The 72,089-nt window shown below is 38.7% G+C and overlaps 1 protein-coding gene and 1 non-coding gene across 2 annotated transcripts; both read right to left on the bottom strand.

The window, feature by feature from the left end:
- Nucleotides 1-44,553: 44,553 nt before the first annotated feature.
- Nucleotides 44,554-44,660, bottom strand: LOC145060834 (small nucleolar RNA R71). The gene has a single exon (XR_013687016.1). It is a non-coding gene; the product is annotated as a small nucleolar RNA R71 (small nucleolar RNA).
- Nucleotides 44,661-67,345: 22,685 nt separating this feature from the next.
- Nucleotides 67,346-69,819, bottom strand: LOC145058307 (Hyp O-arabinosyltransferase-like protein). The gene is made up of 8 exons (XM_079006230.1): nucleotides 69,262-69,819; nucleotides 68,735-68,802; nucleotides 68,445-68,646; nucleotides 68,269-68,366; nucleotides 68,106-68,175; nucleotides 67,941-68,012; nucleotides 67,731-67,844; nucleotides 67,346-67,638 (listed from the first exon to the last, which is right to left on the bottom strand). The coding sequence occupies exons 1-8, from the start codon at nucleotides 69,664-69,666 to the stop codon at nucleotides 67,579-67,581; spliced, it is 1,089 nt and encodes a 362-aa protein (XP_078862356.1). The 5' UTR covers nucleotides 69,667-69,819; the 3' UTR covers nucleotides 67,346-67,578.
- Between the last annotated feature and the right edge of the window lie 2,270 nt (nucleotides 69,820-72,089).

The raw sequence follows: 72,089 nt of genomic DNA, 5'->3' as shown, positions 1-72,089 counted from the left end.
TCCATCGCCTGGCCGCAATGGGGTCCTTCGCCCTGTGAAAATCCGGCGCACCACTGCCCCTGAAGTCCTTAAAGGAAAGTGTGCGAGGTCGCATCTGGCCAGATGCCATGTCGCCCCTGAACGCCCTGAGGCGATCCTCCATCAACTCGACTATCCCTTTCTTGATCGACCCGAAGATAATAGGGGTCGACTCAAGGATGCCCCTGGTGATCTCTGACGCGATGAACTCGCGTAGCCTCTCATCTACTGGCTCGGAACCTGATCCCAAACCCGATCCCTCTCCTGAATTGCCAACTCCTGGCCTCGAGCATAAAACCACCATTCTGGAATACATAAACAACAATCGTTAGCGATACTGATACTTCTTGAGGGATCACATCTAATACAAGTGCCCTGGTCTTATCTTCCTTGGTTCGGGTACGGATCCTCTGCTTCCAGTAGTACGGGCCCATACTACCTTCCACATCTATCCGTACCTTCTCTAAGGACTGCCTTGACTCCACCAGATCCCTTTTACTACAGCTGATCACTGCTATACTCATCCTAGGCTTGCCCTAGGGGAATCTCTAACTCCACCCTACCCGGTCCTCAGCTGCTGAAGGCCTCCTTGTAATGCCCTAGGGGGAAATGGTAGGGGCTCCTGTGCGCTGATGGCGAAGAGTAGGTCGGAGAGTGCCCTAGGGAAGCCTATGATGAGGTTAGTGGAAAGGGGTATCTATAAAGGGACCTGGTAAAGTTGAAGCAATCCTTGAGGAAAGCACGGGTAGATGTGGAAGGTAGTATGGGCCCGTACTACTGAAAGCAGAGGACCCGTACTCGAATCAAGGAGGGCCTAGACGAAATCGGGAACCTTGGGAAGTGTGTTAAATCTCTCGAGTATATGTATGATCCTGACCTTTATGCGTGTATTTTTAGTATGGTGACCACACGATTGGGAGTAGGAGGTTCCGGATCAGGATCAGGATCGGGCTCGGGTTCGGAATCCGAGTAGGTTGATGACGGGCTACGCGAGTTCATCGCGTCTGAGATCACGAGAGGAATCCTTGAGTCGACCCCTATCATCTTTGGGTCGATTAAGGAGGGGATTGTTGAGCTGATGGAGGATCGTCTCCGATCATTTAGGAGTGATGTGGCGTCTAGCCAGATGGGTACGCGCACACTGTCCTTTAAGGACTTTCGTGGGAGTGGTGCACCGGATTTCCATGGGGTGAAAGACCCCATTGCTGCTAGGAGATGGATCGCAGACATAGAGTTTGCGTAGCTGACGAGCTTCTACCCAGAGGGGTCAAAGGTGAGATATGCAGCAGGATGCTTGCGAGACAGGGCTAGAGATTGGTGGGAGTCTGTTGGTGACTCATTGGGAGCCTTGGTTGTCGAGGCTATGACTTGGTCGGATTTTATGACCAGATTCAGTGTGGAGTTTGCGCCAGCTGTGGAGCTTTAGTGGCTGGCCAAGGAGTTTTTGGATATGAGGCAGACTACGGAGACTATGGCAGAGATTACCGCCAAGTTCCGGGAGAGGGCATTGTTGGTGCCCCAGTATGCGGGCGATGAGGATATGAGGAGCACCCGCTACCATGACATGCTACAAGCTGACATTCGGGAGCATGTTAGTTTCTCGGCTTGCCCTACCTTGGATTCCATGATTGCTACGGCTAAGGAGAGGGAGATTGATCTGGAGCACGTCCAGAAGAGGAAGGCAGTGGAGGGGCTGACGTCTGGGGCTTCGAGGAAGAAGCCCAAGGGATCTGATGGTAGGCCGAAAGACCAGGTAGGACGGGACCGCTGTGGGAAATGCGATCGGTCACACGAGGGAGCTTGTCGCACTGGGCCGGGTTCGGGATGCTATAAGTGTGGCAATGTGGGGAATTTTGGCAGGGATTGTACTGCCCCCGCCCCTGCGGTACAGATGACAAACCTGATTTGCTTCCATTGCAATCAGAGGGGCCACAAAAGGGCCAATTGCCCGAGATTGACAGCAACGTCAGCAGCAGTGCCAACGGCAGCGCCGGTCTCAGCGACGGTGCGGGTTACAGATGGCCGGAAGGTCAAGGCAGAGGCTCCAGTGGTGCGGAGCCGAGCATTTCAGCTGACAGCCGAGGAGGCACGCGCTGCACCTGATGTGGTGACGGGTATGATTCTTTCCCTCTGATCTTCTTTTGTTGTGTTGTGATATTGATATGTGCTATGTTTAGGATCATTCCATGTGAACGGCATCCCAGTTCAGGTATTGTTTGACTCGGGCGCTACCCGATCATTTGCGTCCCTTGCGCTTAGCAAGAGATTTTTTGAGTCTTCGGGCATGTTGGATTGCCCTCTAGAGGTAGAGATTGCAGACGACCGTTCGGTACGGGCATCGACGATATTTTGAGATTGTGTGTTGAGGTTATTTGAGGAGCGCTACTTGGTAGACTTGGTTCCCATTCCATTGCGTGGGAACAAGGTGATTATAGGCATGGATTGGCTCAGCACTAATAGGGCAGTGATCGACTGCGCGCAACAGTTGGTACGGGTCAGGACCCCAAGTGGGGGAGAGCTGGTGATTCAGGGCGAGAGGTTTGATGGAAGGATAGGGACTCGGCGAGTTGGCAAGCCAACTCGGCGAGTCAGGTCAACTGGAAGTTGACTTTGACTTTGACTTGGTCAATGGGTAAAATGGTCATTTTACCGTAAAGTTAGATGCCAGTTTCTGACTAAGTGTTTTGTGGGGATTATAGCCGGAGGATTTCCGGAGCAGCAGCGGCATCAGTCAGAGGATTCCCACGCATTTCAGCAGCTACGAGGTGAGTTACCTTCCAGTAAGGGTGGGTCTAAGGCCACAATGCCGGCCCACCATTGAGGAGTATTTAGAAGATAATTGTCTTTGTGATCATTTATCTTGGTCTGGTATGCGTTTGGTTATGAGTTATATCTGTATAATATGTTATATGATAGGGATGGTTTCCCTGATAGTGGTCCTTAGGACCAAGGGGCAGGTCAGTACCCGGATATGTCTGAATGTGTGCTTATATCTTGCTATTGTATGCTAGTGGTAGGGGGTGGAATAGTCCCCAGTTACCGGTTGAAAGATATCGATGACGGTTACCGGTTGAAAGATACCGATGACGGTTACCGGTTGAAAGAGACCGATGACGGTTATCGGTTGAAAGATACCAGTGATGATTACCGGTTGAAAGATACCGGTGATGATTACCGGTTGAAAGATACCGATGGTATTGTATGGTATGTGGTATGATGGGGGAACTCACTAAGCTTTGTGCTTACGGTTTCAGTTTTTGGTTTCAGGTACCTCTTCATCCAAGGGGAAGGAGCCGGCAACGTAGCATGGCATCGCACACACACATATGATTTTCCGCATGGTGTTTTCTGGGATTGTACTATGATATGACATTTGTTCACGGTTGTGGGTTTTAAATATGTTACTTGGTTTTGAGATGACGTGTTGATACAATGTTTTCTAATGAATGTTTTATGAATTAACTAATCAAAAATGAAATTTTTGGGCTTGAATTTTGGGATGTTACAAAACTGAAAACCGTAAGCACAAAGCTTAGTGAGTTCTCCCATCATACCACATACCATACAATCATATAATGAACAGCTAGGAGATACGGGCCTCACCCACACTCATGGAGATACGGGCCTCGCCCACACTCCGCTAGTTGGGAGATACGGGCCTCACCCACACTCCACTATCTCTGAGATACGGGCCTCGCCCACACTCAGCTACTAAACCATAACATACAAGTATATACAATCATATAATGAACATCTAGGAGATACGGGCGTCGCCCACACTCATGGAGATACGGGCCTCGCCCACACTCCGCTAGTTCGGAGATACGGGCCTCACCCACACTCCACTATCTCTGAGATACGGGCCTCGCCCACACTCAACTACTAAACCATAACATACAAGTATATACAATCATATAATGAACATCTAGGAGATACGGGCGTCGCCTACACTCATGGAGATACGGGCCTCACCCACACTCATGGAGATACGGGCCTCGCCCACACTCCGCTAGCTGGGAGATACGGGCCTCGCCCACACTCCACTGTCTCTGAGATATGGGCCTCGCCCACACTCAGCTACTAAGCCATATATCGTAACACAAACATACTATTAGACATACCTAGGGTGTCCGAACTACCCTTCGGTCCTAACAACCGAACTTGGGGACTATTCACCTCCTACTACCACTATCACATATAACATATCATGCCAGCATATAGACATTTCATCACATACTATCAGACATATCCGGGGTGTCTGACCTACCCTTCGGTCCTAACAACCGAACTCTACTACTATCATATATAACATATCATGGCAACATATAACATATCAGGTAGTAGCAAACCTAGATGATATCACAAAGACAATAATCTAACATACAACTCCTACAGGTGGGTCGGCATTGTGGCCGTAGACCCACCGCTACTGGAAGGTAACTCACCTCACTCTGCTGAAGTCCCGAAGACACAATCCTACACTTGCTGAAGTCCCGCAGACTCGACCCCAGCTGCTGGCTAACAGATTCCCGAACTGTCAACACCAAAATAACACCCAGTTAATAATTGGCTCCCAATACATAACCATAAGTACATTCTTTGGGTAATTACTACATTACCCCTAGCTTGGCTTATTCAAGCCCAATGCCCAATCCATAGGCCCAAAGTCAATTAGGAATCAAAGCCCAACACATGGCCCAATTTTCCAAATTGGGCCTAGGCCTATACATGGTCTCATTCTAAGGCCCAACATCATATAATCATTAAGGCCCAAACTATGGCCCGTCTATGGCCCAATTTTCCAAATTGGGCCCAAGCCCCTTACATGGGCCTTACCCTAGGCTCATTGAATTACTCTAGACCATTTGCTTGATCTTGGATGACCCAACACAAAGCCCAAGTGAAATTAGGGTTTCACATAAAATGATGACTAGGGTTAAGTGTTTCTCACTTAACCCATTAAGGGCTTAACCCACTAAGGACTTAATCCATTAAGTTCATTATTGCTTAGATTAATTTCTGCCAATTAGGGTTTCATGGCATTAGGGTTTCATGGCATTAGGGTTTTCACTTATTAAATAATTCTCGTGTGTCTCGATTAATTCCCCAAAATTAGGGTTTCATGGCATTAGGGTTTTTCAAACCCTAATTAGGGTTTCCAACCCATCTTAGCCCAATAGGCCCATTAACAAAGTCCTTGGATCCATTAGGGTCCATTAAGCCCATTAGACACATGTTTGAGCTTTTATGTACATTAAGCCTCATTGGGCCCATTAGGGTTTCAAGGCCCATTAGGGTTTTAGTCCCTTGACCAAACATCCCCAAACTAGCAATCCCAACACAACTAAGCACACTGCCACCCGACACGGCAGCCGGTGGCGGCAGCCACCACCCTAAGGTGGTGGTTTTCAACTTCTTTTATTATTTCAAGCTGTAATTTACATTTTACAATGCTGAATATCTAAATAACACACACTAAACAAATAAACACACACACACACACAACCACCTTATGGTGGCCGGCGGCGGCAGATGGTGGCAACAGCCACCACCCTACGGTGGTGGTAGCTGTTCTTGAATTTCCGACCGAGATTCACTCCTACAACGAGCAACAACTTGGAACTCAACATACTTGCGACACATCAACTGAGATGCGTACAACAACCTCCTTTAGGGTGGTGGACGCTGACCGGAGTAATCGTAACGAGCCTTACGGAAGGCATAAATCTTGATTGTTGACTAAAACTGGAGAGATAGAGAGGAATTGGGGTGACGCTAATGGCAACAGCAACACCGACAGAAGAGAGCCCTAGCTCGGCCTTTATTGACGGCAATGCAACAACAAACGTCACCGAGAAAAGGCGGAGATGATGACGTTAGACGGCAACACCACGACTCCTCCGTGCTACAGCGACAGACATAGGCTGAGGCAGCCAACCAAACGCGAACAACAACACACCCACGAGCTGCTTCCCAATCCTCGAGTCTCGTTGTCTTGCCGGCGGCGGAACAAGGTGGGTGCTCCGGTGGTTCTTTGGTGTTGGCGAAGAGATGGCGGCTGGGAGGAGAGGATGGAGAGGGTGACGGCTAGATAATGGCTCTTAGGGTTAGGGGTACAGATGAGTTGATGGTTATATACCCGATTCACACAACTTCAACCCATAATGACGGAATTAGCCCCTCCTTCTCCAATTTCTTTCAATTTCATACCATATTTTACCCTTTGAACCCTCACCATTAAAATCCTTTACAAATTAGGTACACAATTAACCGAACAGTCCCCCAATGTCTTAATTATAACATATTCAGCCCCTCCACCTCATTTTTTTTTAAAAATCCCGATAATTACCACAGAGCCCCTGACTTGATAAATATTTATAAATTGAGTCTCGAAGTCACACTTTTAACCCCCGACTTCTAAAAAATGTGGCAATTAACTCCTCGAACCCAACACCCTGCATATATAATTATTTATTTTAGGCTACCATTCGTTTTTTAATCTGTTTATTTAGCTAATAAATAAACGGGTGTTACATTATATATAATGAAATTATGATGTTATATGTGTGTGTATACATTTGTAAAAAATCAATAGACAAGACAACAAAGGACATGACATGATATAACAAACGGGTTGTAAAAAAGACATGAACTCCCTCATTAGAAAGTTTTCTTATGTCTCCGGTAGTAACATAATAAGAATAAGAAATATACATTCTCAACAACTGATGTAAGATTTAAAGTTAAATATAAGCATGTTGTGAAAGATGAAAATAGGCTCCCGTATTCTTTGTTCAAAAAGAATCGGTACCATACATGGGCAGGTAAGAATGCACGGTATAATAGAAGTGTGTACTTAACTAGAGTCAGCATTCGACCCTGAAATACCAAAAACGCCCCTCAGAACCTTCTGAAACAAATCAGGTATACTCAAGGACCAAAAATGTAATCTACTCTAAACTTATGTAAAAAAGGAAAAAAAGAAAAATATAATTTTTATTGTTATGCTATATGTTTTTTAGTTTTGGTTCAATGGGAAAATGGTCATTTAAAAAAAACTAACAGCTAGGCCATTAGCTTAGGCAATCATAAAAGTGTTATGAAACAGTGAAACAAGGTCCAAAAACTACAACCTGATTCTTTTAGGGACCAAAACCGAAAAATCAACTAAACTCGGGGACCAAATATGTAAATTACTAAAAATAAATGAAAAAGCTTTTGTTTATACTGATTCCCCCCTAGTTTTGAGGTCATGGTGGTGGATTGAGCTTCATCACTTCTGCCTCTAATTTGCTCTTTGCTTTATAGTAAGGAATGTTCTTTACTACCACTGGATCATTTCTTGCACGTTCAGGATCCATTGATATAATCCTTGTTGTATTTTAAATTCAATAACAAAATTATAATTAATTAATTTCTCATTGAAGTTAATAAATTATAAATTTATCTCACTTCCTGCTCATCGAAGTTTTCTCATTACTATAGCATCACGAAGTTAATCATATCATATATTTTTCTAAATAAGAAACACTAATATCAACAAAAGAAACTATTTAATTTCATAATAAAGTTGAATTAAAAAATAAGTAAATAAATAAATAAGAAAAAGAAGAACCTTGTATTACCACCATATTTTATGTTTGACCTCATTATCATATTTAATTCCTCTCAGAATTTGAGGCATTGTGATTAACCAAAATGCAACAATGCTTGGATCTTTCATGCTATCAATAATATGCTGAAACACAATAACAAATGTTTTGAAGTTTTGAAGTGAGATAATTGTTACAAGAGGAAAAGGTGTAGAATCGTAATTGACATTTACCTCACAAGGTTTTTTTTTGTTTTTTTCATTATGTTGTAAGCTTTGTATGGAGGCTCGATAATCTGCAAAGTAAATAAAACTAAGGGGGTGTTTCTTTTTTCCTTCAATAAACTCTGTAGTGAATGACTATATGGATAAAGTGTTCTATACATAAAGATGGAAAATAAAATGCAATGGATTATGAGAAATCACAAAAAAATAAGAACCAAACCTAGGAACCAACATTGAACAAAAACTCTACTTTCTTTACTTCAAAAAAATCAACATACCTACACGTACTCAAAACCGTAGAACGAATTTCACAAAAAAAAATGTTACTTCATAAAAAAAAGAGCCTGAAAAAAAAAAGATGGTGGTAAACCGAACAAGACATATCAAAATCAACAAAAAAATGATGATATAAACATAAATGATGGACCCGATAAATGATTTCTATCATATTATCCCTAAAATAAAAAAGAAGTCATCAATGAATCTTAACATTGTCAATGATAGTGACAATAACTCAGATTAAGGAAAAAAAGACCTGATATTAGAGATGAAGTGGAGGGAGATGATTAACTTCGTTGCAGATTTATTGCTTATAGTTTCTTTATATTTAATATTGTGGGAGGTTTTATGTGGTTCATTTTGAAGGAACATAAATAAGTTTATATTTTTTTGAAATAAAGAGTTATATTCACAATATAGCCATAAAATAACAATGCATTTTGAATTTACATTGTCAAATGTTGGATTATACTTGTGTAGATCCATTTTCACGCATGATTGGCTATATATAGTTGTTTTCCGTCTTACAAGTAAAAAATGTTTGAAGGTACTTATATGTGATAAGCAAGGTCATTGAACTAATAAAACAAAAAATATTGTCTATAAATAGGTCTTTCACCGCTATATATATTTACCGATTTTAGTGTAATTTTACACATTTCAATAATACTAATAAGCCTGCTTTTTTATAATTTTTCTGTAATATCTATATAAAATTTTATTTTATTTATGTGTTCCCCACGTTTAACACGTGTCATAATCTTTTATATATATATATATATATATATATATATATATATATATATATATATATATATATATATATAAAAGATGTTGAAGTTAGCAATAGTAAATTAGTAATGTTTGTATTGTTTAGAGTTTTGCCACATGATTTTGTTCACCTTTCAAAAATTTGTCCCTAACCACATTTTCCTCACAATTTCTTTTATGTTTCTTTAATTTAATGTTTATTTAACTTAATGTAGATCACTAGGAATATGGAGAGACACAATAGGAATGGAGCAGATATATGCAGGAGATTAACACTGATCAACTACATGTTATCACTTCATAAGTGTTTTGTTAGGTATGTTTTAAAAGAATAATAGATAACTGATAAATATATACCAGTTAACATACAATATTTTTAATATCTTTTTACCGGAGTCAAAATCATCAAATTGATCGGGTTTTCTCCCACCCTTCATTCATTTAATTTAAATATTCTAACCATTACGTTTTTTATTTTTTGTATTTTGTTTCTTTTCATATGAACACATATGATAAGTGGGCTAAATATGGGGAGAGGCGGTAAAATTGTATTGTATTATGGCACAGACATACAACCTACTAAAATTGAAATGATCACAGTTCGTACTTGGTATTTTGAACGAACGTTGAATGTTGATTCCATTGAATTTGAAAAAAAAAAAAAAAAAAAAAAAAACGTCACCACGTAATGCTGAGATCACACCCGCGCCAATGGGCAGGGGGCTTCCGCTAGTTACTAATAATTATTACTTCCTCAAATACATTCCAACTTGGTTAAAGAAAAATAATTTTGAAATGTTAAAAGGACATTTTTAGGAAAGAATGAAAGTTTAGTAGTCAAAATGATAAATGATAAAAAAATAATAATAATAAAGACAGAAAAGTGAGATTCCAATGTAGGAGAGAGAAGAAAGGTGATTGGTGGCATGGCTGACACTTGAGCCAAGTGATGTGAGTTTATTAACTCAATTGGGTTAAAATCTAACCGCAATTCACCCTTAGTTTCTAACTCGTGTTCAAATAATAATAATAATAATAAAATAACCATATATTTTTTATATAGAAATATATGAGGAAATAACCAGCTAAGGAACAAACAGCACAAATGGTTATCAATTTTAAGTTAGATATGGATTATTAGAACTTATATATTTATTAACAAAAATTAGGTTCGATTATTTTTTTTAAATAGCTCAAAATTTTGAACTAGTATTTTATAGAGATGTGGGTTATAAAACATTTTCAAACATCTATATTGAAATTTCAACTATTATTTTATAAAAAAATAATTTACAAATTCGTTTGTGTAAAAAAATTAACTAAATAACTTTTAAAAATGCTAATTTTTGAACTTGATCATTTGTTTTACTTTTTTAAAAAACTGATAACTTCTTAATATTTATTAAAATAAATATGGTAATTGAGGTGAATTTTTTTTTATATTTATGGATTGTAATGTTCTTTTATCTTTTTTTATAACAACTTTGTATTTTTATTTTTAATAAGATATCATATTATAAAAAAATATTATAATCTATATTAATATATTTTTATTCTTTGATTTAAATTGCTTTATATTTCTAATATCATAATAATTTATAATTCTCAAAATGTTTTAATAAATCTTTTTAGTAAAAAAAACAATAAAATTACATTACTACATCTTATATGTAGCCTTAAAAATACGTTGTCTTTATTTTAAACAAATATAATATTTTACGTTGAATTAATAAATTCAATTGCTTTTCGTAACAAAATATATGTTTTTTTGTAATTTAATGCAGCCGTCTACATGTTGTCAAAGTTAAAATTGTGTATAAATAATAAAATATGACAAGTTTTTTTGTATATATTACATGATAGAAGTATATACTTTACATGAATTTATAAAATAGTCAAAATATTTTGTATTTTTTTATACTTAGAAAAAAGATACATATACTATAATACTAACAAAAAAAACTTTGAGTTATAACTTATAAGTTATAACCATTAATTCTAGCACTCCATTAAATTTAAAGCACCAAATTATAAAGTAATTACAATCGGAAAAATAGAATTGTCCAAGATTTAGCCCCAATAAAATTTTCTTCCCTAAAATCTGTGGTTTTTCTTCTTGTTTTACTTAAAGAGTTAAATCACACAATCGCTTCTCGAGTTGAGATACACAATCGCTTACACGTGTTCATGGCCCTATCCCATGCCTCATTTCCAACCTTAACTTTAAACTTTGTTTTTTGATTTCTAAATTCTAACCCTTCAATTTATTTTCATTTTAAGTTCTCAAAGCGGTCATAAACCTAATTCATTGGTCCAAACTTTAAGATATAATTTAAAGAAACTATAGACAATAAGGTTTAATAAGCGGTTAAGATTTTTTCATAACATTTAAAATTTAACACTTTAAATAAACAATAAACAGGGAGGACTTGTCTTTCAATAAAAAACTTTAAGATATAATTTAAAGAAACTATCGCTGATGAATTTAATTTTCTATTAAAAAGTTATTTCCAGCTATGCTGTCACATTTACACAATTTCAACCAAATGGCCTTTGACCTAGTGGTAAGGAGTGTCTCTCTCAATTGAGAGGTCATGAGTTCAAGTCTCACTAGGAGACATATTGTAACGACCCAAAAATCAAAGGTAAAAATTTTATTTTTATTATAGTCAACACAGTTATTTTCTAAATCCAAACATTCCAAAAACATGATTAATTAACAACATTTATCAGAGTTTGTCCCAAAATCACATAATGCAGAAAAAACACGGGGGTGTACACTGCGATTAAGCTGAGCTCTTTCTTTTCAATACAATGATACCTAAAACCATAAACAAAACTCTAAACATGAAGCTTAGGGAGTTCTCCAGAGCATACACACAATCCACATAACCATATAATCCTTATTAGCTATAACAACTACATAAACCATATCAATCACATGAACCATATCAATCACATAAACCATATCAAACACATAGCTATGTGTATAAACATATAAGGATGTCGTGGGCTCCTCCCAGGGTCTTACTCCATGATGTCATGGGCTCCCTCACATGGTCTCACACCTAAGTTCCATGGGCTCCCCCATGGTCTTTAGCTGAAAAGCCATGGGCTCAAAGGATCTAGGAGTTTTCAATACATTTAAAACTTAATCTCTTTTTGTTTTTCATGGTGGAAAATTAGTGAATCGTCATTCACTTACCTTCAAATGTTCTACAATTTGGGTTACGACATCCCTCTCCCAAGGTGTAGAGTATTGTGTTGGGTCCTAGCCTTAATATCTTATTTGGGTGTTTTATTAAGGACTCAATCAACCATCTAACTTGAATTTTTCTCCCGTTTTGTAGATGTCAAAGTATGACAACTATGGTCTTCCCAAACCCCTTGGAACAAGCTTTCAACATGAAGATGATATTCCACGATTCGATCGAGGAACACGAGATCATGCTTCACTTCCTCCACCTCCTCCTATTCTTCTCCCTAACCCACAAGCTCAAAGGCTTGAAAAGTTCAAGCACACTCAAGCCCTGTTGGCGATGAAACATGAAGATGGAAAGTTGGTGTGTGCACACGTCTTAGAGATGAAGTTACACTTTGATAGATTAAGAATGTTGGAAATTGTTGTCTGTGAGGAGCTAGTTGTTGACTGGGTTCTTCAGTCGCTTCATGACTCATATAGTGAGTTCGTAAGAGAGTACTACATGATAGACCACGACGTAACCCTCATCTATCTCACCTATTTGCTTCTTGCTGCTGAATCAACGATGATTTGGCGTACTGGAAAGCAAACTTGATTGGTGGATTTGCCTTCCGGACCTCTATGGATACAGGCAATGGCAACGAAAGGCATGCCATGGTCGAAAAGTTTGATAAGAAAAAGGCAAAGTCTGAAGTAGTTCCATGTGTTGTTCCAAAAGAGTCAATTTGCTTTTATTTCCAAGAGAAGGGGCATTGGAGGCGAAGCTTCCCAGTCTACCTGAGAGATTTAAGAGATGGGAGAGTCAAGATGTATGGCTCTACTTCAGGTAAAATCTACTATCTAACTCCAGTAAGTTCCTATTCATTGATTCTTAATACATAATGTGATAAGATTACATTTGAATGTTTTGCAGGATCAAAGAAAAGAGAGGAAGCTTGATGGAAGAGCAAGATGAATCTGATCACGTAGAAATGGATCACGATCGCATGGATTCGAAGATCAGATTTTGAGCTTAGAAAGTTATGATAGATTTGTTAGGAATATTTGATTACATAGTTTTTCAGTTGATTTTGCATTGTAAGGACATGTTTTCCGCTGTTTTTATGAATAAAATAAATTTTTATGAATAATATATATATATATATATATCCTTGCAATGAAATCGTTGTGAAAAATTGATGTTTGTGTATTTCTATAAATGGATGTGATTCTTAGTTATGTTATTTATGGTAGTGTCAAAATTTTCTAAGTAAGGAAAGATTCCCATCACCCAAGTTTCAATTGGACAGAAACTTGGAATCATGTGATGTATGGAAATCTTGGTACTTAGTAAATTAAGACTAATTCCTTGATCACATAAGTATGTGAGTCAAGTGAAGGACTAAAGGATTAGAACACAATGTTGTGCACTTGTCAAGTCCACCACAAATAACAATGAGACTATTCGTCATGATTTATCAAAAGGTCTAGTAAATGTGGTTATACTTACAAGATTAAGTGTAATTCTGAATCATTGAAAGGTTTCAATGAATGACAGAACGAATAAGAAGAATCAATGAATGTAGAAAGATAAAAAGTTTCTCAAATCTAAGAAGAAGGGAGAGTACTTTTATATCAGTTTTATGATCGTCTTAATGAGTAAGAACCATATCACAATTGATCCTCTAAGGACATCTTAGTGCACTAGTATGGCTAAGAGGAGGAATCAGAAATTGTTGAAATGGTTAAATCAAAAGGATGAGTCATACTTCGTTCCAAAATCAAGTCTTAGAATCGTACTCCAAGCTTGTGAATTGAGTGACATACACTCATCAAATGTGAAGTAGAAAATTGTTTTCTTATTCTTGCACGTTTGAAATTGGTAAGTTGTGATGTCTTGGAGAAGACAAAGACCAAGTAAGACCAAATGTGTGTAATGTTTTGTCTTGATATAGACACACACTAACTCTTGGAGATTTGTTTTTGTCAAGAAATGTTTCTTGATAAGAGAATCTTATATGTCAAGAGGTCAGTGGGAGTCTAAAGATCTTGAAAAGTTTCAAGAAAAAATCAAGAAGTAAACATATTATTAAACACTAGCACACGACTTGAGGTTTGTAACCTATCGTGTTGACGTATTCTTGTTTCTGTGCCAATCAAGTTAAGTTGATTATGCATATGAGTTCTACAAGTTCTCGATAGGCTGCATAAGGGCAAACACCTTATTCAATGAAAGTACATTGACTGGCATAGGTGAGCTGCTAAATAACTTGGAAGCAATGGTGGGACCCTTGATGGCAAGAAATTAAGAATGAACAAGTTATGTCCATAAGAGTTTGAATTCGTCACAAACATTATCTTATGATCATTATGCTTATGACAAATTCACATGGATAGGAACACATGCACCATAAAATCTAAGTGGCATAAGGTTTCTCTCCTTCATGAAAATGATTGTGAGGAAACGCTTTCACTAGAGATTTTAAGGAGATAGCGATTATGCAAATTACATTCTCAAATTCGATTATGATAACGACATCCCTCTTTATAATTCGAATTGTGAGATTTGACAATTAGTCTAAACATTTGGGACTTAGTAATATAAGTTCTGAATTAGTTTAGACACACATGTGAGCTGTCTAAGGAAAGGTGTGTGAGTTTGAGAAGCTTAGATAAAGGCTTATCGAAGCACATCGTGTTGAAAATATGAACTTTGGAAGTCAATAAGTATTATCTTTTAGAAGTCCAACTGTTTTCTGAATACGTGTCAAAGCTAGTGGGAGTATAAATGTTATGCTGGAATGGATATAATCATCATGTTAGTGGGAGCATGATTATTAATTAAGTATTGCAAGGTGGCAATATTAATTATAGAAAAACAAAAGGTTTCACTTTGCAAAGTTGCAGGGGTTGAAAAGTTGTTTTTGCTATAATTAAGGGAGAGAATGTTATACTTCGTTTCCAATCTAAAAGCTTAGATCGAGAAATCTTAATTGAATTTAGTCAAGGATATATTTATTATTTGCATTCTCAAAGTTCGATTATGATTACGGCATCCCTCTTCATAGTTCGAATTTTGAGAACACGGCAAATAGAAATATTATGACGATATTATAGTAAGAAACTGGTAAAGTATCATGTTTTTTTATGAATTGTATCCCATACGCTTCAGGTATAGGATCGATTGCATATGCTGTAATATTCGACCGTTCTAAAATTTCCAAATGCCTAGGGCATTTAGAGGGAAAAAGGAAATAGAACCAGTTTTGACTAAAATAATTAAACAACTGTCAAAGACAATCTAAGATTCGACAAGGATTGGCCGCTTGTGGAGAGCTGAAAGTATAGTCATGGATGGACCATATTGACATTATTATGAATACATAAGATTCTATTTAGAATGATTTGTCATATGGAAAATATGGAAATGTTTCCATATTGGGAGTTGGATATCGAGAATCAATGTTTAGATTAGAAACTTTTATGCAAGAAGGATATTCAAAGGAATGTACTTTGAATATGAGACTTCATGACTATGGAACTGTCTTGTAACAATCTCCAATAGAACACTTTGTGATTTCATTCGCAAAGTCTTGGTGAATTTGGCGCTATGATATTACGGAAGGACCATTGCATAAAATGTTAGAATCTATCATATTCTATAAGTGGCAAGAATTTGGTATTCTCACACTTGTGGTAAGGATTGGGAATCGTGAAATGAGTGTGATTGAAAATGTTATTCAATTATACTATTTCACAAAGAAAAGACCATAGGAAAACATAGTGTGCATGCTAAGAGCATGGGACAATTGTTGTTATAATTCAAGTAAGAAGTTGATTACCCGAAACAACAAATAATGAGTAATCAATATGGTGATTAAATAAAAGTGTTTTATTTATACTCAAAGGTTTGAGGCCATATAGTATTAGTATCATTCTTGTGTTTCACTTTGCATGTTTTGACTTCCCGGATAATAAGATTATTCAAACCCTCCAAAGTCGCTCATTCTTTGGAAGTAGGAATGAAAGAAGACTGTCATGAATCTGTCTGTAGATTGACTAAAGCGTTTAGTCATAGCACAAGTTTGCTACAGATTTCATGAGTGCTGCTATAAGATTAGAGTATTGGATTAAACCCACGCTCACTTGGATCACTTCATGGATTTTATCACGAGTGATTGGTGAAACGATAATATCTTATATTCTTGAAACCGAGATGTGTAAGTTGTATCTTGAGAGTTGGTTACACATTGATAATATGTAAACGCACCAGTAACTTGGTGTTATAAAACGTATTGTTGTGTGTAATTCACTGAGTGAGTACAAGCGAGCATTGATTCAAAGTTTATCCGTTCCTTTTACCCAAAGTGGGATAAAAGCGATATCTGTGGGCCTCTCAATGATTTAGTGATGACACCCTAAGCGCTTGGCTAAGCCGGGACTAAGTTGATGTGTTCAATTGTAGTCTGTTGTCAGTCGTCATAAATCGGAAGTCGGGAAACAATATATAGACAGAGATAATGATTTAAATACATGTCTCAGTCTATACGATATCAAGAATGGAAGAATATATGATCCCATATCTAAAGGATACGCTTCTGATAAGATCAGAGTTGACAACGACTTTTGAAAGCTACGATTGCGGATCAGGATCTTAAGTCATACGCAGAATAGCTATTAGACTTATCCAAGTGGGAGACTGTTGGATTAGTGTCTAAGTTCATAACTATTTTGGTATGTACTTGACCCGATGGTGCATGGTCCTTTTGGGTTGCCTTCACCAAAGCAACTTGATAGGATGAATTATGGAGAGAGATAATTAATTATGATTTATTAATATATTATGAGAATAATATATTAAAGGAGAAATCGTATTGTTTAATTGATATTAGTCAATAATTAATTAAGAATTAATTTTGTGGCTAAAAGACATTAATTAAACTTAGGGGACTGGAATTGTAATTATAAGATAGTTGCAATTGGGCTATGGATCACCTTGGAATATAGGTTGGACGGATTCTATGGGAATCCCATAAGGAATTCGTCCAAGGGATGTTCTAAAAGAAGTCCCTAGGCTGCTTAGGGCTTAAGCAATCATATTAGGGTTTCCTAGTTGCAAACCCTAATAGCCTAACTATAAATAAGGACCCTTAAGCCCCAAAAATGTGGCCAACTGATTCCTTAGGGTTTCTAGACGTTTTTGAGTGCCTCTCCTCTTCTCCTCTTCATCCTCTTGCTCTTGGTGTTTGTGAGCCATTAGAGGTGTGACATTTGTGACACTAAGCTTTCAAAAGCCAATTACAAGAAGGAATAGATTGTTATTACTACATAACAATCAAAGGTAATTTCTAAACCCTTAATTCAGTTCATAGTATGATAGATCTAGGGTTTATGGCTTTGGATGATTATTGCATGTTCATTAGACAAACTAGATCCAAAGCTTTAGGGATTGCATGTACACCATGGGAATGATGTAGTGCTCAAAACCCATCAGATGTTATGTTTCATTTATATTCACTGTAATGATATTTTAAGATGAAGTCACGCATAAGCCCCCAGAGGTTTCCGCCGTCTGGTTCGGGGGTGTGACATTTCAGTCATAGGTTGTGTGCATAGAGATTGTTATGGTTACTTCTCCTGTTGGAGCGCGTTCAGAATGGATGTATTGTTGAGGTTAGGTTGAGCTGTAATCGATTGTGACGAATCAGGGGATTTGGATGAGATGCAAGGATAGGTCCTTGGATATCAAGTTATGGGTTTAGACCTGAGTTATGTATATAGTGGTATTCCAATCTAGGGCATTCCATCATGAGGATGAACGGACGCTATGATTGATTAGACCTGATGTGTTTGGTATTCCAACCTGCGGGTTGATTGGGCCAAACATGTGCGTGATATGAGGGTATTCCATCCTAGGGATGACTGGACCCGTCGTAGGCATGCCTGGTATTCCAACCTGAGGCTGATTGGGCCAGGTATGAGTGTTCATGCTTGTTAGCTGGTTGTTTATGTGTGTTGTTTTGGGAGCTGAAGGACGCATTATCCTCTCAGCACAAAAGGATTCGCTTCAGGAAGAGGGAAAGTTGGGTCCCCGATACTTTGGATCATCAGGGTTATTGCTAGGGTTGGCAAAGTGGCATATAGATTAGACCTTCCGGAGGATCTCAGTCAAATTCACAACACTTTTCACATCTTGCTGCTGCAAAAGGTGCACATTGGATGAGGAGATGGTTGTATCGCTGGGTGATATTAAGGTCGGAGAGCGCCTGAAACTACGAAGAGAGACGAGCGATCGTTTTGGAAAGGAAGGTGTGACATCCCCAAAATCTCAGCCAGAAAAGACCGGTTTCATTTATGCTTTTTAAACATTTTCAGAGTAAATCCTTTTGATTTTAAAAGAGATCCGGAATTTGTTCCGAAAAACAAAACATAATAAAATAGTTTTTTATCAAAACATTTCATAAAGAAATATGATTTCATTTCATAATCAAAAGTCGGGATGTCATAATCCGATATAGACCATAAAGCATAAACGATAACATTACAAGTCTTTCAAAAAATATATACATATACAGACTTGTAAACAAAATAACTTGATGATTCATCCATCTTATGCCCTTGCGCCACTTCCTGTAATACAAATAAACTGAGTGGGTCACGCTTGGGAGCCTGGTGAGCATGTAGGGTTTTCAACCCACAATAAATAATTATATTTAATTTCAACAATCAATAATAACCCGATTACCCATTCCAGTTATCTTCACTTTACGTCCCTAAAACAACATCTATTATAAGGGACCTAATCTAGGATTTTCATCGGGACGGACATTACTGCAAAGGGGCTTCCTTAGCAATAAATATCCTAAAGGCAACCATGAGGGGATAGAGTACACCGGTGAACACGTCGTTCACAACACCTACAGGTTATGAGCCTGCTAGTGTTCCACAGGACTGTCTAGAATAGTCCGTGGTCGTCATCCATACTCTGCTGAATGACTAGAATAACACCAACAACATCGAGGCCTCTCATCTGTTTATTACACACCAATTATCTACCCATGTTCTACCCAACATATTAGTAGATAAAAATATACATTTTTATACAAAGTTTAAAACCTGTATAGCATGCTCGATCAATACATTTTTTCCACATAACAGATGAGGCATACACACATAACACGTATTTCATAGAGAATAAATCAAATCTATGAGATAGAAGAAAGTGAATATACATTCACACATATAATCAACAAAGTATACACGTAACACGTATTTCGTATAAAATACTTCATAATAATGTGTTAGAAGAAAATGACTACACGCTCACTTGATCAGAAGATGATCGGGCAGCACTACGACTTGCAGAAGTAGTGTCTCTCCGTAGATCTGGAAGATCTTCACAAAAACCGGGCTCCTCGCGGGCAGGTCTTCGGCTCGGAAATCTCACTTCTTGGGACTTCGGATCTTGCTTCGGGGCTCAGGAATAATACCGGGGCTTCGAGGTATAAACGGCACGCAAACCGAGGCAAAAACTAGAGAGAAAAAGAAGAAGTTTGTAAAGGAAAGAAGTTGTCTTCGCATGCCTTTTTATAGGGGATGAACCTCGTGATGGGTTTTAGCCATAAGAACTTTCCTATGTGTGCATGCAAAACCCTAATGCTTGGATCTAGGCTTTCTAATAAACATGCTTTGAATCCAAGACTTCTAATGGCTAATTAGGTTAAATAACAACATTGAAACAGATCTAGAATCATACCTTTGAGTTCCTTGTTGATCTTGTGGTCTTGGAGCTTCTAGAGTCACAAATGTGACTCCTCTAATGGCTTACAAACACCAATAGCAAGAAAGATGATTTAGGAGAGAGGAGAGGGGAGGAAATCGGCCAGGGTTCTCTTACTTTAGGAGAGGTGTCGATTTCCTTATGCCATGGGGTCTATTTATACTTGTAGACTCCTTAAGGGTTACAACCTAAACCCTAATTGGATAATCTTCTCTTAAGGCTATCCAAATCCTTTCCATAGATAAGCCTTGGACGAATTAGCTATCCTTTTAGCTTCTAGAATTCGTCCCTTGTATATCTACAAGGATTTACAGTCTAAAGCTTAACTATCAAACAATTGACAGTTTATACCCCTTTATTTAATTAATCTCTTTAAGTCACCAAATTAATTCTAATTAATTCTATGACTTATATTAATCAAATAACAATATATTATTCTTTATATTATTCTCATAATATATAAATAATATTTACTCTCTCTTAATAAATCATCCTATCAAGTTGCTATGGTGAAGTCAACCCAAAAGGACCATGCACAACCGGGTCAAATACTTGCCTAATATAGTTGCAGCCTTAGACACTATTCCAACAGTCTCCCACTTGGATAAGTCTAGTAACTATATACACAAGTACAATTCGGTTTGCAATCATAGCTCTCAAAGACGCTGTCAACTCTGATCTAATCAATCTTGTCCTTTAGATAAAGGAACGTACAGTCCTCTGTTAGATATCATGCTGACAATCCTATGGAACGGTGAGTCAAGCATTTAGGTTTCTCGATCTCTGATTTATTTGACATAGAACTTAATCGAACACATCAATTCAGTTCTGACCGGGCCCGACACATAAGTCAAATCAAATCATCGAGCGGCCGAGATATCACTTTTACCTTCTTAGATAAAAGTTACAGATAAACTTTGACTTATATGCATTTACTTATTCATTAACCAACTATACACAACAATGCGTTTTATAACACCAAGTTACTGATGCGTTTTCGCATTATCAATGTACAATCAATTAACAAATAACAAACCATATATCTAGGTTTTAAGACTATAAGATATTATCGTCTTGCGATCACCTTTTTATCATATTCCATAAGGTGATTCCAGCAAGCGCGGGTTTGTTCCAATGCTCAAAACTAGTTCATAAGCACTCATGAACGTTGTAGCAACCCTTTGCTATGTCTAACACCATTTAGACATTCTACATACCAATTCATGACAATCTTCATTCATATCTACTTCCAACATATGAACGATTGTGGACCATTTGAACAATTCGATTATCCTTAATAATTTCAATTATTCTGGAAGTCAAAACATGCAAAATGAAACAATAGCTAAACAATTAACATAAGATAGTAACATTACTCATAAATAAAACTCCTTTATTTAATCATCAAATGTTAATTACATTTATCTATTACACGTTTCTAATACTATCTAATCTATGCTAATATCATCCTTCAGCCCAATACTCCTAGCATGCTGCAAGTGCTTAACCCTACCCAGTCCCTTCGTAAGCGGATCTGCTGGGTTATCTTCTGATGATATCCTCTTCACTACGAGTTGTCCTTCTTCTACACGATGTCTGATGAAGTGATATTTTCTGTCGATATGTCTTGATCTACCATGATCCCTCGGTTCCTTGGTCAAGGCAACCGCGCCTTCGTTATCACAGAAAATCTCCATTGGCTCCTTTATGGCAGGTACAACTCCAAGATCACCGATGAAGTTCTTTAGCCATATTGCCTCCTTCGACGCTTCGCTCGCTGCAATGTACTCTGATTCGCACGTTGAATCAGCTACGGTTTCCTGCTTGGAACTCTTCCATGTCACTGCTCCTCCATTTAGAGTAAAGACCCAGCCCGACTGCGAACGGTAGTTGTCCCTGTCGGTCTGAAAACTGGCATCACTATACCCTCGCACCTTCAAGTCATCACTCCCTATGAGGACTAAGAACCATTCCTTCGTCCTCCGAAGGTACTTAAGGATGTTCTTCACCGCAATCCAATGTGCTTTGCCAGGATTCCCTTGATATCTGCTAACCATGCTCAAAGCGAAGGCTACATCAGGGCGAGTACAAGTCATAGCGTACATGATTGAGCCAACTGCGGAAGCGTATGGTACTCGGCTCATTTCCGCTATCTCAGCTTCGGTACTCGGACTTTGAGTCTTACTCAACTTGGCATTACTTTGTATCGGTAATTCTCCCTTCTTTGAGTTTTCCATACTAAAACGTTTTAGTACCTTCTCTAAGTAAGTATTTTGACTAAGTCCAATTAGTCTCTTACTTCTTTCTCTTAGTATCCTTATTCCCAAAATGTAAGAAGCCTCTCCGAGGTCCTTCATAGCGAAGCACTTCCCGAGCCAGGACTTAACCTCCTGCAGAGTCGGGATGTCGTTTCCTATGAGTAATATGTCATCGACCTATAGAACGAGGAAGCTTACTATACTCCCACTGGCTTTGACATATACACAAGACTCGTCTTTGCTTCGTACAAATCCAAACTCTTTGACTTTTTCATCGAAGCAAAGATTCCATCTGCGAGACGCTTGCTTAAGTCCATAAATGGACTTCTCAAGCTTACACACTCTATTTGGATGCTTCGGATCCACAAACCCCTCTGGCTGAGCCATGTAAACATCCTCAGCCAACTTTCCATTAAGGAAAGCGGTCTTGACATCCATTTGCCAAATCTCATAATCATGAAATGCGGCAATAGATAGCATCACTCTAATAGATTTTATCTTCGCAACTGGTGAGAAGGTCTCATCATAGTCAACTCCGGGAGTTTGAGTAAAGCCCTTCGCGACCAATCGCGCTTTATATGTGTGTACGTTTCCATCCACGTCGGTCTCCATCTTGAAGATCCATTTGCACCCAACGGTCTTACGTCCGGACACATTATCAACCAAATTCCAAACTTGGTTATCATACATGGATTGGATCTCGCTATCCATTGCCTCTTTCCATTTCGCAGACTCCGGGCCTGCCATGGCTTCCTTATAGCTATTAGGTTCATCAAGGTTTATTAGTGTACCATCACTAATATACGTGTCCCCTTCGGTAGTAATATGAAAACCATAAAACTGGGGTAGAGCTCTAACTCTTTCGGAACGTCTAAGAGGTAAGGACTCGTCAATTGGTTCAACCGGAGTTTCCTCCTCGGGTTGAGTGCCAACGGTAGAGGTTCCTTCATCTATCGACTCTTGAATCTCTTCAAGCTCGATTTGCCTCCCACTGTCTCCTTGGCCTATGAGTTCTCGCTCTCGGAAAACTCCTCTCTTCGCAACAAAGACGACATTGTCCTTCGGTCTATAGAAGAGATATCCAAAGGATTTCTGCGGGTAGCCGATGAAAATACATCGCTCACTACGAGGTTCGAGCTTGTCGTGAGTATCTCGTCTTACAAAAGCCTCGCAACCCCAAACCTTGATATGTGCTAACGAGGGAGCTTTCCCTGTCCACATCTCGTGAGGTGTTTTGGCAACCTTCTTAGTAGGGACTCGGTTAAGGATATGGGCGGCAGTCTCTAAGGCATACCCCCCAAAAAGAGATTGATAGTGAAGCACGAATCGTCATAGAGCGAACCATATCCAATAAGGTTCGATTACGCCTTTCTGCCACACCATTCAATTGTGGTGTCCTAGGTGGCGTCAATTGTGAAACTATTCCACACTCCTTGAGATAATCGTGGAATTCAAGACTTAGGTACTCTCCTCCTCGATCGGATGGAAGCATCTTGATTTTCCTGCCCAATTGATTCTCCATTTCATTCTTGAACTCTTTGAACTTTTCAAAAGTTTCTGACTTTTGCTTGATTAAATAGATATACCCATATCTACTATAGTCATCGGTAAAAGTCACGTAGAAGCGGTTCCCATCCTTCGTGGTTGATCTAAACGGTCCACATACATCAGTATGTATTAGGTCCAATAGACCCTCACCCCTTTCACATGTACTTGTGAAGGGTGACTTAGTCATCTTTCCAAGTAAACAAGTAAACTGTTATGATTGTTGATAACTCTCAGAATGATTGTTGATTATGGAGGGCCTGGGGATCAGGCCGGGATCGATTATGTGTGATGGAGATAGAGTTCGGAACCCCTAGAAGGCTAGAACGGTATGCATGGGAGGATCTCCCAGAGAGATAGCTCGGAATGATGAATGCTAGTTGAGCGGTCCGGATAGACTGAAGGCCGGTAGGCGTACCAGTCAGGCCGAAGGCTCGGAGAACGGTCCAACTAAACTGAATGCACGGAGAGCGGTCCAGATTGGCTGAAGGTTCTGAGAGTGGTCCAGATTGGCTGAAGGCATGGCGAGGCGGTCAAGTCATGCTGAAGACTCTGTGGGTATTGTTGGATCGGTTCGAGGATATGGATTGTGTATGTTGCAGTGTCATAGCATTAGAAGGTCTGGCCCCGGGTAGCGATCTTGATTAGTTGAGATAGTGCATGGGCTTGAGAGTCCCTGCGATTAGAGTCAGAGTATGTGTGTTGGATGGATAGTGATTACGCTATAAATGAGTTGTGTTTTGAGGAACTTGGTTGGGTTAATACCAGGTGATGCGTGGCAGGAGTATTTCTAAGAGTTGAGTTATTGCAGGCTTCGAGGACGAAGCCTAATGTAAGTGGGGGAGAATTGTAACATCCCGAAATAGCAAGAGTAAAGTTGAAGGGCTAAAAGAGTAAAATGGGAAGGAGCGACTCGGCGAGTCCACGAGTGGACTCGGCGAGTAGGGTCACGACTCTAGTCGTGTGTTAAGTTCCCAACTCGGCGAGTAGCATGGGTGGACTCGGCGAGTTGGTGCTGAGTGGAGAAAACCCTAAATCTGGAGGTTGAGCCCTATATAAAGAACATTATGTCTCCTCCCCAGCCTCCTTATCATCCCTTGAGTTCCAGAAGCCCTAATTTCGTGAGGAAACCCCATTGTTGAGTGAATTGGAGCTTGGAGAAGTGGTTGTTGAAGAAATCTTGAAGGAAAAGAGACTTGGATCAAAGGGATTTGCAAGAATCCGGATTAATCTTCTCTTGGAGCTTCCTTTTGAGGTATTATTTCATTGTTTGAGCTGCTATTGTCTAGATTCATCATTTTGGGGGTGTTAGAGATCATATCTTTTGGTGTTTTGGAGTTTAGAGGTTAGATCTGAGGTTGCTACCTCAGATCTGGAATGGAGAAGGGCTAGAATGCATAAAAGTCCCAGTTTATGAGTGATTGAAGGAGCTATCTTGTCCCAAGCCCAAACCCTAGAGTGAATATGCATAGATCTCCTTGGATTCACGTAAAGTTTGCCACTTTACATGATGGATGGCCTTAGGAAAGGTAGATCTATGGTTTGGATCATCTGCATGGCTTGGAAAGCCTTTGTATGGATTCAGACCCGGTGGTACTCGGCGAGTCACATGGGTCGACTCGGCGAGTTGCTTGAAGATAGGTTGGAACTCGACGAGTTGGAAGAACAACTCGGTGAGTTGGATGAAGATGGCCTGGAACTCGACGAGTTGGAAGAACAACTCGGCGAGTAGGTTGAAGATAGCCTTAGACTCGACGAGTCTGTTCTTGGACTCGACGAGTCTTGTCGAAGAGTCCCAATCTTTCTGGTTGAGCCGTGAATCGGTGAGTCAAGGGGATGACTCGGTGAGTTGTGTGTGAGTGGACTCAGAGTTGTTGAACTCGGCGAGTCTCGGGGTGACTCGGCGAGTTGAGTCGCGGATTGGGGAATTCTGAGCATGGGGACTCGGCGAGTCATCGGGTTGACTCGGCGAGTAGAGTCAGTCAGGGGTTGACTTTGACCTTGTCTTTGACCAAGGGTTGACCAGTGGGTTCCAGGGGCATTTTGGTAATTGTTGGATATTGTTTTGAGTTCAGTGCCTTGGTGGTTGTCCAGTGGTGGAGATCGTATCAGTGATCAGAGCAGCTTGGGTTATCTGTTCAGCCGGCAGTTTCGAGGTGAGTTATCCTCACTATATCAACAGGGTCTAAGGCACCAAGGCCGGCCCTTATCGGATTGAGATCCGGGTATTTGTTGTTATGTTATTGCTTTGGTATGTTTGCATCCTGGTAGCTAGGATGGTATGTGATATAGACCTATTTGAGATCGGTATTCTGAGATATAGGGTGATGTTATGCTAGTGACCGGTTAGGTCGGTATCCTGGTTAGGATGATGATATGTTATGTGATCTGTTTGATCGGTTTGTTGACTGTGAACTATTATATGATTGTATGTTTATGTGCACATGGTTGTCTGGACTGGAGTTGGGTTGAGGCGGGTCCTGCTTTGTGCTGTAGGCCAAGATACCCAGGGCGGACCGGTTGACCCGAAGGCCCAGCGAGCGGTCCGGATAGGCTGTAGGCCCTAAGAGGGCGGACCAGACGTGCCGAGGCTCGGAGAGTGGACCAGACCGACTGAAGGTCCGTTGCGGGCGGACCAGTCATACTGTAGACTCAGAGAGTGGACCAGGTGGATTGAAGGCTCGGTGCGGGCGAACCAATCACACTGTAGACTCGATGTATGTGGATAGATTTGGAGAGCGGACCAGGTGGATTGTAGGCCCGGTGCAGGCTGACCAATCACACTGCAGACTCGAGGTTTATGGCTAGACTCAGAGGGTGGACCAGGTGGACTGTTGGCCGGTACGGCAGACCAGTCACACCGTAGACCCGAAGTGCATGGCTGTTCTGTGATCGGATATGTTATGGCATGTTATGTGTGTATGGTATATGTGGTTGGTATTTTGGGGATATCTCACTAAGCTTTCGGGCTTACAGTTGTGGCTTTATGTTTTTCATGTTCTTCAGGAGACCGTGGCAAGGCGAAGACATGATCGTACCGCTCCTCATGTTTATGTTGTGATGAGATTCTGGGAATGTTTAAAATAAATTGTATTGAAAACCTTTTTGTAACAACTTAAATGGAATCGGGTTGTTTTCGAAAATTTTAAATTGGTTGAAATTTTTGTTCGTTACAAGTTGGTATCAGAGCCTTGGTTTGAGTGAATTGGAGGAACACTCGTGTGACTCCAGTCTCAAATCGAGGAGAGTTTTCAAAAAAGAATTTAAAATGGTTTTCAAAATGAGTAAAGGAGGACGCGGAGGTACGATCAGTCGGAGCCAGTAAGTAACCCCAAAATACCATACATGATATTTGTTTTTGAGCTTTGATAGAACAACATGCTAGTGTTAGGCTAGGGATCTTCAGGATTTCATGTTAATGCTGCCTGATTGTGATGCCTGTTGCCTAGGGTTCCTTGTGGGAGATTTCCAGTGTTCCTCTAGTGGTGAGGGTTGAGCGCTTGTTTGTATGTTTTCACTAGGGTGTTGTGGTAGTACTTCATACAAATATGGGTAGGTGTGGAAGGTAGTATGGGCCCGTACTACTGAAAGCACAGGACCCATACGCATATCAGGGAAACCATGACCTCTAGGGTTGGGTTGAGAGAGTTGGTTCCCGGAGTAGTGGGAAGTGTCTGAGATTTTTTGTGGTGTTTTTCAGTATGGAGATTCTGAGGCATGTTGGGAGTGGATCCGGGTCAGGATCGGGAGCAGGATAGGGAGTTCTGGGCAGGTCAGTACCGCCCGAGGTTATTGGTCAGATGAGCACATGCGAGTTGGATGCGAGGATTCGTGAGATCCTGCGTGATGAGATTGATGCGTTGTTCCGGGCTGAGTTGTCGAAGCTGTTTGGGTCGATCAAGACCGCCATGGTTGAGTATTTTGATGAGCGCTATGCAGCTCTCATAAAGACGGCTGCCGTGGCGGCTACAACGGCTGTAGCAGCGGCAGGGGGAGGAGCTAGTCGGGGTTTTCAGTATCGGGACTTTGATAATACGAAGCCTCCCACCTTTGATGGAGTTTAGGACCCGATTGTTGCTATGAGATGGTTATCGGACGTGGAGGGGTGTTTCTTCACATGTTCATGCCCTGCTGATCAGAGGGTGAGGTGTGCTCTGAACCTGTTGAGGCTCGGGGCGAAGGATTGGTGGAGGTTGACCACGAGGTCATATTCAGATGCGCAGAGGGCTGCGGTTTCATGGGATCAGTTCAGAGAGATGTTCAGCACTCGTTATGTCCCGCAAGTTGAGAGGGAGAGATTGGCTCAGGAGTTCCTTGAGCTGAAGCAGGATTCGGAGTCGGTGACTGAGATCACCAGGATGTTCACTGAGAGGGCGATGTTCTGCCCAGAGTTCACTTCGGAGCAGGCTCAAATGTCTCGATATCTGAGCATGCTCAAGAGGGACATCAGACAGTTTATGTCTATGCAGAGGTGCGAGACCTTGTTGGAGTTACAGGAGGCCGCTAGGCGGCATGAGTTAGAGATTGAGTTGCATTTGCGTGAGCTGAGGCAGGCTCCGGTGCAGTCGTAGCCGGCGCCGAAACGGTCCAAGACCGTTGATGCTAGAGTGGGAGATCTGAGCAGCCACACTTGTGGGAACTGTGCGAGGGGTCACACCGGAGTTTGTAGGTCCGGTGGTGCATGCCGCAAGTGCAGAAAGGAGGGGCACTATGCGAGGGATTGTCGGCAGTCAGCACCGGTTCAGGATTTGAGGATTTGTTACCATTGTCATCAGGTTGGACATTTGAGGGTCAACTGTCCACAGCTTGCTGCAGGACCGGTGCAGGCTCCACCACCGGCCACTCTGAGGATCACGGGTGGAGGTCAGGGTGGAGCGGAGCCCCCAAGGGCTCAGGGTCGTGCTTTTTAGCTTTCAGCGGAGGAGGTCAGGGCAGTGCCGGATGCAGTTGCGGATATGTTTCTTCCTTGATGTCTTGTTATCTTGTGATTATTGTGGAGTATTGTTTATGTGCTAGTATCTTTGTGTGGTTCTCGGTGTGGTATTCGTTGTTCTTTGAGGGTTATGGCGTGGCTATGGGTTAGTATTGGGAATTTTGAGGTTATCTTTTATGAGGGGTAGTTAGTGGAAACCTGGCATTCGTCTGAAGGCCGGGTAGCATCTGCTTTCTGAGGAGTGGTTAGCTGCGAATTGAGTTTCTTTCGAGCGGGTTAGTCAGTGTTGAGATGGGATTTTGTTAAGGTTGTTTATGCTTGTGGGAAGCAGTCCGCGTGTAAGTGTTGGTTTTGTGCAGGGTTGTTTTGGGTCGTCGGTATTGGCGACCGGTGTTTGATAGTCAGTGCTACAAATGGGGGAGAATTGGAAAATTCTCCAGGAGATCGATGAGCGTTAGAGGGTGCTTAGCTGTTGGGATTCAGCAGTGTTTTGTCAGCCCAGAGTATAGGCAGGTAGGAGCAAGTGTCGGGCATGCGGGGCGGGATACAGACCTAGGGCATTTGATTATGGAGGGCCTGGGGATCAGGCCGGGATCAATTATGTGTGATGGAGATAGAGTTCGGAACCCCTAGAGGGCTAGAACGGTATGCATGGGAGGATCTCCCAAAGAGATAGCTCGGAATGATGAATGCTAGTTGAGCGGTCCGGATAGACTGAAGGCCGATAGGCGTACCAGTCAGACCGAAGGCTCGGAGAACGGTCCAGCTAAACTGAATGCACGGAGAGCGGTCCAGATTGGCTGAAGGTTCTGAGAGTGGTCCAGATTGGCTGAAGGCATGGTGAGGCGGTCCAGTCATGCTGAAGACTCTGCGGGTATTGTTGGATCGGTTCGAGGATATGGATTGTGTATGTTGTAGTGTGATAGCATTAGAAGGTCTGGCCCTGGGTAGTGATCTTGATTAGTTGAGATAGTGCATGGGCTTGAGAGTCCCTGCGATTAGAGTCAGAGTATACGTGTTGGATGGATAGCGATTACGCTATAAAGGAGTGGTGTAGCGTTGGGCGAGCACCATGGCACTTGTCGGAGTGACAAGGCGGCCAAGTGGATTCCCTTGGTAAAGGAAAGAAAGAGGAGTGTAACTCCGAGAGGGAGTGCAAGTTCACGGAAGTGAAAGCGGCATAGCAGAGTTATGATTAGAGTGATCAGAGTATGGTCATTGAGCAGTGTGTTTGCGGCAATGGAATGGAAGCACATTCGGTTTGGGATGTTTGCTGAGGTCGCGGAAGGAATTCTGTGGGTGTAGAGCCAAGAATGCTCGGAAGGGATGCAGGGAGGGAGTCTTGGGCTCTCAGTGTGATTCTGATAAGGGAATCGTGTATGTAGTAGTGGTTCATCCTGGGGGATGTTTGAAGATGTCATCAGGGTATCGGGTTTTCCCAACCTGAGGGTGCTAGAGCTAGTTCAGCATGTGTATGTGATTGCAAGAGGAGAACTCATGGGAGTTGCTCTGAAGAATGTGTCTTTCTGTCAGCAGAATGATTAGAGTTGGACTTGGATCGGGAATCCGGTGGTGCATGGTTATTTTCTAGCTCATATGGGTCGAGTGATGGTTGTGATTTGGAGCAGTGTTACATCGTGAGTAGTAATCAGTTGTTAAGTGGAGTTATCAGAGAAGAAAGTCGGTGGCCGGCTCGAGACGGTGGTCAGGACACCGTAAGGAGGTAGAAAGTGAGTTTCTGGTTCTATGGTTGTGTTTTGAGGAACTTGGTTGGGTTAATACCAAGTGATGCATGGCAGGAGTATTTCTAAGAGTTGAGTTGTTGCAGGCTTCGAGGACGAAGCCCTATGTAAGTGGGGGAGAATTGTAACATCCCGGAATAGTAAGAGTAAAGTTGAAGGGCTAAAAGAGTAAAATGGGAAGGAGCGACTCGGCGAGTCCACGAGTGGACTCGGCGAGTAGGGTCGCGACTCTAGTTGCGTGTTAAGTTCCCAACTCGGCGAGTAGCATGGGTGGACTTGGCGAGTTGGTGCTGAGTGGAGAAAACCCTAAATCCGGAGGTTGAGCCCTATATAAAGAACATTATGTCTCCTCCCCAGCCTCCTTATCATCCCTTGAGTTCCAGAAGCCCTAATTTCGTGAGGAAACCCCATTGTTGAGTGAATTGGAGCTTGGAGAAGTGGTTGTTGAAGAAATCTTGAAGGAAAAGAGACTTGGATCAAAGGGCTTTGCAAGAATCCGGATTAATCTTCTCTTGGAGCTTCCTTTTGAGGTATTATTTCATTGTTTGAGCTGTTATTGTCTAGATTCATCATTTTGGGGGTGTTAGAGATCATATCTTTTGGTGTTTTGGAGTTTAGAGGTTAGATCTGAGGTTGCTACCTCAGATCTGGAATGGAGAAGGGCTAGAATGCATAAAAGTCCCAGTTTATGAGTGATTGAAGGAGCTATCTTGTCCCAAGCCCAAACCCTAGAGTGAATATGCATATATCTCCTTGGATTCACGTAAAGTTTGCCACTTTACGTGATGGATGGCCTTAGGAAAGGTAGATCTATGGTTTGGATCATCTGCATGGCTTGGAAAGCCTTTGTATGGATTCAGACCCGGTGGTACTCGGCGAGTCACATGGGTCGACTCGGCGAGTTGCTTGAAGATAGGTTGGAACTTGACGAGTTGGAAGAACAACTCGGCGAGTTGGATGAAGATGGCCTGGAACTCGACGAGTTGGAAGAACAACTCGGCGAGTAGGTTGAAGATAGCCTTAGACTCGACGAGTCTGTTCTTGGACTCGACGAGTCTTGTCGAAGAGTCCCAATCTTTCTGGTTGAGACGTGAATCGGTGAGTCAAGGGGATGACTCGGTGAGTTGTGTGTGAGTGGACTCAGAGTTGTTGAACTCGGCGAGTCTCGGGGTGACTCGGCGAGTTGAGTCGCGGATTGGGGAATTCTGAGCATGGGGACTCGGCGAGTCATCGGGTTGACTCGGCGAGTAGAGTCAGTCAGGGGTTGACTTTGACCTTGTCTTTGACCAAGGGTTGACCAGTGGGTTCCAGGGGCATTTTGGTAATTGTTGGATATTGTTTTGAGTTCAGTGCCTTGGTGGTTGTCCAGTGGTGGAGATCGTATCAGTGATCAGAGCAGCTTGGGTTATCTGTTCAGCCGGCAGTTTCAAGGTGAGTTATCCTCACTATATCAACAGGGTCTAAGGCACCAAGGCTGGCCCTTATCGGATTGAGATCCGGGTATTTGTTGTTATGTTATTGCTTTGGTATGTTTGCATCCTGGTAGCTAGGATGGTATGTGATATAGACCTGTTTGAGATCGGTATTCTGAGATATAGGGTGATGCTATGCTAGTGACCGGTTAGGTCGGTATCCTGGTTAGGATGATGATATGTTATGTGATCTGTTTGATCGGTTTGTTGACTGTGAACTATTATATGATTGTATGTTTATGTGCACATGGTTGTCTGGACTGGAGTTGGGTTGAGGCGGGTCCTGCTTTGTGCTGTTGGCCAAGATACCCAGGGCGGACCGGTTGACTCGAAGGCCCAGCGAGCGGTTCGGATAGGCTGTAGGCCCCAAGAGGGCGGACCAGACGTGCCGAGGCTCGGAGAGTGGACCAGGCCGACTGAAGGCCCGGTGCGGGCGGACCAGTCATACTGTAGACTCAGAGAGTGGACCAGGTGGATTGAAGGCTCGGTGCGGGCGAACCAATCACACTGTAGACTCGATGTATGTGGATAGATTTGGAGAGCGGACCAGGTGGATTGTAGGCCCGGTGCGGGCTGACCAATCACACTGCAAACTCGAGGTTTATGGCTAGACTCAGAGGGTGGACCAGGTGGACTGTTGGCCGGTACGGCGGACCAGTCACACCGTAGACCCGAAGTGCATGGCTGTTCTGTGATCGGATATGTTATGGCATGTTATGTGTGTATGGTATATGTGGTTGGTATTTTGGGGATATCTCACTAAGCTTTCGGGCTTACACTTGTGGCTTTATGTTTTTTAGGTTCTTCAGGAGACCGTGGCAAGGCGAAGGCATGATCGTACCGCTCCTCATGTTTATGTTGTGATGAGATTCTGGGAATGCTTAAAATAAATTGTATTGAAAACCTTTTTGTAATAACTTTAATGGAATCGGGTTGTTTTCGAAAATTTTAAATTGGTTGAAATTTTTGGTCGTTACACCTCAAGAGACCTTGGAGTTTGCTTAGGGTGACCTCCTCTTTGTTCATGTGGTAGGTCATCCTAAATTGATTGTAGTTCGGAGGCAAAGAGTGAAGCACCATGTCGATCACCGAGTCTTCCCCAAAGTCAACATTCAACTTGCGAAGGCGGTCGACATACCTTTGCATCTTTTGTAGGTGCACGGTAAGAGACTCTCCATGAACCATCTTAGCGGAAATCATGTTAGTGAAAATCTCATAACGCTCTTGTCTCGCGTTTTGGTGGTATCTCTCCAATAAGTCTTGATGCATCTCGTACGGGTACATGTCCTCATAGGACTTTTGGAATTCGGAGTTCATAGTGGCTATCATGATGCAATGTACCTTCGTTGCATCGTGCTCATGAGTTTCAAAAGCGGTCATTTCAGCCGGAGTAGCGATTTCAGGGTTGATCTTCTCGAGCTTCTCATTGAGGACATACTCCTTATCCTCATAGCGAGCAATGGTGCAAATGTATCTTATCCATTCGCTAAAGTTCGTTCCATCGAAAGTGACCTTTTGACAAAGGCTCATCAATGTGAAAGAACTAGCAGCAGCGTTATTTGCGTTCGACATCTACAAATAGAAAGGACAAAGATAGATTAGAATATGAATCCCTAATTATCACCCAATAAGAAAAATTAGGGCTAGGATCCAACAACAATATTTACATATTAGAAAAGGGATGCCGTAATCCAACATGCAAATAATATGAAGGTAAGTGAATGACGATTTACTAATTCTCCACCATAAAAAAACATAACATTAAGTCCTAAATGTATTGAGAATTCCTAGGTTCGGGTGAGATTCATTGAAACTATTCAATGGCATGTTTAAATCTCGATATGTCCCTCTTGTTTGTGATTGGGATACCGAGGATCACAAAGCGGGTGTGAATTACTTTGCAAATTCACATGGTGCCTTCATTGTAACGATCACCTATTCGATGTGCCGGTAAGCCACACACGCTCCATCGAACTATGATAAACAATGAATCACCCTTTGCCACCTTTGCTTAGAACCAATTAGTGTGCCGATAAACCACACACGCTCCACTAACTTCTTAGCAAGGGTGCAAAGTGTAATTTCATGGGATTGCATCAATTCAGTTTTCCTAAAGTAACTAAGATTGGGAAATTTTAAAAACATGTAGTTACTTTGTATTTCATATTATACTTTTAATGAGAGGATGAGGTTGCCCTATCCTACCCGTTCGGCTAACGACCCTCCACCGATCAAGCAAGCGGTGGGTGTGAGTGTACACCAATTAAGCGCCATTTTATAGGCCGCAACCTTATACCCACCTTATAGATCGGCTTCGTGAATGAGGCCTACTAACGGTAAGACTAGCATTTTAGTTATACATATATATATATATATATATATATATATATATATATATATATATATATATATTAATCTTGTAATATTATATTAGTATAGGGTTGTATTTTAAACTTTTAAAAATCTAGGGTTTGAAATTTAAATTGTCTAAATTAAAACTTTTAATCACAAAACATAAATTTCAAAACTTGAGGACAAGTTTTAAACATTTAAAACATGGAGGATCAAATAACAAATAATTCCATAATTATCCATATTTGATTTATTCAAGATTTCTTGCAAGATAATTACCAATTTAATCAAAATAATTAATTAATTATCATATAAGGAAATTAAATATTTTATTAGTTGATAAGTATCTTTAATTAGATCAAGATTATAGTCATATATATATCAAAAAATCGTATTAGGTTTGATCTAATATGATTAAGGTAAGTTTCCATAAGATAATCATCAAAAAATCCCGAATCTGGCATTTCCCGACGTTTGGACTCGCCGAGTGCACCAAGGGACTCACCGAGTCGGGCCAACTCGCCGAGTCCACTATGGGACTCGCCGAGTCCATGACTCAGAAACACAAAAATCGAATTTTGCAAATAAGTTTCAAACAAACAAGCAACAATTTAATAGAAACCAATCTAGTCTTTGATACCACTGATGGGTTTTAGCCATAAGAACTTTCCTATGTGCGCATGCAAAACCCTAATGCTTGGATCTAGGCTTTCTAATTAAACATGCTTTGAATCCAAGACTTCTAATGACTAATTAGGTATAAGAACAATACAAAATTAGATCTAGAAGTTTACCTTTGAATCTCTTGGTTGATGTTGTTGTCTTGGAGCTCTAGAGTCACAATTGTCAGTCCTCTAATGGCTTACAAACACCAACTAGCAAGGAGGATGATTTGAGAGAGAGGTTAGGAGGAAATCAGTCAGGGGTTCCCTACTTTAGATGAGATGCCGATTTCTAATGCTCTAAGGGTCTATTTATACTTGTAGACTCCTAGGGTTACACCTTTAAACCCTAGCTGGATAATCTTTCCTTAAAGCAGTCCAAATCCTTACCTTAGATAAGCCTTGGACGATTTTGAGCTATCCTAAGCCCTAGAATTCGTCCAACCCTTATCCCTTAAGGATTTACAGTCTAAAGTGTAACTATCAAACAATTGACAGTTTATACCCTCTTATTTAATTAATCTCTTTAAGTCACCAAATTAATACTAATTAATTTATGACTTATATTAATCAAATAACAATATTATTATTTCTTATATTATTCTCATAATATATTAATAATATTTATTCTCTCATAATAAATCATCCTATCAAGTTGCTATGGTGAAGGCAACCCAAAAGGACCATGCATAATCGGGTCAAATACTTGCCTAATATAGTTGCAGCCTTAGACACTATTCCAACAATCCTGACCTCAGGTCGATCTTTGAAAAATAACTTGAACCTTGTAGTTGATCGAATAGGTCATCAATCCTCGGCAACAGATATCTATTCCTTATTGTTGCCTTGTTCAGTTCTCTGTAATCGATGCACATTCTCATACTTCCATCTTTCTTCTTCACGAATAACACCGGAGCTCCCCAGGGCGATGAACTAGGTCTAATTAAACCTTTGTCCAATAACTCCTAAAGTTGCATCATCAGCTCCTTCATCTCCGTCGGTGCTAGTTGATAAGGTGCTTTTGCTATAGGCGTCGTTCCGAGCAACAAGTCGATACGAAATTCTACTTGCCGATCGGGCGGTAATCCAGGAAGATCTTCGGGAAATACTTCCGGGTAATCACATACGACATGAATATTCTGCATCACCTTCTTTTCCTTCTTAGCATCGATTACGAATGCTAAATATGATGTACACCCCTTGGTCAAATATTTTCTGGCTTTCATTAGAGAAATGATTCCAGAATTTACTCTGCGTTTGTCTCCATACACCATAAACGATTCCTTCCCAGGCGGATTCACTTTCACTATTTTCTTCTTACATAAAATTTCGGCATCATTGGCGCTAAGCCAATCCATTCCTAACACGATGTCGAAACCATTAAGTTCTATAGGCAATAATTCCCCGTGGAACTTATTCCCATTCAAATCAATTAAGATGTTTTTCATACGATGGCTAACAGGTACAAACTTGCCACTAGCAACTTCGACTAATAAAGCATTATCTAGTCTATCGACAGGCAAAGCTAGTTTTCTACCAAATTTATGCGAAATAAAGGAGTAGTTGGCTCCAGAATCAAATAAAATTTGGTCAGGCAATTTGTTAACGAGAAAGGTACCTGAAGCGACATCAGCTTCATCTTTGGCAACTTCCAGTGTCATCTGGAATGCTCTTGCCTTCGGCTTTGGCGGAATGTTGGGTTTTGTTGCCTCCTTCTTCTTCGGACAATCTCTTGAGATGTGCCCTTCCTCACCACAACCATAACAAACATTCTTGGTGAGGGTGCAGTCGTTGGCATAATGCCCTGGCTTTCCACACTTGAAGCATGTGGCTTCCCTGCCGCACTTCCCATGATGCTTCTTCTTGCATTTGTCGCACCATTTTGTCTCTACCTTTCCTCCACTTCCTCTCGAACCAGATTTCGAGAATTTACTTTTCTTGCTGGACCCTGAATATCCATCTTTTTTTCTCTTTTCACCCACCTCTGACCTTTCCAGACCTTTCTCCCTGATCTGGGTCTCAACATTTCTAGCAGCCCAGATGGCAGCTTTCAATGTGGTTGCTTGCTTAACCATTGGACCATAATCCGCTGGTAGTCGGAGGGTAAACTTGTTGACCTTAGAGAGTTATGTTGGTACCAAATATGGGATAAACTTCATCTTTTCTGTGAAACTTGCAGCGTATTCAGTAACGCTTAATTTCCCCTTCTTCAAATTCTGAAACTCATTACTGATTTCCAGAAGGTCCTGCTCGTAGTAGTATTGCAGTTTTAGTTGTTCTAAAAAGTCTTCACAAGACATTTTGCTTGCTTCTCCCTTGGGCATAAAGTCAGCTAACAACTTCCACCAACTCAACACACCAGATTTTAGCAGAGGGGTCGTAAGAGCAATCTTCTGCGTGTTGCTGCATTCGCAACTTTCAAACATTGTCTCCATTTCGTAGATCCAGTCCATAACTTGCACCGGCGTCGGGCTTCCGGATAGACTTGGTGGTTTGGATGCCATGAAATCCTTATACTTGCACCCACACCCATCATTTCCTTTATCCTGGTTATTGTGTCTAACCACCGGTTGGTCATCTTGACCAACGATTCCACTGAAGTTTCCTCCTTCAGACTGCCCTCCATTCTCCTCGGGCTCTTCCACTTGAATTGACGATTCTTCACGATTCCGCCTAAGCAGACGTCTTGTTTCTTCCATCTGACGATCCAACATCGTTTGAATCATCATTTTTACACCAGCCATTGTTATCGGCTCAGGTGCTGCTGCTACGACAGGTATTTGCTCAATCACTGGTGGTTGATTCCTGTTTTCATCCGCGTTTCCAACTCTGCTTCTTGTTCTCACCATTTTTTGATCTATACACTGAATAAGGTGAAATTAGATCCTTATTCACGATAGATATTCAAATCATCCTGATTACTCCGAAACGATTACATGTTAGTTCTAATAACGTAAACATACGCTTAGAATCCTATACACATAAGGTTTCCAGATCCGGTTGGCAATAGACCATAGATCCGAACAAATAATATCATATATGGCAACCTATAACATTTAGCACATAAAAGCATTTTAGGCAACTTTCCTAAAATAAACTAGTGCTCGTGTTTGAAATATAACAGACACACATCTAACAACCTTCACTTAGCATTCTAAGTTTAAGTCTAGAAATCCTACAAATTCCTAGTTCGCTTAAACTAATGCTCTGATACCAACTGTGACATCCCCAAAATCTCGGCCAGAAAAGTCCGGTTTCATTTATGCTTTTTAAACATTTTCAAAGTAAATCCTTTTGATTTTAAAAGAGATGCGGAATTTGTTCTGAAAAACAAAACATGATAAAATAGATTTTTATCAAAACATTTCATAAAGAAATATGATTTCATTTCATAATCAAAAGTCGGGATGTCATAATCCGATACAGACTATAAAGCATAAACGATAACATTACAAGTCTTTCAATAAATATATACATATACAGACTTGTAAACAAAATAACTTGATGATTCATCCATCTTATTCCCTTGCGCCACTTCCTGTAATACAAATAAACTGAGTGGGTCACGCTTGGGATCCTGGTGAGCATGTAGGGTTTTCAACCCACAATAAATAATTATATTTAATTTCAACAATCAACAATAACCCGATTACCCATTCCAGTTATCTTCACTTTACGTCCCTAAAACAACATCTATTATAAGGGACCTAATCTAGGATTTTCATCGGGACGGACATTACTGCAAAGGGGCTTCCTTAGCAATAAATATCCTAAAGGCAACCATGAGGGGATAGAGTACACCGGTGAACACGTCGTTCACAACACCTACAGGTTATGAGCCTGCTAGTGTTCCACAGGACTGTCTAGAATAGTCTGTGGTCGTCATCCATACTCTGCTGAATGACTAGAATAACACCAACAACATCGAGGCCTCTCATCTGTTTATTACACACCAATTATCTACCCATGTTCTACCCAACATATTAGTAGATAAAAATATACATTTTTATACAAAGTTTAAAACCTGTATAGCATGCTCGATCAATACATTTTTCCACATAACAGATGAGGCATACACACATAACACGTATTTCATAGAGAATAAATCAAATCTATGAGATAGAAGAAAGTGAATATACATTCACACATATAATCAACAAAGTATACACGTAAGACGTATTTCGTATAAAATACTTCATAATAATGTGTTAGAAGAAAATGACTACACACTCACTTGATCAGAAGATGATGGGGCAGCACTACGGCTTGCAGAAGTAGTGTCTCTCCGTAGATCTGGAAGAACTTCACAAAAACCGGGCTTCTCGCGGGCAGGGCTTCGGCTCAGAAATCTCACTTCTCAGGATTCTCAGGACTTCGGATCTTGCTTCGGGGCTCGGGAATAATACCGGGGGCTTCGAGGTATAAACGGCACGCAAACCGAGGCAAAAACTAGAGAGAAAAGGAAGAAGTTTGTAAAGGAAAGAAGCTGTCTTCGCATGCCCTTTTATAGGGGCTGAACCTTGCACGTACACGGGGCGTACGCCTCAGATCGTCAGCGCTTACGTCATCGGAGGTACTCGAGTGTGAAGGTCGTCACACTTCGCTATACGTTGGGCGTAACCCGAATAAGTCCGGTGACTCCCCTTCGGATAATATCGGAAGTTTGAATTTAAATTTATATTTTAGTTATTTAATAAACTTCAAAATTGCATATCTCCTTCATACGAACTTCGTTTTCGACGTTATTTATATCCACGCGTAGGTGAGACTACGCTCTACAACTTTCGTTTACACTCCGTCGGCTAATTTTGACTTTATTTTTATTATTTATTTTTAGTAGGCTGGGACAGGAAAACTTCGTTATAAATTCATAACTTCTTCGTCCGACGTCCGTTCTCGCCTAACTTTTTATTGTTTCGCTACTAACAACGAGATCTTCGATTCTCGTTTAGATTGTTTCGACTAAAAACCGCTCGATCTCAAATCGAGTATTCGGGCTGCATACTGCTAAGTCGAAACTTCAGAAAATCATAACTTCCTCATACGAAGTCAGATTTGGGCGTTCTATATATATTTGGAAACCTCGTTTCGGCCACTTCAACTTTATGCAAAGATATCGAGTTTATTTTACACTTAAATTTTTACGCTCATTTTATTCTTAATTCATTAAATTATAATAATTAAGAAAATACACACATAATTCACATAATTCACAAATAATACATTTTTATTATTTCAAATTGGGTTACAAAGGTTAACCTAGACTATTACATTGCTAAAAATGGCAAGCCCAGAAACACGGGTGTTACAGAAGGTGAAGATTCTATGTAGGAAGGAAATACCTTTGGAAAAGGTGTAATGAGAGCATTGGAGGGAATCTGAGTAGACTTGGAAGCTGGAGGATGAGATGCAAGAGCATTATCCAAATTTGTTCACTACAGCCGGCTTCAAGGACGAAGCCTAGTTTAAGGGGGGGGGGGGGGGGGAGAGTTGTAACATCCCGATTTCTAGGAATCAGATTTCATGGATTTTCATGCAATTAAGAAAGCCTAATCGACGAGTTGGAGGCCCCAACTTGTTGTGTAGACACTAGTCAGCCCGCGTGAATTTTAGGACCTACTCGCCGAGTTGGAGGACCCAACTCGACGAGTTGAGGCTGTGTAAGAAAACCCTAATTTTTAGGGTTTTTCACCCTATTTAAAGATCATTAACTCCCCTCTCCAACCCCTTGCCACCTTTTCACGTCCAGAAGCAAACCCTAAGCGATCTAACCCTATTTTGAGTGTGTGAGGCTAAAAGTGTGTTGTTGGTGCATTTCTTGAAGATGGTTGAAGAGCTAGAGGCTTGGAATGAGAAGGGGCTTGTAGATCCAACATCTACATCATGTCGACACTCATTTGGCAGTAAAAAGTCATTGGCTTTCAATCCCTTAGATCTCTTATATTACAAGTTTATTGGCATTTTGGTGCAAAATGTGGGTCATTCTCGAGTTGGAGCTTGTCACAAGGATATGGCTTTAGATCTAGACTCCTCTAGGTCCTCTTTGACATAAAGCCTCAATCTTTGTGAAGCTTTGGCCCTTCTCCATTCCCTAAACTTCTTCTTAGACTTACTTTTGGTGTTTAAGCCTGTTTAGGCCTTGCATGCACGTAAAGTTGGAAACTTTATGCGGTAACTCCACCCTAGGAAGCTAGATCTAGAGTTTGGAGCTTTGGACTTGACTGGAATAAGTTGAATGCAATTTGGCTGAAGGAAATCAACGAGTTGGATGGCTAACTCAATGAATTGAGACATGTTTTCCCGTTTTCTCAATTCTACATGAACTCGACAATTTAATGAGGTGACTTGACAAGTGGTTAGGGTTTTTCCCCGATATTCTGGATATTGCATGGACTCGATGAGTTGCCAGAAAATTTGGCGAGTTGACTTAGTTTTCGCGGTTTTCTAAGTTCTGGAGAAACTCGACGAGTCAGTAGTTGGACTCGACGAGTTGGGTCAACATGGACTGTTGACCTTGACCATTGACTTTGACTTTGACCAATGGTTGAGCAAGTTTGACTTCTAAGGGTATTCTAGTAATTTGGGATCTTTATGGACTTGGTCCTATGGTGTTTGTAGGTGTCTGAGTTTGGAGCCGTGATTCGGGAGTTTGAGTCTTCAGTTCAGATCGACATTGAGAGGTGAGTTTTCCTCACTATACTCAAGGGTCTAAGGCACCAAGGCCGGCCCTTTTGATTGTTAATTTGATTTGATGTTGTTGTGATCTGTTAGATCAGTATCATGGTAGATAGGATGTTGCTATTCCTAGTGACCTGTAGTTTGGTCTGACTGTCTGTATATTGTTCGGTGATTACCTTTTATATGCACATGCTTGATTGGTAGTTGAGGCTATTCCATCCCGAGGATGATTGGGCCCTAATATGTTGTCTTTATAGATTGTTATATGATTATCTGATATAAGTGCATATGTTTGAATAGTATGTGGGCATTCCAAACCAATGGTTGCGGGCCGAGAGTATTCCATCCTGAGGATGATTGGACTCAGAGTATGTGGGCATTCCAACCCGATGGTTGTGGGCCGAGAGTATTCCATCCTGATAAAGATTGGACTCACAGTATGTGGGCATTCCAACCCGATGGTTATAGGCCGAGACTATTCCATCCCGATGATGATTGGACTCATAGTATGTGGGCATTCCAACCCGATGGTTGTGGTCCGAGAGTATTTGATATTGCCATATTTATACATGTTTTTAGGCAATATTTACTTATATTTTTATTGATATTTTGGTTATTTGCATTGAATAATAGTACTTATAAGGTTAAAATATATATTGCAGCCAAATAAAAGACATTTTGAAGAAAAGGGACTAAAAACGTCAAAAGATGGAACTTTGGAAGATGAAGACTTAAAAGAATAAAAAACCTACTAAATCAACTGAAATCAGGACGTGAACTACATATTCACGACATGACATGAGAATTCTGGAAGATAAGTATGCGTGAAGTAATAATCCTTGTCCGAAAAGGATTTCTCCTAGTTCAAGACGTGAAGCGCAAATTTTGAGAAACTATATATGCTCTTGCTCATTACGAATTGAGGGACTTTTGGCTAATTAAAGAAGTTCCTGGAGACGATTTTCAGAAGAGGAGAAGGTATGGAATAGGATTTCAACACCAAAGGAGAAGTGAAGCTCATAATTTGACTTTAGATTTGGTACTTTTCAACATGCTTATGAATATGATTTGTGTTAACTTGTTCGCTAGGATGTCCAACTAAATCTAGCTGGTTCTGTTAGCTAGATTAAGCTGGAACTAATGGATTTAATATTTCAGATTTGATGTGCTTGTTGGTTATGACGTGTGTTGATTGATTTTACCTAGCATGTTTGATTTAGGATTTGATTGACTTGATTTCCAATTCTATGTAGTTGATGATTATTAATCTGCATGAATTATAATACCTGGTAATTTAGTGAACATTAAATTATTAGAGCTAGGATCACCAGTCTTATTTAAGCAGTTAAGTACTCCCTCCGTCCCAATTTTATTGTCCACCTTACTATTTTAGTTTGTCCCAAAATTATTGTCCACTACCAAAAGTAGATATACATTTTTACCATATTACCCTTAACATTTAATAAAGTAAACATCAATAATTATAAATACACATTTCCCATTGTTTTAGAAAAGGGAAAGAGGGTCATTTTACTCAAAAAGACAAAACTAATGATTGTTTTTCTTAATCTGTGTGTTTTTGTCTGTGGACAATAATTTTGGGATGGAGGGAGTATTAAATTAGGTTGTGCTAGAGAACTCATATTATGACCGTAATTTTGTTTTGTTAATCAATCTTACATAGCTCCAATTCATAACATAATTGATTCTGTGTTAACTTAAGTGTGAACATACTTTGATTTACATGAATTAATTAATATTAGTAGATTTAGAACTAAATTGCTAATACTATCTTAATTGGTAACCAACAGTACTTGTCATAGCTAATTTATAAACCATTGAGGGAAAGTGGATTCGAACTAACAGAAGTGTTTTGTTTATTGATTGAATTTGTGTTAAAGAATTAAGTTCATATAAACTTGCAAAATTAGATAAATCCCATTTCTTTGTTAGTAATCAGATTAATTTAGTAGTAGATAGATTAATTAGTCAAAACCGTTCCCTGTGATCGACACCCGACTTACCCGACTATTCTATAATTTGACTAGGTACACTGCCTTGGTGCAATTTAGTTAGTTAAGTTAGTTAGGTTATACATATAAAATTAGGTGTAGCTATTTTCACGCATCAAGTTTTTGGCGCTATTGTCGGGGACAACCTATTTGATCATTGATTTATTAGCTTTAGATTAATCGATCCTTTTTGTGGGGTAAAACCTGCAAAAAGTTACCTTTTTAGCTTAATTTTTTGTTTCAATACCCAACTCACGACGTAAGCATTAGGCTCACGACGTGAGTGCAGTAGTTTTTAGTTTTTTTTTTCTCAGTTTTTCTGTTTTAGTTCAGTTTTACGTGTTTTTTTGTTTATTTTGCAGAAGTTCATGACCAGAGGCTCTAACACACCTTTGGTGCCACCACTTGATGATCCAGAGTCAACCCTTCACAAGAAGACAGATAAGAACACGGGAGTGAGCGAAACACCAAAAAAGTCATCTTTCCAAGACCTCAAATCAGTCTTTGGAAGGAATTCGGGAAAGAAAGTACGAGAGTCGAGTACATCATCAAAGGACAAAACCAAGATAGAAAAATTTGAGCAAGATCCAAACCCAAAGGATACCGAATACGAATCCGAGGCCGAGTTTGGACTACATCGAGCGAACCCGAAGACGAGCCAATAAATGAGATGGCGAACATTGAAGAGATGTCAATTGGAGCTTACAGGAAGCGTATTCAAGAAGATGTTGGTCTGGGATTAGTGCAACCCATGATGCCTGCCACTGCCACATTCGATTTGAAGGGACACATCCTTACTGCACTTAAGGATATTCGGTTTTATGGAAAGGATTATGAGGATGCTTTCAAACATTTAGATGAGGTCAATGACATTGCAGACTATTCCAATGTCCCAAATGTTAATAGAGATACTGTCTTGCTAAGGATGCTACCGGTTACTTTCAAGGGAGCTGAAAAAGACAGGTTGAAAGCACTTCCACCTGGTACAATCACTACTTGGGCTCAAATGCGTGAGCAGTTTCTAGACCGATTTTGCCCACCATCCAAGATATCTAAACTCAAGAAGGCAATAGTCAACTTTGAGCAACAACCGGGGGAGTCACTATACGAGGCATGAGAGCGTTACAAAGGATTGTTAAGGAATTGTCCTCAACATGACCTTAATATTCAACAAGAGCTGTCTATTTTCTATGATGGGGTCAATGTCATGACTAGGCAACTCCTTGATTCGCAAGGCCCTCTCACGAAGAAGAATCCTAATCAGATCAAGGTGTTGATTGAAGAGTTCGCGAAGCATTCCCGTGAGCATCACAACCCAAGACACGATGGAGTAAATGGTAGTGGAGGTGCACATTTTGAAGAGATGGCTACTATGTTGGCAATGCTCAATAATATGGACAGGATGTTGACCAAAATGGACCAATCAATTCATGCAATTAGAGTTGGTTGTGAGAAATGCAATGGTCTACACTTGACTAGAGATTTCCATTTGGATGAATATGGAAACAAGAAGGCTCAAGTATGCTACTCAACAGGCACTAAATCCATAGTTACCAAGGCTTATTTCGTTTATTGACAGTATCATTTCCGAGACTCCTCTCGCAATACAGGTCAATGGGTTTTATCTCGTTTATCGACGGTATCATTTCCGAGAATCCACTCGCAATACATGTCGATGGGTTTTTAGAGTACACCTAGTGAATACACAGTTCAAAACACCTACAGGTTGCGAGCCTGCTAGTGTCCACTAGACTGTCTAGAATAATCTGTGGTTGTCATCTATACTCTGCTGGATGATGGGGCCATCACTTGGGTAAAAGGCTTCTCTCATGGTTCACCTGTCACCCTTACCTCATGGTCTATATTACCTCTTCATCATTTTATTTTTGTCACACAAAAACTATTTCATCTACCCATGTTTTATCCCAACACATTTGTAGATATAAGATAATTATACAGTTTAAATCATTTAAAACATGTATAAAATCATTCATCCAGCATAGACAACAAGTATTCAGATAATATGCACACATAGCACGTAATTTATGTAAAATACTTCATATCTATGTGTAAGATGAAAGGGACCATGCACTCACTTGAAAGATGGTGACTTAGCACTCGGACAACGCTTCGATACTCTTAAAACAATTTCCTTTGATAAAACCTAGTACCAATACCACTAGGGTTTAGTCTAACGATAACCGCGACAAATTAATAGCCTGACTATTATTACTATTATATAAGCGTTAAATAACACTCAATATAACTCATAATAATAGCCCAAATAATTATTTTAAGGACCTAATAACATTACAATAATTATTTGAAAGCTATATTAAAAGTTGCGTAAGCATATCTCACTTACAGCGGATTTTAAAGAAAATCGGGCTTTGCTCGGAGCAGCGTTTCCGAAACTGAAAGACCCTTTTTCTCGGGACTCCGGGAGCCTTGGGACTTCCTTAGGGTGCTAGGGGTTTCATCTAGGGTTTAGGGGGGGGTTGTAGAGAGAGAAAGAAGTTAGAGAGAGAATGAAGAAATGAGTGAGAAATCCGGAACATCTCGCATGGCTTTTATAGGCACCTGACTTTGGACTACGTTGGGCGTAGTCTTCGATTACGCTGGGCGTAACTCCGGATAGGGTTGCCAGCTCGCACCAGCTGGCTCGCACTTCATACTCGGATGGATAAGGGCGAGGGTACACGGGGCGTACTGACTTCGGACGCAGGGCGTAAAGCGAAGGCTACGTGGCATGATCATAAGCGAGGTCTGATCAGCGATGGAGGGTCCAGATGTTGCCACGTCATTTCAGTTTCGCAATTTTTCTTCTCGACTTCTAAAAATCATAACTTTGGCATACGAGCTCTGTTTTCGACATTCTTTATATCCACGCGAAGGTGTGAATGTACTCTATAACTTTTGTTTAGACAGGGACAAGATTGGTCCGTTAAATCCTCATAACTTCTTCATCCGACATCCGTTTTCATCTGTCTTTTTTTCTTCACGCTACAATTAACGAGATCTTCGATTCTCGTTTAGGTCGTGTCGGCTAAAAACCGCTCGATCTATTATTCGAATTTCGGGTTGTACACTGCTAATCCGAAACTTCGAAAAATCATAACTTCCTCATATGAAGTCAGATTTGGGCGTTCTTTTTATGGACACTCTTGGTTTAATGTATTCTATGACTTTCGTTTAGATCGCTAAGGCTAAATCTCGCTCTATCATAAACTCACTATTTATGCCTCCTAGTATCGTGTCGGTTCCGTCGCGAAACTTCGACGGATCATAACTTCTTCGTTATAACTCGGATTTCGACGCTCTTTATATGTACGGAAACCTTGTAACATATACTACAACTTGGTTGAGATTATTTATTCTTAATAATCTTTTGTCGAAAAGTTGTTTTCGACCCCTATTGCCTCTAAATTGACTAGTCCGGATCTACGAGCGTTACATAAGACAATAGTGAAAGTTCCCAGTTGAAAGAAGAAAGAGAATATTCAAGATGCATATTCCTTTCACACATTTGGAGTTAAAGATCCAAGTTCCTATCTAGAAGAAGTCCATATTCAAGATGCATATTCCTTTCACACATTTAGAGTACGATTATGCCACTGCTATCCCAGGGGAGTTTGTTCATTTTTCTCCTCTTTTCTTGCTTTTAATTTATATTATGCATACATTGCGGGCATTGTATGTAATAAGTGTGGGGTAGGGGGTTGAAAAAGTAAATTGCTAGAAAAAAATTATAAATTTAAAAATTTAGTAATAAATTTTAAAAGGTTTGAAAGAATAATCTAATAATTAATCTATTAATAATAGTTTGAAGTTAAGTTGCTAGTATTGTATGGGATGATCCGATGAGAGCTCAAATGTTTAGTTGAGTCAATATACGTTATAATGCATTTGTGACCTCCTTTATTCTAGTGAAATCATGGGACAAAAACACAACCTGGCTTAGTTTGAGGAATGCAATATGTTTAGCAGGCTGTACCTGAAATGTATCCAGGAAAGCTTATGAAGTCATTGCACATAGGCTAATACCTTAAGGAAAGCATACGAAGTCTGGAAGATAAGTATGCGCGAAGTAATAATCCTTGTCCGATTAGGATTACTCCTAATTCACGACGTGAAGCTCAAATTTTGCGAAACTCTATATACTCTTGATCATTACGACTTGAGGGACTTTTGGCTAATTGAAGAAGTTCCTGGAGATGATTTTCAGAAGAGGAGAAGGTTTGGAATAAGATTTCAACACCAAAGGAGAAGTGAAGCTCATAATTTGACTTTAGATTTGGTACTTTTCAACATGCTTATGAATATGATTTGTGTTAACTTGTTCGCTAGGATGTCCAACTAAATCTAGCTACTTCTGTTAGCTAGATGAAGCTGGAACTCATGGATTTAATATTTTAGATTTAATGTACTTGTTGGTTATGACGTGTGTTGATTGATTTTACCTAGCATGTTTGATTTAGTATTTGATTGATTTGATTTCTTATTTTGTGTAGTTGATGATTATTAATCTGCATGAATTAGAATACTTGGTAATTTAGTGAACATTAAATTATTAGAGCTAGGATCACCAGTCTTAGTTAAGCAGTTAAGTATTAAATTAGGTTGTGCTAAAGAACTCATATTATGACCGTAATTGTGTTTTTATAATCAATCTTACATAGCTCCAATTCATAACATAATTTATTCTATGTTAACTTAAGTGTGAACATACTTTGATTTACATAAATTAATTAATATTAGTAGATTTAAGACTAAATTGCTAATACTATCTTACTTGGTAACCAACAGTACTTGTCATAGCTAATTTATAAGCCATTAAGGGAAAGTGGATTCGAACTAACAAAAGTGTTTTGTATATTGATTGAATTTGTGTTAAAGAATTAAGTTCATCTAAACTTGAACAATTAGATAAATCCCATTTCTTTGTTAGTAATCAGGTTAATTTAGTAGTAGATAGATTAATTAGTCAAAACCGTTCCCTATGATCGACACCCGACTTATCCGACTATTCTATAATTTGACTACGTACACTGCCTAGGTGTAATTTAGTTATTTAAGTTAGTTAGGTTATAAATATAAAATTAGGTGTAGCTATTTGCACGCATCAGTATTCCATCCTGAGGATGACTGGACTCATAGTATGTTGGCATTCCAACCCGATGGTTGACGGTCAGGGGTATTCCAACCCGATGGTTGATTGGACCCATAGAATGTTTTTTGTTATTGTATGTGTATTTTTGTGTATGGGTATTTTGGGGGTAACTCACTAAGCCTTCAAGCTTACATTTATCGATTATTGTTTCAGGTACTTTGGATGACCGCGGGAAGGCAAATGCGTGACCATACACTTCCTCGATTTGTGATTGTGATTTCTGGGAAACTCTTATATGAAACTATTTTGAAAAAAATTTGTAATAAATAATGGTTTTTGGATGTTTGAAAAAAGTTTTAAATTTTTATGAATTTTATGGATGTTACAATACAAAAAGGAGTAGCACCAACGCTTACTCATAAAACTTAATCTATATCAAAATGTGAGTAGTATAAGCCCTACTCACGGCGTGTGGTCTCCTGTGGCTCCCGGAATGTAGCCATGAAAGCTTGCATCTCCTCCACTCGGCATACGGCCTCGATCACCCTCCTCTAAAGGGCAGTGTGTATATCTCTGTACTCCCTCGTCTCAGCTCGAGCGGTCGTGAGATCCTCCTGAAGATCATCAATGATCTCGCAGGTACGGTCGTGGTCCTCGTCTAATCGTCAGAACCAGGTGGCAGTGACCTCGTCGGTGGCACCTATATCCAAGATCTGGTAGAGGATGCCTTCGCCTACTTCTCAAGGTGCGTGATCTGATGGACCATGACAGGGAGAGCCATGTCTGATGGACCTCCGTGGATGAGGTTGTGGAAGCCTCGCTCCATGCCATAAGGAGGGTGTTGGCCCTGCTGGCGGCTCCACTTCTGTAAGTCCTCCGCCCATCGGGGTGTGGGACCCTGGAAACCCTGTCTGTACGCAGGAACACAAATGGCATAGGGCGGGTTAATGACTTCGAACTCCGCATCGGAGTCCTCCTCCTCGTCTGTGTCTTCATCCTCCTGCTCGTCATCCTCCATTTTCTCTTCAGGATCCACCTCCATCTGTACCTCAGGATCCTCCTCTATCCAACCTCTGTTCCCATATTTGGGGAAATAGGGGTCCCCCGACAAAAGAAATCTTGCCATTACGTCTGTGCAAGAACATAAGTATCAGTGACGAAGAAAAGAGTCTAGGCTTATGGTTCTATAGTATCATAAAATACTCCTATAGTATTTCAAACTTTATGTTTGGTTCTTAAAGTTTCTTTGTATGGGGGGTTGGTAAGTTTTAGATTTGTTGTCCAGCACAACCATTCCCAAACACATGTTAGTCATATCTCGCATAAATAAAGTTGATCAGGCCATATTTATCCCAGATATGATTACATAACTATCTAGGCTCAATCGTAACGTCCAACTTATCTTAATACTTTTATATGGTTCTTGTTATGACATTGTTCTAGTATGTATGTATGTACTTATACTTTAATAAAAAAAATATCATTATATTTTAAAAGTATACTTTTTAGTCAAAGTGTTTTAGCCCCATTGTATTTATAGTTGTATATCTTACATGGTTTGATATACTTAGTTCACTATAAACATTGCTCTGATACCAATCTGCCACACCCCAAACCAGAATGGCAGAAACGTCTGAGGGTGGATGAATTCATGTACATTATCATAACATAATGAATAATAGTGATCAAAGCCATACAACCATCATTATTATAAATAAGAAGATTACATTGTATCCAAAACATTGTTTGATTCAGTAGCGAATACATATGACAAAACTAATCAACGTGACATTGGGACGCCCTATCCTTAAAACCTTTTGATTACCTATTTACTGATTTCTAGAGAATACAAGTAGTTTTGAAAAAGTATCAACAATTAAGTTGGTGAGTTCATAAGAGTTTTGCATAAGAAAAATCTGTAACTTTTCCTTGTAAAATGATAGAGTACGCTTTCAGAAAATCCAATATTTTCTTTAAAAATGAGCTATAAGTCTTAAACCCTAAGACCAAAAATGTAAGTAGTGTTGTATTGGAAAACAATATCGTGAAGTTTTATTGTTATATAAAACCATTTGAATGTATGTTAGCCCCGTAAACCATATGTATTGTTAATACCCCTTGTGAATTATTAGAACCATGCTAAAATTAGTTGGCCTACTGCGACGTTCTTCAGGTGTCGGAATGTTAGACAATTGTCACCCCAGACATGTCAGTCTAATTGTAGCTAACAGTTTAGGTGCGGGGTTTTCAGTCCCGTATAGATCTATATACAATTTCACGTTCTCTTACCGGGATTTTAGTTATAATTCAGGACTTTAACATGTACTCAAGTAGGTACGGTGAAGACTATGTCTCACTAAATTGTATTAACAAGTTTACATATAGTGTATTGAAAAACCTTTTTCATGTAGAAGTATTACCTTTCCTTAGTAGTTACATAGTATGAAATAATTATACCTTTAAATAATTATACGTTTTGTCCAAAATGATAAAGTAGTGTTAATGACCCATTAAATATAACAATTATAATTTATTATAAATGTTTTGTTGTGACCATATATATATATATATATATATATATATATATATATATATATATATATATATATATATATATATATATAAGTTAACATGTTTAGATGTTTTTTAAAATATTATGCCATATAGCTTACGTCTAGCACAAATATGTGGACATTTAGCATGACATAGCCATTTTTCCGAGTTTTTTTTTGCCCTTTTTAACGACATTAATCGGTAAATAATGAAATATAACTTTGTAAAACTTATTTTTACCTTTTCGGTATATTTAAGTCAAGTTATCTTTGTATGTTTAAAACAACATATTTTTTTCGAAACACACAAAAATGGTGCCATAAACTAGTTATGAACATTTTTGTTAGAAAACCCGCTTTTATATTTGAGTTTTCTTTTTGTAAAACTAAATCTTTGATATTTTTGACTAGTTTCAAAATATATGTCTCAAACAACATATTTTGGATTATATCCCACAAAAATGGTGTAATAACTAGGTTATAACCATTTTTGCTAAAATAGCCATATTTTGTTCATAAATATCCTAGTATTTATAGCTTTGTGGATATAACTTTTTCTTAATAACATATAGCATGATTATATTTGTTTTTCTTTGTTTTGTATCTCAAACTAACATACCACATATAAATGTTCTAGTAACTAGTAATAACCATATTTCATGCAAACAATACTTTATATACAACATAGAGATAAAGCATGCAAAAGAACTTGTGTTTTTATACCATTTTCTTGTATCCCCCCCCCTTAAAACATGAAAATCTTAAAAATATGGGGTATGAGCTATCCTTGAGTGTGTTTGTGGTTGGATAAAGACATGAGATGAAGGTTTTCAAGCTTATAACACTTGAAGAATCTTGAAGAACACTTGAAGATTTGAAAACCTTATGGATACTAACACATGATAATGTGTGTTAATGGTTTGAAACTAGGTTATAAATGTGTAGAAACACTAGATTGTGAAGAAAGTACTTACCAAAAACTTAAGAACCAACTTGGAAGGATTAATCTATGGAGGATTGAAGATCTTTCTTGAGAGAGTGAGATGAAGATGAAGATGACGATGTTGGTTAGGGCCTCTCGGCCACAATTAAAAGCAGAAGGGGAGGGTGGGCGGGGGGGGGGGAGGGGGTGGGGTGGGGTGGCACGCATGGTTATTTGTTGGTTAATGGCTTGGTTATATGTTGGGTAATATATTTGTTGGGAAAAGATGGAGCAATCTTGTCCATTTATGGGTTTAATAACCCAACAAAATCAACTATTGTATTTTTTTATAAAAAAGTTGGCCTTTTTTTATAAAAAGAGATGATTATATGTATAGATTAAAAAAGAGTTCCCTATGAACAGTACCTGACCAGGTTACTGTTCATGGGGTTAATTGCGCTCCACTGCTATATCTCGGTTTCCACCGCTTCTTTTTTTATTCTAGATCCCTCCATCGCCTAAACCTCCTACCTATGTGTTTCGATTTCATCTGCAACCTCACCAAAGAACCTGATTAACAAGATAGACAAAATCAAACTTCAAAAAGCATACCTGAATTGCAAGCAGGAGGTGGTCGAACGACGGTGGTGTCATGGTTGGGGTCTGATGATGTTCCTATTGTGTGGTGTATGACACGTACGGGAGAGAGAAGGGAAATGGGAAAATCGTAGGTAGGCTTTAAAGGTAGATCCACACGGAGGTGTTGTGGTGTTTGAGGGGTACAAGGAAGAAAAAGGAAATAGGAGAATAGAAGTGAGGGTGGAAGGTGGTGCTATGGTCGAATGGTAGTTGTTGCGATGGGTATCGCCAACAGACGGAAGCTGCACCAGCAAGGGTAAGTTTAGGGAGGGGATAAGTTGGAGTCATGGTTATTTGTTGTGATTTTCTATCCACCCCAATCGATAGAAACTTGGTGGCCACCACGTCGCTGCTCAGCCTCCTTCCTAACGTTCGTTGATGAAGTTAAGCAATTCTTCAAATTACTTCCTTCTTTTTTACTCACCCAATCAAGGTAATTGAATGGTCGTTGTTCAGACCTCCACCCCCAATCCAAAACACATTCTCCGCTGACGCAATCTGTAAGCCAAAGATCCACTTTAATTTTTGCAACTTATTATACTTACTTTCAATTCAATTGATATAACCATATTTACAACAATAGAAATCGCTACCATATTGAGTTTATAGGCAAAATCAGGATCAATTTCATACTGTCATACATACATGATGAAAATTGAAATAAAGAATTTATACTTACTTGATAATGTCATGTTTGATGAGGATGATGCATAAGATGATTCCTTCCCTTTACATAATGGTGCCTTGCTGATTTTCTGATGGATAGATAAAATGGAAGATCATGGTGTTTTATAAGGAGTATAAGTATAACTGAAAGACTCTTCAATTCCTCTAGATCGTTCATATCTTCATCACTTGCACCTTATGGAAAAGAGATTGGAACCACACAATTATAGCCCCTTAAATTATGGACAGTTGTCATATCCATCATACTACAAACATTGAAGCCCAGGGACCTGATATGCCATTATGGCAAGCATTATGGTATAGAATATAAATATACCTAACATGTACTAAGTCTTACAAAATAGTCCTAAGGGCGTAATAATGTGTTATTTTCCAATATTCTCCCACTTCGCCGAGTGACTATTTGTATACATGTTTCATTATTTGGCCAAGATAAGTTCATCATGTTTCATATTATTACGAAAAGGAGAAAAGTACAGCCTTGCGCATCCATTTTAGATACGGGACCCCCGCCGATCATACTATGGTACTTCGTATGAAACTTACGATTAATTTAAGCCAAATGACTTTAGATTTAAGTGGTCATGCATTATATTTGTCTATATATAAAGTAATTGTGCACAAGTTATTAATATAGGCAAATTGCATAGTATGGAGGAATAATAATCAAGTACTTGAATAAATAAAATTAAAATCAAAAGTTCCATTAAAGCACTAAGCTAGAATAACATCATAATATGTGTATCTTTAAACCCATATTGAGGACATGTTCACATAATTAGGTGGTAGACCTTTTTTTATTGGATTTGCTAGCATATTATTAGTGTCAATGTGTTCGATACGAATATTATTTCCCCACTTGCTCTTAAACGAACAAATATTTTGTATCGAGGTAAAGCCTCATTCCACTATAATTATTGCTAATAGGAAACTTATAGAGGCAAAATTATAGCAATAAGTTTTCTTTTAATGGACTGTAAAGGGAGTTTATGATCATGAGTCATGTGATTTAATTCCTCAATGTTTATGTATGACTCTCCCATGATATTGGCCGACTAATAACATACCGATGTATCCTACTAATGGTTACTTATCTTTTCATTTTGTAAAGACATAGCCAAGAAACATCTAACTTATATGTTATTACTTATTTCACTAAATAAGTTTGTCATTATTAGTCTCATTAAAGTATTATAAAACTTTATTGGCAGCTTCCTAATGATTTAGACCATGATTTAATGATAACGGATAAGCATGCCACCGAAAATGTGTACCTTAACTGTGGAAGGAACTGAAGGGAAATATTGTTTCATTGTATATAGACAGATACACACTCAATATATGTATTTAGGGACAAGTCTAAAGCCCTTTGGATTCCTCGATGTATTTATATGCATATTGCATATTAGGCTTCACCGAGATCCTTCATATCAAGGTGATGTGACAATAATTGTTTCAATTTGTTCAACATATCATTGTTATTGCACAACAAGATAATGGCATATCCATATAGTGTGAGTATGATAAAGTTCCTCCCACTAATGTTTAAGTATATTGACTGATCTACATGGTTCTTAATGAAGTCATTTTTGTTCATCACTTTGTCGAAAATTAGATACCATCGACATGAGGCTTGATTCAACATGTATATTGATTCCTTGAGTTCACACATCAGATGTTCTTAACCCTTATAAATGTAATTGTTTGTGTGGGATATCTAGACATCATTGTGTAACTCTTAGTTAATAAAATTGTATGACATCTATTTGATGTATCTTTAAATCCAAATGAAATACTAAATCCATTATGATCCTAAGGAAGTCAATTCGAGAAACATGTGAGAATGTTTCTTGGTAATAAATACCCTATTTTGTGAATACCTTTTAGTGGCCAAACGAACTTAATGACATTCAATGTTCATCATTGGGGTCCAATTTGGTCTTAAAGAACGACACAAATCTTATAGGTTTGAAAACCCTTTGGTAATTTGGCATGTTCCCAAAGATCATTCTTGTACATTAAATTAAGGTAATCAATCAAATATTTATTACGCTTAGTTAATTGATCACAAGTTATGGCATCACTTTCCGTGACAGGGTTATTTCCTTCCCTTTGCCAATATCGGTCTTATGTAATCGTCAAAATTTATGGGTTGCTTACATCATAAATGAAGTCGTATATGCTATTTCATGGGTTTTAATGCCAACATCTTGAGTGATATCTTTTATGGTGTTTCATTTGCCCATGCATTTGAAAAGGCTTTTCATGAGGCAAAACTAGAATCTCATAATGAAGTGCTAATAGTAATGGGCACCTAAATTATAATTGAAGATTCTTGAAGGTCAAAATCCCTCAATAAACCACTCCCACTGATTTTGGCGTTCATAAGAAATCCTACATGCTCCATTTCTAGAATTAAGGTACTATCTGACAGAACAAAAAGTCGGTAACCTTTAACGCCGTTAGGATGCCTAACGAAGAAACAACTTACAGTTTTCATGTTGAGTTTATGTGATTCAGGATTGTAGATTTTTGTTTCGGCCGTACATCCATACCCTTAAATACCTAAAGCTTGTATTCTTCATGTAAAAAACTCAAAAGGAATTTTATGAACAAACTTTAAATGAACTTTGTTTAAGATGTGGATTGTCGTTTTTAATGCCTAGGTCCAAAATTAGGGCAACGTGGTGTTCGCAAGCATATTTTCCACCATGTCCATTATGTTTCTAATCCTCTTCACTACAACATTCTTTAATGAGGAGTACACGACATGGGGTATTGGTTAATTAGCCCATGATCTTTGCAAAATTCAAAGAAGGATCAGGGTCGTTTCCAAGTTTTGTATGCCCACCATAATATATGACACTTATATCTAATGTTTATAATTTCTGGACAAGTTGATTTTCAACTTTCACGTCAAGCGTTTTAAGCATTTTAAGAGGTTTAGATTTTTAAATCAATTACCCTTGGGGGTACAAACATTATCAATATATATTCTATGTAGTTATCATATCCCGAACATTAAAAAACATGGCACAATATCTTAAGTTGGGGGTACAATAATATAGAACATGTTTACAAATAATTTTTTTTATATACATAAAACAATTTTTTGGGGATGTTGTAGTTCCCCCAACGCACCGTCTAGCTCCGCTAGTGATTGGAACCACACAATTATAGCCCCTTAAATTATGGACAGTTGTCATATCCGTCATACTATAAACATTAAAGCCCAAGACTTGATATGTCATTATGGCAAACATTATGGTATAGAATATAAATATACCTAACATGTACTAAGTCTTAAAAAAAATAGTAATGTGTTATTTTCCAACATACCGCACTCCAAACACAAACTGTATGCAGCAAAGCAAGAAGACATTAACTTTGTCCTTCTTTTATATTTCCAATTTCCAATGCATATAACCATATTTCCAAACAAAACACAAACCTATTTCAATTTCCAAGCGTAATTGATTTACCTGTTGTACGATTTCTTCCATTTCTTTGATTAAATCTTTCTCCTGCTCACAATCACAATGATAAATGTAGATTAGATCATTAGATTGATGTTGTGCTTACGCTGGTTCTTACTTGGTATGATTGGCATTAAACATACACAAACAGAAGAAGGAGAAGAGGTGTATCATGTAAGAGGCATGGATTGTTGAAGACGGTGCAATCGGCGACAGATGTGGCCCTGATGGCTAGGTGGCCGGAAGTGGTGATGGTTGACCTGGAGATGGGCCCAAATGGAAACACACATGTTGTAACAACCCGAAACTCTTTCCGTTTCCGTCACGCGTTTTGCATTAATAAAATTTCGAATTCGTTAACTTTTCCGTGAAACACTTTGGTTTAATAAAAATAATCTAGTTATATTTAATTAAAATATTTGCAAGTCGGAACCAAAAATCGCGTGGAAACCCGAATATCTCGAAAAATCAACATTTTTGGTCTAAATGGGATTACGACCGTAAACGTGTTTACGGCCGTAAACTCGTTTACGACCGTAAACTAGTTTACGACTGTAAACCTGTTTACGGTCTAGCACGAATGGACCCCACTTTCACCCTATAAATACGATGTCTCCGACTTCATTGGGATGTTTTCTGGCCGCACTCTCTCCTCCTCTCTCTAAGAACCTTAACCGTAAACACTCAAAACGCCTTCAAACTTCGGAAATCATCGAGAAACCACGTTTGGAGTCACTTTGGAACGTCTGGAATCACTCCTCGCATTGAAGTAAGCATCCAAACCTCGTTTTCCGAGTTTACGGTCCGGGCTTCAAAGACCGTAAACTCCGTTCTTGAGTTCACGGCCGTAAACTCGGCCATCTGCAAAAACTGTAAACTCGTGTTTTGAAACCGTAAACTCGTGTTCTAAGGCAGTAAACTCATTCCTTCGATTCAAGCAAGTCTCGGTAACATTCCTCACCCAAATGCAAGTGTTTTCCGACACTTTATTTATCAAAATCACTAATTTAGATACATATACGTATTTATTTGATAATAGGAGTTCGGTAAGTGTCGCGTGCAAAAACTCGGGAACCTTCTTTTTAGTCAACCACTCCACACAACAACAGTGAGTTCATACCCCTACATTTTTCCGCATTATTAAGGTTTTCAGGGGGGGGGGGGGGGGAATACAAGCTAAACATAAATGTTTTCTTATAAGCTAAACATAAATGTTTTCAGGAATATACATAAAACTTATGCAAATTTCATACTTTATATCCCTTTTGTACTATGCTGAGCATAAGAGACGTTTTCACTAAAATTGCATAGTTTTTTTACGGATACGCTATTCACTACGTTATACATGCAAACTATAATCGGTATAGTTTGGGATTTCTCTAAAAAACTTATCAAGCATAGAAACTTCTCTACTAAACATATGCACTGGAACAGAAACCGTTTACAGTTTATATCACCGTTTTATCATGATTTTCATAATTGTAACTTATCACTATACGCGGTATACATTCAGATTTTCACTACGGTAGAACGCTACTGCATTACATGTAAACTAGATTGTACGATACTGTGAGGCGCTACTTCACTACTGTACCCTTAGGTGTACAGGGATAAATCCTACCACTGTATAACCAGAGTCTCCTGGAGGGAGAGCGTGAGGTTTGTGAATAGATCTATTCGGGACTGACAATCCCACATCTGAACTGCTAGCTACAGTTAGGCGGGCACGCCTGAGATGTACAAATGTCATTTAACATCAACGCCTGAAGAACGTTGGAAAGGTCACTAGTCATATCAAGCATGGTTATACGACTCATATTATGTATAAATCACCGATAGTTTACCAACCTGGTTTTCTTCAGTAGTTTTATTTATACCAAATAGAACTAAACACATTATGCATACTGGTTGAGCCAGGGTTTTCAAAACCGAATCATTTATGATACGGTTTTATATTTAAATACGTATACTTCATGATTAGTTTTAGCTAGTCACATGAAGTAGTATTTTGCATATCTATACGATTTTCAGAAATGAACATTCATGGTTGTATACGAAATCGATCACACTACGTTTTTCACTAAAGAAAATATCAAATTTTCTTGAAACCACAAAATCATTTCGCCTCGCTCATCAATAAGTTTTCATTACAAATTACTGCTTATGAACTCACCAGCTTTATGCTGATATTTTTCAAACTGCTTGTATTCCCAGGAAATCAGTAGACAGGTACTTGCTGGATTTTCGAGGAACCGAATCATTTAGAGTTTTTAAGTTTTATCTTGCAAAACTATTGGATGTATTTTAAACTGAGTTTCAAACAGATGTAAACGTTTTTATTCAAATATTCACTGTAATGGTTGTGTTGCTATGATTGCTGTTATTCATTGGTTGTGATGCTATACATGACGTCCTCCGCCCCGGAATGTTTCCGCCAACGGTTTCGGAGTGTAACACGTGTTGATTCCATCGGTCTACCCAAATTACATCGGTAGATTTTCTGTTGTGAAATTTTGAGAAAAATCCTCAAAAAAAAAGGTCGAAAAGTAAAAACAGGAAGCAAGAATAAATGATGGCTAATGACACCTTCACAGAAAAATGGAGGTGCGTCCTTCTCTTTCTCAATGACACCTTCACAGAAAAATGGAGGTGCATCCCTTTCTTTCTCTCTATACTCTCTCTATCACCTTTTATATAATTAAAATCTGATGTGGGTTTTTGATTTCAGTGACAAAAGGATGTAAAAAGATGAAGGTTTGAGAATTATGGAGTGTTTAAGAGGCAGATTGCTTGCTGAAAGAGTAGCTTCCAAGGCTGTTAACAGATGGATCTGAATAAATTGACAAAAAGGTTTTCTTTTTTCACTCTTATTCTATGTTTCAATCTTTTTTTCACACTCAAATGTGTTTTTGTGTGCTTCAATAATGGGTTTGAGGTTAGATTTCTTTACATGCATTGTTTACTTTGATTTGATTTGAGTTTTGTGAATCCTAAATATTAAATATTGCAGGTGATTGAGCTCGAGAAGCACTTGCAAATGAAGATCAAATCAAGAAATAAAGCAGAAAAGATGCTAAAATTCTTGATGAAAAAACTTAATTCTCTGAACATATCATATGTTTCAGCAGATGAATCTTCAAGTTTATTTGAAAAGAGTGAGATTTCATCTGTTTGATTGTCTTCCAGATCTCAAAATCAGATGGACTTACAAAATACCCAATTTAGTAATAAGGGGTCTTTAGACGAGACTATTTCTAGAGATTCCAATGCAAACCTGATTCAATCCAATCAAAAATATGGTCACAAAGATGCTTTAAACAAGGATGAAAAGATGGGTATGTTTTTGGATTTTAAATTTGATTGGCAAGAGTAAATTTATATTACTGTCAGTTATTTAGATTTTATAGTATAATGTATAATCGTTAGTTTTTTTTTTTTGTATGTTTTTGCCATTTTTCGGGTGGGTATATTTGTCTTTTTACAATTTCAATAATATTCATGATTGGATTTTTTTTGTGTTTTTAAATATTTTACTCAAGTAGAAAGGGTTTGTTTGGTGTTTGGATCTTTTATCAACCAAGAAATTCTGCGAATTTCCTTTTTTGCCCCTTCTTAAGCCAAATTAATGTCTCCGTAGAAACTTAAATTCATAGGTATTTGACTGTAGTATCCATGGCAGTTCCCAGCCCAATATCCCTCCTGTAAGCATTTTTACCCTTTGAAAATTACTATAACCTTTTTATGTCTATCAGGTAAATATGCTATATAATTGATGCATATATTTTCATTTGCTGTAATTGTCAGTCGGAAGCACAACAATTCACTACCCCTTTGAGCAATTCCTTTTTTTTCTCCATTATCAACTTTATTGATTTGGTTCTTTACTTTCTTATTTCCTTTTTCACTCATTTTATTCATTTTTTTTTCTTTTTTACAAGACGTAATGACTATGTATTGGCATAGAAATGGCTAACCATTCATATGGAAAGTCTTCATGACTGAATATATGGACATAAGACCAAAAAGAGAACAAGCGGTCATAAATTTATTTTATTAGTCTGTATTTTCTGTTATTAATTATCACCTAGAATACAAATTAAATTTCATGCATCATGGGTTGAACCCCTTAACTCAAAAGGAGTTTATTATGATTTAGTCCCATGAAAATACTAAAAAATGCTTACTTTAATTTTTTTGTTCTAATAGTGCATAATTATTTTTGGCTTTCATTAATTTTTCTGATGAAAAACGGTAAGACTGTTGGGATTGAGGATTGTAGGCATCCAATTCGATCCATGTCGTATGCACTTCTGTGATTGTTAGAAACGAAGTACAACATGAAAGAAAGATGAACAGGCGAGAGATACTTTCTTGAAACTCTTTCTGAATTGTTTCAAAGGAAATATTTTGTGAATACCGTGGACAAGAAAACTCCTTCTTAACTCTAAATCATTTCACCCATGCAATGCATGGGTCACTTTTCTAGTATTTTATAAAAAGTGTTGTAAAATAATGTATAATTACTAAATTTTAAATCATAAAAATTCAAATTATTATAAAAACCTGAATATCATCAAAGATATTAGCACATTGTGTTATGAATATTATTTTCGCCAAAATAATATATACTTGAATTACCGAATTTCGCGTTGTTAATCTTAAATAGGATTTTAATTCAATAATTGATGAAAAGCGATGCACTCTGTATTAATATCTGTAAGTTGTACATTAGGAACATAGTATTTATCCTAAATTCTTAATACTAGTTGAGTTGACTTGCTTGACTTGTTCACTTTGTTTGATCCAGATTTGGCAGTTGTCACACAAGTCTTCCGCATCTCCTCATCTGCGGCATACTGGGGTACCAATAGAGCTCTCTCTCGAAAATTGGCGGTGATCTCCGCCACGGTCTCGATCATCTGTCGCATATCCAAAAACTCCCTCACTAACTGTTGCACCTTAACAACTGGTCCAAAATCTGCTCTGAATCAGGTCACAAAATCCGACCAAGTCATGGACTCAATGGTTGGGGCTCCCAGAGTATAGCCAACCTCCTCCCACCAACCCGAGCTTGCTCCGTCATACACCATGCAGTGAATCTAACCTTCGAATCCTCTGGGCAAAAGCTCGTCATATGGGCACACTCGATATCTGCTAGCCAACGCCTGGCAGTAAAAGGGACCTTCACCCCAAAGAAATCTAGCACCCCACATCCCCTGAAATCCTTGAAGGAGAGAGTACGGCCCCCAGACTGGCTAGTGGCCAGGTTAGCCCTAAGAATCCGAAGGCGGTCCTCCCTTAGCTTGATGATACCCTCCTTGATCGACCCAAACATCACCGGGGTTGCATAGAGGATGCCTCTAGTAATCTCAGAAGCAATGAACTCTCGTAAACCCTCATCAATTGGTTCGGTGCCCGTCCCCGAACCAGATCCAGATCCCTAACCTCCTGCTCTACCGCGTGTCATCACCATACTGAAACATAACACATAGACAATCAGTACACACACAAAGAGGTTCAAACTCTTGATCTTCCTAGGTTCATCGTGGTCTTCCTGGTCTCAGATATAAATCATATGCTTCCAGTAGTATGGTCCCAATACTACCTTCCACACCTATTTATACCCTCCTCAAGGACTACCTCAACTCTTCCAAGTCACTCCTCCCCATCTAATTGTAATATCCCGTTTATTAAATAAATAAATAGATAAAATTAATAAATGAATAGTAGCCCTAAATTCGGAATAATTTAGCAAGGCGTTGGTTTCGGGGGTTAAATGATATAATTTGGACTTTGGGGGTTAAGAGTGTAATTTCCGAACAAGTTTGTAAATAATTTTGAAGGTTGAGTGTTGTTTGGTAAAGTATGGATTTAATTTGAAAAGGATTTCAGAAGTTAGGGTATGATTGGTAACTTTCTTGGACTTATTATGGAAGGATTTTTAGAGGTAGAGGCTAAAAGGTAAATTCTGGACCTAAGTTGAAAAGGTTTAGTGGAGGAGGGACTAAACTCGTTAAAAACAACGAAAGTTTGGTAATGGCACGGGACTTGAACCCGGTGATCTTTCTTTCCCGTATTAAGGTTGTCACCTCCAAATCCTAACCCTAGGATACTACTATCTAGCCGCCACCACCATACCACCTACAACCTCGTCGTCGGACACCACCACAACAGCCCCTGCTCTCGGTGACGTTGTGTGCAACCGCATGGACCGCCGAGCTTCACCGCCGCTGATCTCATGGCCGGCGAATACGAGTATTTGAGTCGACGTTGTGGTCATAGGGAGACCAATTGAATGCGTCTTGTAACTGCCACCTCCCCACCGTATTTTTTTCTTCTTCTTCTTCTACATTCTTCTCCGTTTCATCGGTGCTATGTCCATCGCTACTGCCGTCCCGAGCGACTACTTTTCGTCGCCACCATGCGGCTCTTTCGCCTTGACATATGTTCTCCGACCGCTGCACACCACCATGTGGTTGGTTTCGCTCGTATTAGCATATGTAGATGTGTATGATGTTGATGTCGGTTGTGTATGTTGAGAGTGTGTGATGGGTAGCTAGAAAACCGAAGAAAAGCCATCACCACCACCATGAGGTGGTGGCTGTCACCTCCAACCACCGCCTGCCGCCATAAGGGTAGCTGATTGTGTGTATGTGTGTTATTTTGTGTGTGTGTTCATTTGGATATTATGTTGTATAATTGTATTTTGGTCGGAATAATCAAGGAAATCCATCAACACCACCACAAGGTGGTGGCTACTACTGTGAGCCGCCGTTGACCACCACTACCCGAGGTGGTAGTGGATGGTGCCCAACTTAATTAACATTAATTAACCTAAAAACTTAACAAATGGACCAATTGGAACGTGACTGGGTTGGAAACCCTAATTAGGGTTTAGAAAACCCTAATTTTGGATATATTAATTTGGAATTGTCGGGACCCGCATGCTTGGACCACTGGATTGGAATTATGAATTAATCACGACCACATTGTATGGTTGACCTAGTAGAGTGATGGACTTAATGGATTAAGTCCTTAATGGGTTAAGCAAGAACACTTAACCTTACTCATCATTTTATGTGAAAACCCCTAATTAGGTTTGGGTTCTTGTTGGGCCATTTCTTGGACTAAGTTGTTATGGGCCTTCGTGGGCCAATTAGGAACAGGGTCATGGACTAAGGAAATTATTGGGCTTTATGATAAGGCCTATTGGAAAGGCTTGGGCCTAATTTGGAAAATTGGGCCATAGATGGGCCATAATTAGGCCTTGATGATTATGAGATATTGGACCATCAGAATGCCAAGTGTTAGGACTAGAGTAAATGGTTGGGCCTTAAGGTAAGACCATGTAGAGGTTTGGGCCCAATTTGGAAAATTGGGCCATATGTTGGGCTTTGGTTTATTGTTTGACTTTTGGGCCTTTGGTGTGTGAGTTTGGGCCTAGGGCTTGAATCAAGCTAGGTTGGGGGTAAAGTAGTCTTTTACCCCAAGAATGGACTTATGGTTATGTATTGGATCCCAATTATTAATTGGGTGTTGTTTTGATGTTAACAATTCGGGAATCTGTCATCCAGCAGCTAGAGTTTTGTCCGCGGGACTTCAGCAGTGTGAGGTGAGTTACCTTCCCGGTAGCAGTGGGTCTAAGGCACCAATTTCGGCCCACTAGTAGGGATATCAACGAGACCAAACGGGAGCGGAAATAGCTGCCCCCGCCCCGCTCCCGAAATCAGTTGTTGCCCTTGCCCCCGGTCCCCCCCCCCCCCCCCCCGTTACCTCCATCGCACACGGTCCTGCCCCCGTTCCCCGGTTCCCCCGGTTTATAGGCTTAAAATTCAATTTTTTTTTGCTAAAAAGCTGCATTGTTTTAGACTAAAAAAACTATTTTTAATAACTTTAAAATCTTAAAACCTAATCTTTTAGAAAGTAAAAAATTAAAAATCCTACATTACAAAACGACAATTTCAACAATCTTAAAAATATAAAATACAACAAATCCAACATTACAAATATAAAATACTTACATGTCAAAAAATATATGATCAATTCGCTACATCTTCAACATCCATTAATTGGAAAACGGGAAAGTGAAACCTACACTAAACCTAAAATTAGAAAATCTATTTTATACATGTATTTTATATTGAATATATATATTTTATATAAATGTATAATCGGGGAACCCACGGGAGTATGGGACAGAAATACCGACTCTCGATCCTGGTCCCGAAAATAAACGGGGTTTAAATCAGCCCCCGCTCCCGCTCCCGCTCCCATTTTTTAAAAAAATTAGTCTCGTAAGGTATCGGGGTCCCGCGGGAGCGGGTTCCCACAGGGGTTTTTGACATCCCTACCCACTAGTAGGAGTTGTAGTTAGATGATTGTCTTCATGATCATTATTTGGTATGCCACTATCTGTTATGATTATGTGCCAGTATGTTATGATATTATGTGATAGTGGTAGGGGTGAAATAGACCCCGTAGCCAGTTGGAATAAACCGGAGGGTAGGTCGGGCACCCAGATATGCCTAACAATATGAGTATGTTATGATATGATGTTATGTGGTAGGGGTAAGGGTGAAATAGACCCCCTAACCTGTTGAAATAGACCGAAGGGTAGGTCGGGCACCCAGATATGCATGACATGGGTAGGTCGGGCACCCCGGTGTGCCTGACAGGGGTAGGTCGGACACCCTGGTATGTCTGACATGGGTAGGTTGAACACCCAGGTATACTCAGCAGGGTAGGTCAGACACCTAGATATGCCTGGCAATATGTAGTTATGTGGTATGATGGGGGAACTCACTAAGCTTCGTGCTTATGATTTTCAGTTTTGGTTTCAAGTACTTCTTCTTCAAAAGGAAAGGAGTCGGCATGATTGCAGCACATCACACTATGTTTTCAGCACATGAGATCTTTGGGATTATACTCTGATGTTGTTTTATGATGACATGTTTTGATTATTGACACACTGGTTTTGTTATGGGATGACACTATGAATGTTTTTATATTATTGATTTTATAATAACTTAATTAAAAATGAAATTTTTGGTCTTGAATTTTGGGATGTTACACTAATACTCTTCTTATACTATAAGGTGTCCTACGCACCAATACATATCCCAGGAACTCCTAGGGTTCCCTTCCTCACCACTCTCTGATATCAGTTGCAGAAGGAACTCCCACTAATACCATATAACTACCACATGAATACGATTACATACTATCGATACTAGATAATTCTTCGAATGAAAGGTCCTACACTACAACGATGGGACTCAAACAAGAGCTGCGCAATAGAGTTAAACCTATCCTTCTAAAATTATCTAATCTCAATAATATGTAATCCACACATTCATCCACTATTTAGTTGGCACTAATAAAGTTTACTAAAGCACAAAGCACGCAGCATTCGAGCATCAAACAATTCAAATCAGAACATAACCTATACAAGCTACCCTATCAAATAACTTATTTGATACTAGCATGTGAATCTATAAATTCATATAATAGGCACATAAAGACATCTCTCCTAGCATTCTATCATGCAATTCTGAGCAGATCCTTAGCCTCTAATCTAGAATGCAATCCTCACATCATGGTGTAAAACATATAACATGTATGGGTATTTTGGGAAGATTTACTTGAGCTCGGTTGATTGTACGCATCGTACCCTTTTATCTTTATAAAATTTCCTTAGTTAAAATGTTTCTTTTTATGGAAAATCTACCAAACCCTCCATTATCACTTTGTTCGTGAACAGATCTCCCAAAATCTATTATGGGTCCTACATGTAAACTCAAAAGACCAGCTTGCTAACTTGTTGACCAAGCCACTTAGTCAAACCTCGTTTCTACATACTCGATCCAAGATTGGCATCTTCAATGGAGCCTCCATCTTACAGGGGCGTGTTATAGACAACACTTAAACATAGTTTAAATTCAAATATTTACTCAATTTGTATTGTCAAAAGATACTTATTTACTTTCCTCACTTATCTCCTATAATTTCTTTTCTTTTGTACCTCATGCCTATATAAGGCGGAGGATTATTTCTTTTCTTTTGTACCTCATGCCTATATAAGGCGGTGTAATCCTCTGTAAATCATAATCAAGAATTCACAAATCATTCATCCCTATCATCTCTCTCACATATTAGCCACAAAACTTGTTTTTAATCTAAGTATTACCCCAAATGGCTAGATTTTAACTCGCATTACTCCCTATATAATTTCTTGTTTTACACAAATCACCAATATTTTACTTTCATCACAATTAAGGCTTCAAGCACAAAACAGGAATGTAATTTCAAATTTCCAACATGCCTTAACTTTCACATCATGAAGTTTTCATCTTAAAGTGTCATGACAGTTACTCATTAACACACAACTTCACAAATAAATACCAAATTAAATCCCAAAATATCATAATTTCATATAAGACTATGTGTCTCCCTAAGAACACTAAAAGAAGCCATTTTCACCTCAATTGCAATTCCTGTACCAATTCAATTTATGCACAACAAGAAGAAGAAAATACACGAACCAAATCCAACCCCTCTCTTAAACTGCTTAAACTGTAATAATACCTTCATCAATGTCCTATTTTTCATCACTTTGAATAAAATAAGAAAAAATATAACATAATTCCTCTATATGTTAAACCCGAAAAATATCCCCTAATATCATATCTTGTATTTAAGCTCCCCAGTTTGGGATGTTCTCCGTTGCCTCATTCACCATTTTCACAAGTGTAACCTTCAATATTTATAAATTAAGAAAATTTCAGAAAGTAAAATAAAATAATAATATGGTGATGAATTTGTAATTTAAAAAAAAAAAAAGCTTACCACACTTTCAGGGACACCAGGTGGAGGAAGTGGAAGGTTTTTTGGAGGGTAGATTGTGTCAAATGATCTTTTATCAAATCTCCACTCTCCAATTTTTCCATATGTCAATTTACCCTATAAATAGCAACATACTTATCAACTTTTTTTCTCAAGTTAAAATAAAAAATTATTATTTATTATTGGTTTTTTTATGTACACTACAATTAATACCTTCATATCATAATCACATCCATACGTGTAGTGAATAATAAACTTCTCCCCAATTTCTGTATCCCATGGTGGCTAATGCATACACAAGGGAAAAATAAAAAAATATTATTATTCATGAACAAAAAATATAATGGTTTTTTGGTAATTTTCCAAAAATAAACAAACCTGAAGCATGAAGTCTTTATGTAAGATGTTTCCAACATCATGCAAAGCAGATGAAACAGCATAAGCATACCTATGTATAAAAATCATTATTTTTAATTTTAAAAAGTTTAAAATCATAAAATATTTATAAATACATTAAACTAAGTGTAAATAATTAAATTACATTTCAAGAACCCAACCGAAAGCCTTATCAGCTTCAGGGTCTTTTTTCATGGCCAAAGACACATTCATCCATGTGGGAGCTATCTTTTTAAGAGATTCCTAATTTCAAAACAAGATAAATAATTAAACAAAATTTTAAATTTGCAAATGATTATTATATAATTGAAATTTATGTACCTTTCCAACGATAACAGGTGAATTTCCTATAGGGTCAATATTGGTAATTGGCCCTTTTTCTTCTGGGTAGAATTTTCTAAGAATTGGCTCGTATTTTTTAGGCTCAATGTAGAAAAAAGGAAAAGCTGCTCCAAGCCCATTTTTGGATAAATTTGGTATTGGTTTTACAATAACATGATCTGGCTCTGACATTAATATATAGCTGCATAAATTTTTTTTTTAAAAAATAAATAAATATTCAAGATTTGGATTTTTATAAATGTACAAAATGAATTTATGTTTTCGCTTACTCTTCTTTAATGTCGACTTGTTGTAGCCATTGCACAAATGCCCATGGTCGATTGAGGACTATATAACCCTGAAATATACCAAAATTTTATCAGTGAAAATCAAAATCAGGGTAGTTGAGTAGTAGCCATTAATATTTACTTCAAATGAACTTGTGGGTTTCTCTATATCTAAGCATACACAAATATTAATTACTCTAAATCTCTCAAAGTAGAAAGTTCCATTTTGATTGTGAAGTTCAAAATTGGCAGAATTTCCCTAATTTAAATTGATGTTTAGATTACATTTAGATTCAGGATATTGGGTTTTTACACAGAAATATGTCTTTCTTTGTAACAGAATTTTGATTAATTGTCAATGTAGGTATCGGAAGTTTCTCGAAGCTAAACATTCATGTCAATTTTGACTTTACAAGTCAAAATTGGACTTCCATGGATGGATAAACCTAATTTCCTAGGTAAAATGAGCACGAAAATGAATGAATTACTTGAATTGAACGATACGCATACGATATTTACGACAATTATACCTGATCTGTTCCAGCTGGAAGTGGCTGAGCAACAAAAGTCGGGATCTCATCCATGAACTGATCGGCTTTTCCAGAATGTAAGATCCTCGTAAATCCGCCCATTTCGCAATTCACTCCGCCGTTTTCCTTCATCTTCTTAAACCAATAGTACATGATCCTAGTCTGCCATGTGTTATAAACAGAATCAGATGCAGTAACTGCAGTATGAAACATCCTCTTCTTATCGGCCAAAGCTGACTTTCTATTCCCCGGCATCTTGATTATCGGGTCAACAGAGAGAACCCCTTGTGATGAGCCTGGGAGTTCTTGCCTGAGTGGAGCATTGGCTGAAATGATGATGTTGTATGTGATTAGAGCTACTGAAAACGTTATTGTGAGAGTGAAGAAGAAATTCCCACAACCCATGTTGCAAGATTCAATTGGTTTGAATCGTGATTGCGTTTCCTACATGTAGGAATTGGGGATTTTGATGGGAGATTTTGGGTTTTTGGAAGGAGAGAAGTGGGTGAAAGGGGGAAGAAGATGAAGAACAAAGTCGTATGGGTTTTGGTTGTAATCCATGGCTGTATGCGCGAGTAGTTGAAGAATATAAAAATGGCCTTTTTTTGAAATTCAACCCTCCTTCAATTATTTTTATTTATTTCAATAAGATTCGATCTAAAAAAAAAACAACCCTCCTTTAATTATTAATTTCAATAAGATTTGATTTAAAAAAACTACAATTATTTTTATTTTATATAATCCAACGAAGATAATGTCTTCATTTTAATAAAATCATGATCTATTTCGAGTAAAGTATTATTTCACCTACATTAGATAGAATCTTTTATTAAATTGTTTCATTTTATTTTTTGACTTGTAAAAGGATATGTTACTCTTGGTATTGTTTCTTGAGAGTTTGAGAAGGTTTATATCAATAAAGTAAAAAGGTTTTCCATTATTTTGTTACTTATTGAAGAAAGTTCATTGTATACAAATTACCTTTTTCCAACAAAACATGTGTAATGTTTTTCTAAATAACTTTGAAATGATATTTTATCTATAGATAGCTAAACATGCTTTTATATTTAGAATGAATATGTGCAAGATTTAACTTAATATATATCACATATTCATCCGCTGATGTGACTTTAAATATTATGAGTTTATTTGTCTTGTTGAATGATTATCTATGTGATGCACATTCTGTGTGTTGTAATTTGACTCATTTCAAATTGTCTCTTTTTCTTCGTTAATTATAAATAATTAAATACATTTACGATAAACGTAAAACAAAGTTTTACGCTTTATAATTTAAGTCCCTTGAGCAATTATATTCAATAATAGATAGTTTTACTGGCATAGTCAATTGCATCGATAAAATATATACGACAAAAAAAATTATCAATCTATAAGTTTTCGTAATAAATTGTTGAAGTAATAAAAATACATAATGGTGTGATGGATTTTATACAACTTTCCAACATCTATAAGCAATTAAGCATCCAATGCTCGTTTTAATTTATGTGGTTAAGAACATTATTGTGCTTAATTTTTTTATTTTATTTTTGAATGACAAACTAAGAGGTTGTTTGGCAGGATCTTAATTTTTAAGATCTGATTTTTTAAGAGATCTGGATCTTTAAGAGGATCTGAACTTTTAAGATCTGAATTTTTAACATGCTGTTTGGTTGAAACCACTTAATTGTTGTGCTGAATTAAAAAATGATCATTTTACCCTTCTGTATTACTTTTTGTTGAATTCAATATTTTTTGTTTATAAAATAACGAACTAACTTCTTGAATTATAATAATAAATATATACAAACAACATATAAAATGCAAATTAAACTTAAATCAAAATTAATCTATCAACTATAGCAATCAAAATTGCTTTGTTTTGGATAACATTGCAATAACAAAATAGAATCACATTACTATAAACACCCTCTTAAACAACCTTACAAAAATAACTTGAGCTATATGCTTATATCAATCACATTACATGTATATAACCATGTTTTTGTGTGTTCCAGATGAGTGATATCCCCATAACCTTCAAATATACACCAGGGACAAAAATGTCAATGAAGATTCATAATAGGTTTCACTCTACACTAGCTTCTAACTTAAAATACTGGAGAACTAATCAAGTTTATGAGGAAAAATAATGATCAAACTGCAAACAAACACAAATGTACCTGTAATAAATAATAGAGTTGACTTCAAATCTTCAATACATCCAATGAAAAAAGATCAATACCGAAAAGTGCATACTTATAAAAAACATAAAAGCCCAGCAACAAGAGCCAACCGAGAACCATTATTTGATGCACAAATAGGTTTCAGAAATAAACTCTAGAAATCGATTTCAGAAATTGGTTTAAGAAATTAACCCTATAATCGATTTTAGATACATAAATAGGTTTCAGAGAGCTATTACTTGATTTTGCTGTCAACGAGTTTGAGGGGAGTGGAGGGCGGCGCAGGCTGGTGGAGGTGGAGGCGGTGATCGGCCGGTGGCTAAAGCATAGCGGAGGGTGGCTGGTCGTCGAAGATGGTTGGGAGGGAGAAAGAAATCGCATCGTGAAATAGAATAGGGAGAAGAGGGAATATGTTTTTGGGCAAAACCGAAAACACGCGTGCTTTCTTTTTTTCAGATACAACCTGAGGTCTGAGAAATTAAGAGGCTTTTTTTAATTTAAGAGACATATAATAAGAGGCTACCAAACACATCATATCTGAATTTTTAAGAGATTGCCTCTTAATTTTTCAATTAAAAGGTAAACAAACGACCCCTAACTAATCTATTCTTAAATAACCATCTATGTCTCCACCGAGACTTGAAC

Source organism: Lactuca serriola, chromosome 6 (assembly GCF_051521515.1).
Source record: "Lactuca serriola cultivar US96UC23 chromosome 6, Lser_US96UC23_V15, whole genome shotgun sequence".
In the NCBI taxonomy this organism is placed as follows: domain Eukaryota; kingdom Viridiplantae; phylum Streptophyta; class Magnoliopsida; order Asterales; family Asteraceae; genus Lactuca; species Lactuca serriola.
Note: the sequence above shows the minus strand (reverse complement) of the source record. Positions and strands in the feature narration are given on the sequence as shown.

Coding starts and splice junctions, on each gene's coding strand:
- LOC145058307 (XM_079006230.1), bottom strand. CDS start 69,666: ATGGGTTGTGGGAATTTCTTCTTCACTCTCACAATAACGTTTTCAGTA. Junction 68,013..68,105: donor ATAAAGACTTCATGCTTCAG/GTTTGTTTATTT, acceptor TGTATGCATTAG/CCACCATGGGATACAGAAAT. Junction 67,845..67,940: donor GATGTGATTATGATATGAAG/GTATTAATTGTA, acceptor TGCTATTTATAG/GGTAAATTGACATATGGAAA.